Here is a 72,089-nt window from a genome sequence, read left to right as displayed (position 1 = left end):
GAGAATATATGTTCGACTTCTATATCCATTACCGAAAAATATGACACTTACAAGGAAACGTCCCTGTCACACTGGATTCAGCCAGTTGACAACTCTACTCTTTCTAGACATTGTCTTCAAGAAAGAGGACATGAAGATTAGCAGGTGGTCTCTGTCTCGTGAACTTACCTGCAAGCTGAAGGAAAGAGAGTCACTGATACACACATGAGATGCAACTCTGACTTATTTACTTAGAAATTTTTCTTGCTTTGGATTAAGTTTGAGTTTTGAAAGCAAATCCTTTTATGTCATGAGACAAAGGGGGAGGGGTTGTTTGAATTTTTTAAATGATAGAGCAACACCCCTTGTGTGTGTGTGTGTGTGTGTGTGTGTGTGTGTGTGTGTGTGTGTACACATTTAGGTGGGTATATACAGGTGCATGCACGCATGTGGAGGACAGAGGGCATCTGATGTCTTTTCTTTATTGCTTCCCACCTTGATTTTTTGAGACAGGGTATCTTAGCAAATGTGAATTCACACATTTAGGGAGGCTTGGGGATCAGAACGCTCCAGGGCTCCTCTTACCTCTGCCTGCCTCTGCACTGGGGTTACAAATATGTGTGCCACGGTCTTAGCACATGGGTACTGAAGAGCTAAATTGATTGCCCCAGAAATTCATGATAAGCTTCTTGAATCTCCTTGATGCAGCAATGGTGGAAGAAGATTGTTCATTTTGGAAACGTTGTTTGCTAAAATATTGAGAAAATAAGATTGAGCAGCTTTGTACTGGTATCTTAGCTCCTATGTTGTTTTTTTTTTTTTTTTTTTTTTTTTTTAAGAAGAAAATGATCTGGGACTAGTTAGTTTGCTATAGAAAAGAGAGCATGGTATGGCATGGCTGTCTAGATGTCCTGAGAAAAAGTAGGAAAAAGGAAAGAGACAGAGGAGGAGAGCCTGGCTGTGCAAATTTATTTTTGTGAAATTGAGAGTTCAGTCCCCTCTGTGAACAATTATTCATATTTTGGAGCTGGATTCTCATGGTTTTTGTTGAGTTATTTCAGCCTGTGTATTTCATGCAAAATACTCACGTGCTAAGCACTTTACTGAATGAGGTGTTTCCCCAGCCTGAAAACAAAATTTTAATACTTGAAACTGGGTGAAAAGTACATGAGAACTCTTCTGATAATTTAGCTACATTTTTAAAAAATAAATCTGAAATGATCTTAAAGTAAGAACTTTAAGAAATATAGGCAGTTAGGGGAAGGGAAAGATATGATCGCAATATTTATATGAAAAAAAAAAAACCCTAAAAGCTAATTTTAAAAAAGGCTAATAGGTCCCAATAGGAACCAGGGTAGGGCAAATTTCCATCTGTGTTTGCTTGACTTCCACACAGGACAATTTGATTCTATCTGTAAAAACATGAGGTGCCTGCTCATACCTGGGCTTCCAGAGACTCCAATTTCTAAATCACAACCTCTGGTTACTTCCACGACTGTGTTTCTTATGACAGGATGCCCACTCGTGCCTACCATTGGAGCAGATTCTTCAGGAATCTCTTCAGAATGTTTTCTTTTAAATCTTGCACATTGTTAGTCATCGATTATCGTACAGCAGATTTCCCATTTATGTGCACAATGACTCAAAACAACAATAAACATTTTATTATCTCTGTGGACCACAAACTCAAGGGTGGTTGGACTGGTGGTTCTGACTTATCGTCTTTCTTAAGAGTCTAGTCAACATAGAGTGTTATCAGAGCTCGGGGCATCAGGAGCTCTGGCTGGAACTGCAGGGCCCTTGTTTATGCACACGGCTGCTCACGTGGTGTGGGATGTTGGCAGGAGGTCTCCTTTTCTCATCATGTAAGGGCATGCGCATCAGAGAGGAGGCGAGGTGAAATTATGTCTTCAGACTCGGCTTTACAAGTCAGATGATAATACTTATGCCATATTTTATCTGTTAAAAGCAAACCACTGAGTCCATACTTACAGAAACAGGTATTTATGTCTTAGCTTATGAATGGAAGATGACGAATGTCAAAGAATTTGCAATTTACTTTAAAGTTATCACGGAAGTTTTCACCACCTGTGCACTGTAGACAGAATAATGGCCAGTGGCATATATTTTTTTAATAATTTAAAAATTATTGTTCCTCAAAATAATCTGCCGTAGTATTTTCCTCCATGTGAATACTTAGGACTTTGCTTAATACCCTGAAGAAGACTTTTTGGTTTAAATAACCCGAATCTTAAATGATACCTACTTTGGACTTGCGGACATATATTGGCTCCTGCGACTCAAGGAGCTTGAATACCAACAAGACTACCCTCCCCCCACCCCGTGTCCTATCTATGCTCTCCCTGGTACGCCACCCTCAGTCTGTCCCTTATTGCACTAATTTCCCAAGCACAGTGAAAGCCATGGCTACTAAGACAGTCTCCATTGCATGTCCCACGGCTTCTGCTCTGTCTTCCACAGACTCCATTTGGATCCAAGTTCAAAATATTGAAAGAAAGCCTGAGTACCCATTTGGAGGTCGACGGGAAGGTCGGGGTCCTTTCCCATGGCGACTCCTGGCATGCTCACTAGACGCCATTCAGAAGAAATGTGTGCCCCGAGGAGAGGAGAGAGCGGTGGAAAGATTGACTCGGCAGTCCTTAAAAGGGTTTCTAGAAAAGAGTAATGCTATTGAATACTAGAGGCAGAATCAATATTTTATTTTATTTTTTATTTTTTAATTTTTCTTTATTAAGAAATTTTCTACTCACTCCACATGCCATCCACAGATCCCCCTTCTTCCTTCTCCCACCCCCAGCCCTCTTTCCCAAGCCACCCTACATCCCCACACCCCCCAAATCGAGGTCTCCAATGGGAAGTCAGCAAAGCCCAGAACACTGAGCCTAGGAAGGTCCAAGCCCTTTCCCACTGCACCAAGACTGCAAGGTGTCACACCACAGGCACTGGATTCCAGAAGCCTACCCATAGACCAGGGACAGATCCCGATCCCCCTGCCTGGGTGCCCCCAAAACAGTTCGAGCCAAACAACTGTCCTCCATATCCAGAGGGCCTAGTCCAGTCCCATGGGGGCTCCACAGCCACCAGTCCACAGTTCATGGGCTTCCACTAGTGTGGCCGGTCATCTCTGCACATCCTTCCATCATGATCTTGATGTCCCTCACCTGCAGTATCCCTCCTCTCTCTCATCAGTTGGATTCCCGGAGCTTAGCCTGGTGCCTGGCTGCGGATCCCTGCATCAGCCTCCATCTGTCACTGGACAAAGGCTCTATGATGACAGTTAGATTATTTGCTAGGCTGGTCACCAGAGTAGACGGGTCCAGGCACCCTCTGGACCACTGCCAGCAGACGAATGTGGGGTCAACCTTGTGGATTCCTGAGAGCCTCCCCAGTACCCTGCCTCTTCCTATTCCCATGATGTCCTCATCTATCATGGTATCTTCCTCCCTGCCCTCCCACTCTGTCCCTGTTCCAGCTTGACCCTCCCATTTCCCTATGTTCTCATCCCCCACTACAATCAGCATTTTATGTCCACACACATTTCCGCCTCTGTACTTAAACGGTGACAGTGCTATTTATGTGGAAACCACCCACTCTGTGGCTACCTCCTCATTTGTGTGAATATTCACCATCATAATTGGCATTAATGTTAATATGCTCTAATTAGAACAATGTGGCTGGCTAATGGACATGGTCTATGTTTTCATCTGAAGCTCCAAGGAAGCATTTAGGAACTGCTTCTAGCCTTACATCAGTTATAAAACATAGTTTTCCCCCTCAAGTCTTTCAGCAATGCACAAGGCTCCGACACTATTATCGTCTTCAACAGGTAGACCTATTTCCCAAGAGCAGCGAACCAACCAACATCACTTCCAAGAAGTGGAAACCGTCAGACTTCATGAAAGAATCCTGCTAAAAGTCGTGTGGTGGGGATGAGGGGGCAGAAAGAGACAGAACTCCTGGAGAAGACTCGAGAAAGTGGTACACACACCAATATACCTACTTCTTTCCCAGTTTTACAGGGTCAAATAGGGCCGGATGAAGTGAAGCAGGAAAAGTCTTGTGTTGGTTGCATAAATAAAAGTCTTCAAAGAGATCCATTTATGCCATTTTTCTGTGAAATGAGTGCACACGATACACTTTCCTTATAAAATGATGTAACTTTAGAGTTAGGGAGGAAGCTCAGTTGGCAGAGTGCCTTCTTAGCATGGAAGCCATGGGTTCAGTCCCTGATACCACATGGAACAGGAAGTGGCACATCCTGTAATTCCAGCCCTTAAGAGGTGGAGTCAAGAGGATCAGGTGTTCAAGGCTATTCTTGGCAACTTAAAAAGTTGCAGACCGGGACACACGAGTCCCTGTCTCAAAGACAATTAATTGTATTATTTCAGACCTTTGGTATTTGACAGGCACTTTTTTTTTCAGCTCCTGTAATGGCTTGGATTACAAACACCAACTCTCTAAGGCCATTGCTGGATACTCTTGAAAACTGTAGAACTTTTGTTTTGTTTTTTAATCTATGCTATCACAGTAAACAACTTTGTCTGATTCTCTGCTCTTAAGTGAAGTTCCTGGCTCCCTCTCTTTGTCTTGACTTCCCTGCAGTCTCTGCAATGACCCCATTCACACACGGTACTCTGATACGGTCCATTTTGAGCCAGCATTTCATTATCTATTTCTGCTCCCTCTTGGCTGCTCTGGCTACTCCAACAGTCTACATATCCCAGTGCCTCCTTCCTGGATTCCTCCTAAAAGGAAACTGCTGTGAACAAGCTAGACCTCTTCATTTAGTAATCTCCACTGCATTTTGTGGGCTATCTCCTGGTAACTATGGAACACTATAGCTGTTGATGGCCCTCCCTCCCTTCCTCTTCTCTGTCTCATCCATTCCCTCACCACAATTTTTGCATTCTTGCCTTCTCTACCTTTATGGGATCTTAGATGGCACTGTTCTTCATTGATATGGAAGCCTGGACACAACAGACTAAGAGAAGAACATTACTGCAAACTGCAATCAGAAAAGTCAGCTTCGCCACCTCTACACTATATCAACAGTTTGGTTCTTATCACAGGAGGAGAAATTCCATGTTAGGATGAAGCAGGGGCCATAGGTCTAGCTCTTCAATTTCTCTTGTTCTGTCCACAACCAAATTGCCTACAGGACCCGTAAGACCTTGCAGGCCCGGTTGTTTTCGGCACGGATGAGACAGGCATTTCTTAAGGAAAAGTCAGACATGCAATAGTAGCATGGTCTTAGGCTGCCAACCCATCTGCCAGGGAGAAGACTCCTAGCTTGCAGTCATGGGCTGTTCATCTCCCTATGAGAAGAGTTCACCCTGGCCCAGGACAAGTCCTCCAAATGGCGGCACTCTCCACCCGGTGGCTTCTTGAGTTCATGTTCAAGGGTAAAGCAGACAAAGCTGCAGCCTGTGCCTAGCACCAGACTCTGAGCTGCAGGTCCCTCCCCTGCCTGCCTGAAGTTGTGGACTGTCACTCCTATGCATCACAAACTGGCCGTGAAGCAGCTGATGGAGGTGCAGGGAGAGACTTGGCTGGTCATTTTCTATTAGTGTTGCAAGTGGTTCAAAGTCTTGGATGGTAAAGGGTTGCAGCCTGCTTGCTGAATTCTAGGCCTCTTCTCTAGGTCATGCTCAGGAATGAGCTATATGTCCTGGTCAGATAGACTAAATATCAATGAAAGGTCTCACTCATTCATTCACTTATTCAACACACACACACATGCACACACACACACACACACACATGCACACATACACACACGCACACATGCACAATACACACACATACACACATGCACACATACACACATGCGCACACACACACATACACACACACATACACACACATACACATGCACACATACACACACATGCACACATACACACATGCGCACACACACACATACACACACATACACACACATACACATGCACACATACACACACATACACACATGCACACGTACACACACACACACACACACACACACACACACACACACACACGTTTGTGTGTTGTCATGTGCCTCTAGAGCAGTTCCAGGCCTTGGACACTGTACTCAGAGCAGCCTTCCCGAGCTGCTCTCTGAATTCTTCAACCATTCCTTCAGATCTAGGATTCATTGTGTTTTGTTAGCTCTTCTTTCTAGCTGTACACTCGGGGTCTTGGGACTCCTCAATGATAGCTCACCTTTGATGTCCGCAAAGTACAGCCATCAAAGGCAATTTGAGAAAGAAGTAAGCAATAATGTGGCAGAAAGAAGTCGCCTTCAAAAGAGAATTTCTTCCTGTCCAGATACAAAATCGGCTCACTGCCCAGTCCAATAATAATCCACCCCTCCTCTCTACCTACCTAACAAGACTGAACTACAGACAGATGTATTTGGAGACGGTAGAAACGTTATTGACAATATAGAAATATAAGCCCGTGCCCTTCCAAAAGCTAGCCCTAGCTGATGAAAGCCTTTTTGTGGCATTATCAAATAGAAGACCTTTCACAATGTGAGACCTTTTCCATAACAACATTGTCTCCTAAGGTCATACAAAGTCAGCGTCATCTGTTTAACCTTCAGCTCTTAACACCCACTGCTAACATGCAAGACTTTCTCTTTCTAAAACCACCAGATACTTACCAGGGAGATAGTTTAAAAGAAAACATGTGCATAGCTATTATCAACAATTCCATTTATGGAGCTACCCAAGACATTTAGATAAAGTGAATCAAAGAAAAAATGTGTTTTCGTGATCTCAAAGAGGTTAGAATGCTAGACGGAAAAAACACTCACAAGGACGTATAGTGTTTGCTCCTCTGTCTTAAGGGGCCCTCGGGGTTTGCATTAAGAGGCCAGAGAAAGGTCAGGGACCCTCTTAAAACATGAAGAGTGGAGCTGTCTAGAGAGCTGAGTCTGAGCCAATATCCCTTGAGAGTTCCTGAAGAGGGGAGCAGAAATTAACTCATATGTTCACAGGAAAAAACATGCTAAAAAACACGCTAAAAATGAAAGAGTTGTTACCAAAGGACAAAAGCCAAGTCCAGCAAGGAAAGAGGAGCCACTTCAGTTTACCGAGTCCTAAGGGTGCTAAGGGCCATTGACGGTATGCAAACATTCATGGTGTGTGATGGATCTCTCTGGTAGCACATCAAGCCCTTTGCCCGCTGTTTGAGCTTCAACAGGAAACAGTTCAGATGTGCAGCCTACCACGTGAAAGAGACACACGGGGTGATAGCCTACAGTGACAAACCCAGTAGAGAGGTAAGAGTGTAATGGAATGAGAGGCTCTCATCACTCCAGCGTACCCAGATTTGAGGGATCAAGATGAGCTAGCCTATGAGTCAGGCTACATCAAAGTCACAGGCTCGAGGTAGACACAAATTGCCCAGAATCAAAAGAGTCATTTAGTAGTAAGACACACATTTTGTCCCCCCCCCACCCCAAATGTCAGAGTTACCAAACAACCACTTAAAACCATACTACCTTTTGCAATCTAATTATACACTAAAATAAGACAGTCTTCTGAATGTCAAAACAGGGACTACTTTGTCAGCGACAGTTTTTTAATTATTTTAAATTAATACTTAACAACCGTGGGACACACTTCAATGTGAAGTAAACACCGAGATATCTCAGTATCTACCAGTGTGTTGGTAAATCAATAGGTCTCTGGGAGCTCTCTCTGAAATGCTCTGTGCCCAAGATGTCACCTCAGTCAGAAGATGTCACATTTTTAGGAAGATCAATAACTGTAATTAAAATATGGAGATTGCAATTCTCAAGGCCAAGACACTGCATTAAGCACCTTCTTTATAAATGACAACAGTGAGGGTGGTCATATGAGAACAGAGGGGGGTACTGCCTGTGTCTGAGGGATTGGGGTGGGTGAGGCTCTTACAAAGGAGACAGAGAACAGAGAAGAGCACTAACAAGCCCTGGATCTCAGAAAAAAAAAAAAAAACTCAGCAGAAATGGAATTGTCCTACTCTGTTATTGCAGGTAAGTTCCGGTTCATCTCACAATGCAGTATCAACATCTGTTGGCCTAAGGGATGGACAATTTTTGACATGATACCCAGCCTGTGCTTTCTATTTTTTAATGTCAACTTGAAGCAGGCTAGAGTGATTCAGGAAGAGATAACCTCCACCGAGAAAATGGTGCCACCAGATTGGCCTGTATACAAGCCTTGCTGTATTTTCTTGACTGATAATTGATGTAGGAGGGCTCAGTTCACTGTGGGGCGGTGACACCCCAGGTAGGTGGTTCTGAGTGCTAGAAGAAAGCAAGTGAACCAAGCCATGAGGAGCAAGCCAGGAAGCAATGCTGTTCCATGGTGTCTACTTCAGTTCCTGCCTTGAGTGCCTGCCTCCAGGTTCCTACCTTGAGTGCCTGCCTCCAGGTTCCTACCTTGAGTTCCTGCCTCCAGGTTCCTGCCTTGAGTGCCTGCCTCCAGGTTCCTGCCTTGAGTGCCTGCCTCCAGGTTCCTGCCTTGAGTGCCTGCCTCCAGGTTCCTGCCATGAGTGCCTGCCTCCAGGTTCCTGCCTTGAGTACCTGCCTCCAGGTTCCTGCCTTGAGTGCCTGCCTCCAGGTTCCTGCCTTGAGTGCCTGCCTCCAGGTTCCTGCCTTCTCTTCCTGTGATGGAGTGTGACTTGAAAGCAGTGAGCTGAAACAAACCTCTTTCTTCCTGTAGTTGCTTTTTGTCATGGTCTTTATCACAGCAACAAGATCCAAGAAACATAGACAGCCCTTCTCTAAGATTATGTAGAATGACTATGGAAAGTTCCTAGGATCTGTGGCTACTGAATAGTTCTGGATTTTTCCGTTGTATATTGCCTGGTAATTGGCAATGTTTAAGACTGGAGTAGGTTTGGTGGACAGGTCCAAGAAATACTGGTTTAAGGTGGTTCACACGTCCTTTGAAAATGCAGAAATTGGTGTAGAAATGCAGAGAGTGTGGAAACAAATCCTACTTAAGAGAAGGATTGTATAAGTAAAAAAATTCCTTAATAAAAAATTATATAATAAAAAAAGGATTGTATTGCAAGTAATACTGAACGTTGTCTCTAGTTTTACATGCATGAGGAGGGAAGGGAACCCTTTCAATGTCTCTACTTCTAGACAATCTGATTCTGTTGGCAGGAGCTGGGGAGTGGAGATTAGGAACATTTGAACAAACACACCAGAAATTAAGATGGAGAAAGCTTGGCAAAGACCACATCTTGAGATAGAATGAAAATCTCTGGGGGAAGAAAAGATAAAGCCAGAGAAAAAGTTTACCGAGCCCAAACAGAATATTACAAAATCACAACACTGGTGGATGACAATGAACAATCGCCATGTCTTGTTCAGTTTGTCCTCTGCTGAGTCCCCTTAATGAACCTGAGGGTCGAGGGGTGGGGAGTATGTGTGTGTGTGTGTGTGTGTGTGTGTGTGTGTGTGTGTGTGAGAGAGAGAGAGAGAGAGAGAGAGAGAGAGACCTGTTAGTCAATGTGAGTGCCACATGCCTGACTGAATGCCAGAGTCCACTCTAATTGTTTACTTATAAGTTCACATTCCTGAGTGATTTCCTAGCTGCCAAAGGCTAGAGTTCATCTCAGGTGTACGTGCTGACTGGATCAAGCCTGGTAGGGTAAGAAACACACAAGGGAGTCAGTCACTACCGATAAAACTTCACATCTGAGCAGGAATGTGATGAGGAATTAACTTTGAGGAATTGAAAGGAGAAAATGTCTGTTTTAAAGGTTTTTTTAATTACTGGAAACATCAAATTTAATACTTTAATTACTATGTAAAATATTAGCCATGTCTAAGCAATCCAGTAGTTATAAAAACAATGGGCATGGTCACTTAACCATTATTAACCTTTAAAGATAGCAAAAGCATTAGAAGCACTGGATCAAATGCATGAAGAGACCTGCCACCCGATGAGACACGAAATGAATCAAATATCCAATTGATATGAATGAATCTAGTATAATATGCTTAATCCATTTTGGTTCAGCAACATGCATCATTGTTTACATTCAGAAGCATGTGTATGGTCCTGTGTGTGGTCATGCACATGGTGTGTGCATGCATGTGAAGGTCAGAGGGCAAACTTGGGAGCTGGTCCTCAGCTGTTGTCCACCCACTTGGCTTTTTTGACACACGGTCTCAAACTCACCAAGCAGGCTACCCTTACTGGCCAGTGAGCCACAGAGGTCCAGCTGCCTCTGCCTGCTCAGTGCTGGGATTACAAGTGTGCCACTACACCCAGCTCTGTTTGACATGGGTTCTGGAATTGAACTCGGGTCCATGTGACTTCTAGGCAAGCACTTGACTGACTAACGTATCTCTCTAGGCCTCTCCCATGTTTTTGAATGTCTTAAATATCCAGTCTTTCACATATACTGTGAGGGAACACACAGTCTTTTTTCGTAATATTTTTGTATTTCTTGGATTATCTCACCAAAGCACATTACACAATTGAATAAATTTCCTCAAGAGGTGCAAACCAAACACATTTGAAATGAAGAGCAAACCGTTTGAAAATATCTTACAGCAGGGGGGAAAAAATAGACATCAGTGAAATGTTGCCTTTTTTAAAAGCACCATTTCCCCCCTGTAATTCAAAATTCCTTTTCTGCTTTCTGCCCCATGGTCCCATGGGCCACCAAGCTGCCAACAAGAGCCATAATCATGGGCAGCACAAGCCAGACACTGGGTCAGGACAAGAAGGAGGCCGGCCGGGCTGACGGTGGGGCTGTCCTCACTCCCTAAACGAAAGACTTTGCCAGAGTAAAGACAAAGCCCGATTTGACTGGAAAACCGGTTACTGTGACAGAGAAACAGATGTGAGGGGAAGCTCAAAGGATGTCAGAATCGTGACTACTGATGCCATTAGTCGTATTCAAATGCACAAAAATAAAAAAAAAAAAAAGGAAATGTCCCACCCCTAAAAAAGGGCAAGCCGTTATCAACTGAACACATGTGATTGAGACGTCCAAGATGATCCTTGTCTTAGGTCGAACTACTCTTTTAAACATTGTTTTTCGTAGCTAAAGCTATTCCCCAAAACACAAGTACATAGACTGATGGTACCAAATCCACGTAGTTTCTAAAAATGCCAAATTATGGGGGAGCGAGATGCACCGAGCTTGCCCAGCCCTGGGGGTTGAGTATGGTTTAGGGGTACAGAGAATAGGACCCCAGGGTCCACTTACCCCCAACCTATTTTCAAAACCTATTATTAGTGGGAAGTGCGGGACAGGGGATGCGCTAGAGAAACGTGGGGCCTTCCCTCTCTCTTCACAGCGTGCTGGCGGGATGTTCTATAATTTCCCTTCACTGACCACGGAACTGCTAGCCATTACGGCTTCCCAGCCCGGCACGTTGTTGTCGTCCTCTCTTGCCATACACGACAGAGATGACCACAGATTCAACAGTGGAACTGTAAACAGTGAAATCCAAGGATCTGTGGAGCTGTTGCTCAGTAGGAAGGAGATATGTGACTTTCTGTGGGAATTTTCAATACAGGTGGGATCCTGTGGTGTTTAAGAATGTTTACAAGGTGCCGTTTAGTTAGAAAAAAAATTCAAAGTAAGGAATAGCAAGTTGAAGTACTGTACATTAACACCACGTGCAAATGTATATACTGGTCAATTTATTTCATCCTTACCATCCTAGGTCCACGACTAAGTTATAGGAAGGTTTTATTTCATATTCTCTATCTTTCCTTCTGCCTTCAGTCCTTATATATCCAGGCTGATATATAAGTCCTAACCTGACACTGAGTCCTAACCTCTTCAACTTATACACACTAAACATTCCCCTTAAAAGGAAGTCTACAACTGGGCAGTGGTGTCACATGCCTTTAATCCCAGCACTCGGGAGGCAGAGGCAGGTGAGTCTCTGTGAGTTTGAGGCCAGCCTGGTCTACAGAGTGAGTTCCAGGAAAGGTACAAAGCTCTACAGAGAAACCCTGTCTCAAAAAACCAAAAAAAAAAAAAAAAAAAAAGTCTGCAAAACTAAGCTATGCTGACACACTGACCACCTGCTTCCAAACATTGACAATTTCGGTTTTAGAAGTGTGACCTCAAACGCTGACTCTAAAATGCTACTCAGACAAAAATTCCTGAATAGGCTCCCCTTCACTTCCCAACAGTCTCTGTTGGCTTCCATCTGCCAACAAGGACGGTCAGTATGGCAGAATCTCTCATTTTTCCTTATTAAAATGCCGATGTGCTGGGGAAGGAACATTCATTACACCTCATTAGCCAATAATGTACTCCTTGAATGTCTATAGCATAGTCTTCTCTGAAGATTATTACAAAGTGGGTTGGAAACATGATGTTGAGATCCTCTCCAGAGGGAAGGAAAGATCTGTTATCAAGGTTATTGTATGCAGAGCACATGCCATATGTATGCAGTACAGCGCTACACATATTATCTTGTTTAATCCTTGTTTAACTGACATGAGGCAGATAGTTTCTCCACATCGGAAATAAGAGCATTCAGATGCGAAGAGGTAAGTCTAGCTGGTTAAGTCCTAAGTGCTAGATAGCCACATGAAAAGGCGCGTGGGCACAGAGGCCTGGCTGAGTTTTACCGTCCTGAAGGCTGCAGACACACAGGCCCCACTCTGGAGTCCTGTAAGCTGGCCCAGCCATCAAGCATCAAGACTGAGCAGAAGCAGATATCTGCTCCCCTCTCCAGCTAGACCACACAGAAGGCTCTGTGGAGACAGGAACAGTGTCTGGCTCCTTTGCTGACCAGCCTACACTAATCTTCTTGAGTGAAGGCAGACTTCGCATCCTGTGTACAGACTACGGGAACTACAACTTGTATAATGTCTCTCATGGAAATGGTGGGGGAAATGGACCAACAGTCATCTCCCCCTCTTCTAACTCCTTCTAAAGAACAACCATCAAGTCAATTCTTTTTTTTTGTTTTTATTTTTATTATTTTTAATTATGTGTATGTTTGTGTGTCTGTATTTGGCTATGTGTACCTGAGTGCAGGTGCCCACACGGGTCTGAGGTGTTGGATTATCCTGGGTCTAGAGTTACAGGTGGTTGTGAGCTGACTGATGTGGGTGCTGGAAACAGACTATGGTCCTTTGCAAGCACAATTAAGTCTCTTAGACTCTGAGCCATCTCCTCATTCTCAAGGCAATTGTTCTTATACTTGAATATGTGGTAGACTCATGAGAAGCATAGGATTATCTGACTTCCTGGGGATACATGAACAGACATCTCATCACACTTTATAGGGCATTGATGACAGACAACAAAACAATTCTACCCGAGTCTAGCTGAGGGGACCTATGAGTTTAGGAGCTGCCTATAGAAACGTGGGGTAGGGGATACAAAAAAGAACAAAGGAAGCTTTACCAGCTACCCCATCCCAGCTTAAGGGACAAATCATGAACGCTCCACGGAGAGTTGTCCTCTTCCCAGTGATCGCCAATGCCTTTAGAACAGAATCTTGCAGAGCCACGTGACTCTTACAACTTTGTTAGTTTCTTGAGCCTTGTAACCTCATCATCAAAGGAAGGAAGTCAGGGCAGGAACTCAAACGGGGTGGGAACCCGGAGGCAGGAGTTGATGCAGAGGCCATGGAGGGGTGCTGGTTACTTGCTTGCTCCTTATGAAATAGATGAAAATGACTACCCCTCCCCCAGTAACTCAACTCCAATGAATTTCAGTAGGGTAGCTTGAGTGACCACAGTTAGGAAGTTATTTACTGGATCCTGAGTAACTTACCAGTGGATGAAATGGGTGAAAATAACGACCCCTTTCCCAGTTACTCAACTCTATGGGCTCCTCATGAGTCCTCACATCCTCCATGATGGGATGCTCAAGGATCTTGTTCAGGGAACAACAGTAGCTGGGTGTTTGTGGTTGCAACAGAAGAAATACTTTTTATAATTGTCTTTGGTGCCTATCTACCTCAGTTCAGGTGACTGTGGGATGGGGATGACTGTTCTAGGAATCTTTTTGCTCCACATTTCCAGGAATCCTATGCAAATTTCCATTACAATAAAGAATCTATACTTTTCTCATCCACAATTATCAGTTCCTCAATTGGAGTCTTAGAACTGTTACCAATATGCACAGCCTTATTACATTCCTGTGTATGGCACTGGAGTCTCCTTGGACTTTATCTTGCAGTTAGAGCACAGTGATGACATTATATACCATGGTAACCAAGGTACCTGACAGAAACAACTTAAATGGGGAGGGGATATATTTTGGCTTCCAGTTTCATGGAGTCCAGTCCAGCATGGGAGGTTGAGCATGGCAGAGCAGAACAGTGCTGCCTTCGAGGATGGATTTTTGTCCACTCAGTGAACTTGCTTTGAACCCCCCTCACAGACTCACCTAGAAGTATGTCTCAGCCTCCCATGTTATTCTTTTTGTTTGTTTGTTTAGAAACCAATGGGCATAAGCTCTTTTTTATTTTATTTTATTTTCCTGTGTTACTCTATATCCAGTAAAGCTGATAATGAAGATTAACCACACCAAGTTCACCCCCTTGTGTGTTCGACACTTAAATACGTCATCTTAAACCATAATATACCACCCAAATCTCCCAAAAGCTTGCATATATCTCAAAAATTCAGCACACATCTATTTTTGACTGCTCCCAAAGCCTTAACAGTTCCAACTCATTGCAGGGTCCAAATTAAATTCTTTTCTTTCTGAAACATGAAGCAAATTCTTAGCCATGAGCTCATTACAACCTACAGCTCCATGTCTATCAATTTGGGCACATGGCATTCTGATGCAAATTCCAACGGGCTTGGTCAGTCCTACCCTATGAGTTTGCTGCTTGCAGCCCATCTGGTTACTTTGTTCGGCTAGCTCCACTCATCACCTATCGCTTTCTTCAGCAGATGTTTCACATTTCTGGAATTTTCAAGATCCTATAGTTGCTGTTGCAACTTGGGCTATACTCTTTCCCACACTGCCCTTTCAGGGACTTCTTGCAAGTAATCCAGTCTTCCTATCTGTTGTCTAGCCTTCCATTTGCAATCTGTATGCCTAAAAAAAATTACCACCTAGATGGTCCCAAGAACTCCCACCAGTTTAAACAGTAGCTGACTTGCCTTGAACACTGGCTGCACTGATCTCTGGGTAGTAATTTAGGGATCCTGTTGGCTCTTTCTTCTCAAGGCAAAGAAGCCTTTTAGTGTGTGTGTGTGTGTGTGTGTGTGTGTGTGTGTGTGTGTGTGTGTGTGTGCTGTATGCATTTGTGTGCACATGTGTGATGCTGAGAATTGATCTTAGGGCCTCATACATGCTAGGTAAGTACTGAGCTATATACATAACCTAGAGCCTGCAATGTGTAGAGTCTGGCCAATTTCCTACTGTCCTAGTGGAAAGTGCTTGCCTTCTTTTAACATCACCAGTGACTTCAATATCACCCTTTTCTTGCCCACAACTTTCAATTTTCTTGTTTTTGTGTCAGAATATATGTTTCTCCCCCTCTGAATTCCCACTATAAATCTAGCTAAAAGCATTGAGCAATAACCATGCCATACTTTGAATGCTATACTGTCCTTCAAGTTTCCTTTGAGAAATTAGTCTGCTACTTCAATGTTTTAACAAATACAACATGTAGACAAGTTATTTGCCAAATGTAGCAAAATAACTTCTAGTCCAGTACTCAATAGAGTTTCCTTGTTCTCATCTACACTCCCCTGAGCATAATTTTTCTTGTTCACCTTTACATAGGCATTCTGGTCTTCTGTATTCTCCCTAGTGACCCATTAAGCTCTTCTTATAGTATCTTAGGGCTTCTACAGCTCATATATTCAGAGTCTTCCAAATTCCTTCCATAAATCCATTCCAAAGGCCCAAATACCACAGTCAAGTTCAGTCATAACAATGATCTTACTTTTGCTACAGTTTTCAACATTATTTTTATCATTGCTGCTACTAAATTACTCACAGCAGCAACTTCAGGGAAGACTGTTACAATCTTTAACAAACAAGTTTTTGTACATCAATGTAACAGGTTTTAAAGATGGTAGTCTTTTATTATGACGTGATACTTTCTATGGTGATAAAAGTATTTTTGAGCCAATCTTCTCTAAGAGATGCTTGAATAACAAATGCGAGAATTTTTCTGCTTCTCTTGATGGTTGACTTAACAGCATGTAGAATCACCCAAGGGGGGGGGGAGTCCATGGACATTCCTGTGAATGAGTATCTAAATTGAGTTAATTAAGATGGCAAGAGCCACCCTAAATATTGGTGGAACCATTCCACAGGCTGCGGTCCTCCACAGACTACATAGGAATGAACAAGCTGAGTATAAGCATTTATTTCCTTCTGCTTCCTGACAGTGGACTTGATGTGACAGCTGCCTTCTGCTCCTATTGCTATGTATTTCTCTGTATGTTGGGGTGTACTTCTGAACCTCGAGCCAAAAGAAATCCCCCTTCTTCACGCTGTTCTTGTCACAGCATTAGAAAAGTAATGTGCACATCTGCCTTTCTCTTTTTCCCTCCTTCCTCGGGGCCTAGTGGAGTCCTTCATAGCTATTGGTGTGTGCCACTTGGTGTTGAGAGGTGATGGGCTTAATTTGGCTTGGAATGAACTAGCAAATACTTTTAAATTTTTACATGTTTAGCTTTTAATACAGTAAATGCATAATTTGCTGTAATTCACCCAAACAGTAGTCCTTTGGAGGACTTAAAGATTTATGAATTTTAAAGACTATCGACAGCAAGGCATTTGAGAATGATGGTTTTAGAGACATTGTGAAACTCAAGATGTTTCCACGGAATTAACCCTGTCGGTCAATTGAACGGGTGTCTGCGTGTGTGTCTCTGTGTGTGCATACATGTGTATGTGTATATATACTGAATTTGTTCACTCTCCCCATACTCAAATCTGGGTAATAAAGAGAACAAAATTAAACCTGCAGGGGCTATCCTCTAATACTTTGAATGTTACTTTCAGTTAGTAGTGTTTTACTATGCTGTCAACAGAATAATTTTAGGCCCTACACCTCCAAGTACAGTCATAGTTTTTACCGGATTTATCTAATACCTATTATACAAATGTTATCTTTTTAAGATGGTGAAGAAAAGACTGGCAAAATGTTTTTCTAACTTCCTCAGGTGCCAAATGTTAGATTAGAGAGATCGGCTTGCTGGTGCTCGGGCACACAGTGATTCCGCACTTTCTGGTCCAGCTTCCTGTGAGCTGCCTAGGGGCAGTCTACAATCCTGGGCATTTTCCCAAGGGTGGAGCAAAAGCCATAATGACCTAACACCACTTTACTGCGCTTTAAAAAGTGCATCAGCAAAGCTGGGAGCAACCGGAGAAAGCCTGAGCAAGCCCTGTAGACTAGAAACTTCTCCTGGTGCGGCAGTCAGTAAGCCTGATTGAAGACCCAGCCTGGGTCTTTAGGTTGAGCTTTAGGGCTGCCAAGAGCATGCACACAAAGCTCAGCTTCCTTCCCAGTCTTTGTAAAGGAGTGTGATCCCAACCCATGAAAAAATATAATCCATAAAGTCCCCGTTAGTTTCTGTCTTGATGTTTCTATCCTAGTCAACGAAACACATTCCTGAACAAATTCTGCCTTCTCACCCGTTCCAAATCTTGTTCTGTCAAAAGCTATGGCGTCCATTCCTTATGCTTGTATAGAATAAATGCAGCTCACGAAACACATTCACTACTGGTGTCCCTCAAAGACGCCGTAAAGTGCACTAGGCAGGACCTGCTATCCTTATTTTACCAGAAAACTGAAAATGCAGAGAGCAGAGATTTATTTCAGGTCACAAGGAATAGGAGCCTTGCGAAGCGGCACACAGCATGGAGGACTGTCATACATACATGGACAGCCTTAGGTGATCTTCTGTCGGCCTCCAGGGATTAAAAGAGAGTTCGAGGTGTGCACCATCATTACTGGAAATACTGTGTAAATACCTGTTGACACAAGTTTCCCTCTATACGTCATAGTAACCAAAACATATCCAAGTGCTAAGGAGGTTCCAGGCTTTGGAGAGGAGTCCTTTGGTGAATATCCATCCGGATGCTCTCCATAGGTCTCCTCCAAACATGGGTCTCATTGGCAGGGTCCCCAGGCTCTGACGAATGGACAGCATCGTGGCGTAGTCTATGCTGGAGTTTCATTAGTGATTAATTATTTTCACAGCTGCTGCTCTCAACACAGAAAAGACAAACACTGCTTTCGGCCCATTGAAAACACAAGGATGTCTGAAAGAACATAGACTTTGCCTGGCCTTGGAGTCAAACTTTCCCCATGACATGGTTTTGCTTATTTGAAAAAAAAATTAACATGGTAACAAAAAGAAGCATTAACCCCAAATAAGGTTCAAAACCATGAGTAAGGTGAAGTAAAATGTGGAGGCCCAGGGGTAGGCAAAGATAACAATGCTCCTGCTGTCCCTGTATGTTGTGAGCTTCTAGATTGTTCTGTCCCAGTTAACTAACTGCTTCTGTTTTGGTAGAATGAGAGTCCATAACAAAAATTATAAGATTTATGAAAAAATGCATTTTATTTTCATCTTACTTTGAAGTATATACTCTTCATGTACCCCAGATTGGAATCTCCCTGATGAACACTGTCATGGTTGTGTCTAATGGCCTTTGGTGACTCTTTTCTGACTCCAGCTCTTGACCACCTGACTAGGTGTGCTCTGGTGTCCAGCCTCAGCCTTTGCAGCTGCAGTATCCGAGCTCTTTCCTCCCTTGGGGGGACACTTACCTGCAGAACCACTGCCGCTGCCCATTAAGCCATTGAGTACACAGCACTTAGCAAACCTTGAATACCAGAGTTGGAAAACATATTGGAAGCTATAAAAGGCATTGTAGAGGAATTTAAATGAGATAGCTACTCTCTCAATGGTCCTTTGTATAGGTCTTTTGGATGTAGAGTTGATTAAGGAGAAAAAAAGAAGTCACTCGGTACCTATCAGTCAGTCAGCCATATCAGTGTCCATGTCTTTGGGATGGTGTCTTTAAATAACTGACCACTATATATGCTGGTTTCTCATTGACATCACCTTTTCAAAGGAATCTGTGCCTCTATATTATAAAGTAGCATAATCATTTATCTGAGTCACACAGTTTCATGGGGTGTGACATCATTCATTGACAGTCTGTCCAAGAGTTAACACCTTAAAGCTATATTTATGTCTTTACTAAACACTTATTGGATGGGGTTCAAGATTTTCAAAATAATATTGTGTTCTCCTTGATAGAAAGTATGCTACATCCAAAGACAGTCTTTGGATCACCAAACACCAGGTAAAACCAGAGCAATATTTCTATTTGCCAGTAAATATTTTTACATGAAAGAGAATGTCAAAAATTTCCTCACATTATTTTCCAATTAGAGATTCACAATGATTTTTATAATTCATTATCATATTACTAATATGGTTAGGAGTGTTAGCTCTAGAGGAAACAATACTGGCCTTGCCACTTGTGGCCTATATGAAAGAAAACTTCTCTATACCCTCTTGTATTCTACGACTAAAGCTCTCATATTAGATAAACAACAGCAACAAAAGACGTTAACAGAATAAAAACATACAAAATGTATTTGATATTGGTATTTTTATCTATACAGGACTTTACAGAAAAAAAAAACCTAAAGGAGTATAGACTCAGGGGCCTTAATAGTATTTTATCAAAAGATGATAAAGTATAGAGAAATAACTAGACAAATAAAAGGAGCTTTGGGCTTCTAAGGGTAGTGCACTCTGGGAAAATAGATATATGAAGAAAACCAAATGGTAGATAGGAGTTATTAATTCAGACTTGTTTACATAGAATCTCGTACATGTTATCTCCAATTGTTACCATAAGAACAAGTCTCTTCCTTACCAGGGAGAAGGGGGCACATTCACAAAGGCAATTTGTGACTCACTCTTAAGAATGTGGGAAAAAGACAGAGAACCCTCCTCCTGCTTTTCCTCAATTGCCTCCAGTTCAAAATAATCCTTATGCCAAATGGTATATTTGGGTATATTTGACAACAACATAGTTCGTTCCTGTTAGGGCTCTGTGACTTTCAGCAAGTTCCTGTACTTTTCCAAGTGTGATCCTAGTGCCTACCTCAGAAGGATGTCATGGTTTCATAGGCATTTATGAGATAATCTATGTAAGGAACTCAGCACATGAATTTGATTCATAAAAATCCAATATAGGGCCGGGCGGTGGTGGCGCACGCCTTTAACCCCAGCACTCGGGAGGCAGAGCCAGGTGGATCTCTGTGAGTTCAAGGCCAGCCTGGGCTACCAAGTGAGTCCCAGGAAAGGCGCAAAGCTACACAGAGAAACCCTGTCTCGAAAAAAAACAAAAAAAGAAAAAAATCCAATATAGGATATCTATTATTCTCATTTTGTTGACAATATCCCTTTTGCACTTTCACTTTCAGAGGTATAGTGGAGAGCACCAACCTACATAATCTACCTAGAATTCAGTATGTATACTTACACTTCCAGAAAGTTGGAACGATGGGGGAAATCATACCAAGATCATTTAGTCTACAGTGTAAATGGTTGATGGGGAATTGAAACCTGAGTTTTGAAGCTAAAGATAACACACAAGGTTAAAGTTGAAGACCACAGATTTTAGGTCTATATATTTAATAACTGTGAATGTAACTGCAAAGGTGCTTGTGTGTGTGTGTGTGTGTGTGTGTGTATGTGTGTGTACTCACTATGCTTATCAACAAGGTAATGGCTTTTACACTTCTCCATTAGTCACTAGGTCATGTGCATATTTCTAACTCACACCCATTGCTTCCTTATAATTCTACCAACTCCAGCTTCATCATCAACCAGTTTTAAAAAAGGAAGTTCAGATATTCTGAATTATGAGTCAAGTGGTATCAGTATCTCCTTGTGGTAGATACGTAAGCTTTAGGGTATGAGGCATAAACTGCTGAGATGTTTGCTGGATAAGAAGCTAACATAACATCCATGTAATCATGTAGATTTAAAGTATTCCAACCAGAGAGAAAGAGAGAGAGAGAGAGACTGACAGAAAAGGAGGAAGCAAGGACAGCTGCAATGAAGTGTTTTTGTGAATGCCTTGTCTAAGCTTACAGACAGTCCATGGGAGAAGGACACTGGGATGTAAAAAGCTAGAAATAGGTGTGGAAAGCATGGCCATATGGGGCTGGGAAACTCTCTCTCTCTGCAGCGCTCCATTCTCCCAGCCCCGACACTGTCTCTTCCAATGAGAAGGACATAGAGCATACTGCTGTGTCCCAAGGGTTCTGGTGGGACAGCGCCAGATGGTGGCACTTTCTAATCTGTAGTGAGAATCAGAGTAGAAGAGTGACCACGCCACTGGACGCGAGAGCCATCCATTCTGGATCTGGGCCTCTCAGCCAGAGACTAGCCAGTGCGACACACACCTGCTAAGGACCTCTGTGGGAAGGCCACTCTCCGTGGCTCCTGCAGATCCACAGCTTCCCTTAGCTGCCATGCAGATTTTTGAAAACGATGATTAGATATTCATCTGCATAGAATCCTTTGTATTTCCTGAGTGATACTTGTCATTTTTTTTTTTTTGCCAAGATCCATCCTTTGGAATAATAATAATGATGTTCTTGAGCCCTTACTATATTCAAGAATCTTCTACAATCATCCCACTCACTCACCATCATCCTCAGTTTTTTAAAAATATTCTTATTTTATAATTAATTTAATTTTACACATCAGCCACAAGTCCCCGTCCTCCCTCCTCCCACCCCCCAGCCTTTCCCTCCAACCCACCCCCCATTCCCAACTCCTCCAAGGCAAGATCTCCCCTGGGGAGTCAGCCCAGCCTGGTAGATTCAGCTGAGGCAGGTCCAGTCCCCTCCTCCCTGCACCAAGGCTGAGCAAAGTGTCTTAGCATAGGCCCCAGGCTCCAAAAAGCCGGCCTCCTCATTTTATGGAGAAACAGAGGCTTAGGTTGTCTACACAGTAGATGTAGTATAGCCACTAGCCTGCAGAGACCTAAGGCCGGCAGACTTCTTCTCGGGGAGGTGTGGGTGCCTCTTCTCCATCTTCGTAACTCCCCTGCAGCTCTGCCTTTCCTCTTCAGCAGAGTCAAAATCGTGTTGTGGTCGCTGCCTCCAAGCAGAAAGCGTGTTTCCGATGTTTCCTCTCGCTCTCTTTCTCCATCCTTGCTGAAGACAGGATGAACTTGGAGCCAGACTTGGACATGAAAAATGCAGCCCCTGTGCTGTTCCTTGTAAAGACTCGAGAGCAAATGCGGAAAGAGAGGGAAAGCTAAGCTAATAACTCAGTGTGTGTGTCTGCTCATTATAACACGGTGAAAGAGATGGGCAGCTCCAGAACCCAGCCAAAAGTTACATTTAGAAGATAAAGGCAAGATATTTGGAAAGCACCTCATAAGAAATTCATGCTGCCCCGTGACAGCTTTCAAGCCGCGCAGCTGATTTATCATCAACCCTTTAGAGTGAAACTGTCATGTGACAGGCTTGGCCCAGGTGGCTGCAATGTGTCTGTCCTGCTTTATGAGTTTCATCTTTCCTATGGAGTTTCTGATAAACTTTGCAGCCTCCCTACGCTCAGGCTACCTACCATAACATATTAAATAAGCTATGTTAAATGGCAGCCCAGCAATATCAGAGGCTTAAAAAAAAAGACTGTGTTTTATTGGATTCATTCATTTTTATGACTCTTTTGTCTGGAAAGATGAAATCCAATGGCATTTTTGTGACTTATAATTGAAGTTAGAACTTTTATGTTCTTCCCCTTCTTTTTTTTTTTTTTTTAAACATCCTGATCCACTAATGCTTTTTTCACAACTTTCATTCCTTAAGATCTACTGGCTGAAACTGTTTTTTCTTTTCTTTTCCTTCCTTCCTTCCTTCCTTCCTTCCTTCCTTCCTTCCTTCCTTCCTTCCTTCCTTTCTTCATTTCTTCCTCCCTTTCTTCCTTCCTTCCTTCCTTTCTTCATTTCTTCCTCCCTTTCTTCCTTCCTTCCTCCCTTTCCCCCCTCTGTCCCTCCCTCCCTCCCCCCCTCTCAAGACAATGGGACAGGGAGATAACTCAGTGGATAAGTACTTAACACACAAGTATGAAGCCCTGAGTTTGAATTCCCTGGACCCGCACAAAGCTGGGTGAGACGGCAGGAATCTGCAATCCTCCTGTTCCCACAGCAAGGTGGGGGCAGAGACGGGAATCCCTGGAGCTCCTGGACTCAGTGCAGCTCAGTGGCAAACAGCAAAGAGGTCCTGCCTCAAATCAGAAGGAAGGCCATGACCCATACCTGAGGCTGTCTTCTGGTATTCATATGCAAGCCTCAGCATACCTGTACACACACATGTACCCACACCTGTATACAGACCTGTGCACACCCACACAAGCACATATGCTCCCTCTGTCTGTCCTTTTTCTGTTTTTCTCTCTGTGTGTCTCTGTCTCTTTCTGTCTTTGTCCCTGTCTCTGTCTCTGTCTCTCTGTCTCTCTCTGTCTCTCTCTCTCACACACACACACACACACACACACACACACACACACACACTCCAAGCCTAAGACCTGGCACTCATGTTTAATCAGCTCAGACTGGCAGTCCAGGCTACCACCACTCCTTATAATAGGTTTCAATAATAAAAGTTTTAAATCTCAATCCCTCTCTCCTACTAGAAAATGTTTTGCATTAGTGGAGAATGTCCATTTTTAACTTGGCCTTGAACACTTTCTTCTCATCATTTGCTTCCTGGCAATACCAAAACTGTTCACTTTGCTGATCTGGTCTTTGCCCCAGCTTGCTGTTACATCCTATGGCATACTGCTGGACTCACGTTTGGCTTCCAGGTGCTCTGCTCTCTGGGCTCCCTTTTAGTTTTCTTGTTCCCTCTTTCCCAGGAAGCTGGGACTCTGAAGAAACTTCAGGTACAAGGACAGACATTGTAGGAAAAGGGGGCGGGGCTAAAGAAACTCAGTGAGATCAGAGCCATCTCTGCCCCTGGCCAACTGACCTGTGAAACCAACCAATCATGGAGCAGGAAAGTAGCACCCTGGCCCTGGAGCCCAGAACCAGGGAAAGAAACACAGCCTGGGTCTGTGACCTGAGCCAGAGAAAGGAACACTTTATCTCCAAACCCAGAACCAAAGAAACATGCCCTGACTCTGAAACCTGTACCAAAGAAACACACTTGGTCCCCAGAATCAGAGTCAGTAAAAGAAATATGCCCTGGCCTTAGAATTAGTGTCAAAAAGCCAAGAAAGGCCAGTAACCTTTTTTCACAACTTTCATTCCTTAAGATCTACTGGCCGAAACTGTTTTTTTCTTTTCTTTCTTTCTTTCTTTCTTTCTTTCTTTCTTTCTTTCTTTCTTTCTTTCTTTCTTTCTTTCTTTCCTTCCTTCCTTCCTTCCTTCCTTCCTTCCTTCCTTCCTTCCTTCCAGTAAACACAGGTTGGCTCTGAAATCAGGGCCATCTCTGCCCCTAGGCCACAAAACTGACCAATCCCTGGACAGAAAAAAAAAAACTAACCAGTCCCTGGTTGACTCCACCTTCAAGACATCCTACATTAAATTGCCCTGCTTGGTCAGTTGTGGGATGTTCTCTCCACCCTGGTAGAGGCAGCTACTCTTCTGGACTCCTCCTTCCTAAATAAATCTCTTTCTCAAAAAAGGTTTGGATATGAAGATCTTCATTCACTGGCATAGAAAAGAACCTTGCTGAGACATCCCTCAGTGGGCAGAGTAAGGGGGAGCTGAACAAAAGAGCCTTGCTGAGATGTCCTGGAGCAAGAGGGAGCTGAACAGAAAAATCTTGCTGAGACATCCCTCAGTGGACAGAGCAAGAGAGAGCTGAAAAGGTAATGCTTTTGTCCAGAGCCAGAGGAGATTGCTATATTTCTGCAGGGGCTTTCCTTTTGCAGAGTGAAGCAAAAGAAGGAACATCTTATACTGGAGATGAAGCAGACCTCTGCTAGGAAGCCCCCTTAAGTAGGGGCTGAGAAAAGCTCAGCTGTAGCTGCTTTCCAGGAGAAGAGCAGGATTGCTATATCCTGTGGGGAGACCATCTCCCACCACACCAGGTATAACCTGACTCCCACTCCTGAACAGTCAGGATACCCTTCCCTGCTGAGCTGTCCTAGCAGCTCCAGGCCTGACTCTCCTGAGCAGTCAGCATACCTTCCCTGCCAGGGCTGAGCTGTCTCATTACAGCTCCAGTCATTGGAGCTGTCCCGAGCAGCTCCAGGTATCCGGGCTACCTTTCCTCCAGGGCTGAGCTGTCTCATCGCAGCTCCAGCCGTCAGAGCTGTCTTAGCAGCTCAAGGTGTCGCCTGACTTCCCAAGTAGTCAGGATACCTTTCTCAGAGTTGCAAAACTCACATTTTGGTGCTAAACCCTGTGACCAAACGCACAGGGTGGCAACAGTTACTTACAGACATGCTTGTACACAAATGGGTGAGGAATCTATAGAAAAGCAGTTCTTTCTCTACAAAACCTAATGGCAACTGGCCTCTGTTTGACAAACATCAGTCTTCTTGCACTAGGAGCTCTGTGCCAGGTCAGCTGAGTCCAGTTGCTAATTTTTTTAAAAAAATTTTTGGTATCCATTCTAAGAAGTGGCCATTTCCAGGTGAATGAGGTTCTTATCACACCACAGACATTTTAACTTTGGAAAGCAACTCTTTGTAGCTCTAACTTCTTCAAGGAGTTTCAGGCTTGTTTTGTACTCTGTGCTTGCAAATCCAAGTTCACTTGAGTTTTTCCTGCAGTGTCCCTCACAGCCAGGTGGGGACTTGGTAGCTAAAGTGTAAGCTGAAATAAGTGTGAGGCCAATTCACACTACACACCCCTTCAGTGTGTTCCTTTTATACATCTACACAATTGCTCCATACTAATACTTGATTTTGGCAACACCATGTTCTTTATACAGTATTGTTTTCTTTTCTCTCTTAGTTCTCCCCCCTCTCTCTCCCCTCCCTCTCTCTCTCCTCTTTCTTTCCTGTGGCACAGAGAGTGGAATATGCCTTACTGTCATAGGGCTGGTTATTGTCACATCATATCTCTTTTAATTTAATAGTGTCTAGTGCATGATGGTTTGCATAAAAGGTGTGAAAATATCTTCTTAAAGTGATAGTAAGAGCTCTCTGTTAATAACATTCTCTGATAATAAATTTGTATCATTTATTCATCTTAAATTTATAACCTTCCTTCCTTCCTTCCTTCCTTCCTTCCTTCCTTCCTTCCTTTCTTCCTTCTGAGGAACAAACCCAGTGCCTTGTGCATACTGAGCATCTGGACCTCTGCCATTAGCTACATCCACAGCCTACTTTAATGATTTCTGGCCTGTTTTGCTGATGAGAATTCAATCTTTGAGAGTCATAATTTGGTTTAGTGCTGTAAAATAAAACAAAGCAGTATAGATTCTTGGAATTCAGCAACTGATATTTTCCAGGTCTCCTCCAATGCCATATAGAATTATAATATGGTTAAGTATGGAGCCGATAGATAGATAGATAGATGATAGATAGATGATAGATAGATAGATAGATAGATAGATAGATAGATAGATGATAGATGTGACAATAACCAGTCCTATGACTATGTCTGTGGTGTCTGTCTGATTGACAATGACAGGTATGAATTGGATTCAACATGAGTAAAATATGACAGCACTCAGCAACAGTACCCCACAAACTTAAATTGATTACTGATGGGAGAATAGACCTTGATTAGTAAGTGACATTTCTACATCTCAACAAGATCAATTTGTTTCATTATATACCACCATGTGTCCTTTTTCTTTTCTTGTTTGTGTGTATACATGTGTGTTTGTACAGGTACACATGTGTGTATACACATGTGGAGGCCTGAGGTCAACCTTGAGTGTTGTTCTTAAGAAGCCATGTGTGTTGCCTTTTGAGGTGGAGTCTTTTACTGCACTGGAACACACCAGCTTGCCAAGGCTGGCCAGCAAGCAACTCCCAAGCATTCTCCTGTCTCTGCCTTCCCAACAGTAAGATTACAAGCATATGCTACTGTGTTCAGCTTTTCCCTGGAATGCTGGACATCAACTCAAGTCTTCATGCCTGCATGCCAAAGAGTTTAACAACTGAGCTACTGTATGTTCATTCCTCTTGGTTTTTTTTCTTCATGACATCCACCATATTCTCAATTAGATAATTATTCATATAGTCACCCATGTAACAAGAGAATCTAAGTTCTATTAGGGAGGGGCTCCATCTCTCTTGTTCACATCTGTATCCCAAGTATCTCCAAAGGCAAGCACACAGTGACCATTTGTTAGATTAATGAGCAAATGAACTATGTACCTATTCCCAGTATAGCTGGGCTATAATAAAGGCTCCGTGGCAGGTTAAGATGTAGGAGTGGTATTTAGAGTAAAACAAAAGAAGTCCCCAGGTGGGGTGATTTGTACTTTAGAAACTGGGGGGAAAGTATGGGGATGGAAGGGAGATGGTTCAGCCAATTTCTTAGTGAAAACTATCACCTACTAAATCCAATAAAGATGTTGGAATAGAGTTTTCAAGGACAAATAAATACATGTTTCAAAACAAAGTTGGGGTGGAGGCATCTGTGGAAGTATTTGCCATGTTGCTATAAGGACAAGCTACAGGTGTACACATATGCTAGACAAATTTAAACACATGAATGAGGAATTTCTAAAAACTCACTTTAAAAAGGAAGAAGGGAAAAGTGAGAACATACACATTATGAAATCATAAATTTATGACATACTAAATAGATATATCATAGTGTAGCATGAATCTTAAAAGTTCTTATTAATAAAAACAAACCTGAGCCAGGTATTGGGGTGAACTTGAAGATCAGAGAGACAGAACAAGCCACAGCTAACCTCACCTGGCCAACTTCTCAGTGGTCTTGTTTCCTCAGACTGGAAACCTATGTGTCCTCATCTCCGAATGGCTCTCAGCTGAACTGTGCTGCTAGAAGCCTGAAAGCTTAACTAGCCAAATGCTTAACCAGGCCAAATGCTGCTAGTTTCTGGTCTTTACACCTTATATACTTTTCTGCTTTCTACCACCACTCCCTGGGATTAAAGGCTTGCTTTCTGAGATTAAAGGCGTGAGTCACCATGCTTGGCTGTATCTTTGAACACATAGATTTCTGCCTCTGGAATGCTCAGATTAAAGGCGTGTGCTACCACTGCCTATCCTTTATGTTTAATATTGTGGCTGCTCTGTCTCTGACCCCAGATAAGTTTATTAGCATGCACAACATTTGGGGGAATACAATACCACATCATAGTTTAAATATATTCTTTTGGATGAATCAGAAATGACTTTTTATAAAAAAAAATCTGTGTCATTGAGGGAATTTTCTGAATGAAAGGAGTGAAAATATGGAAGCAGGTTCTGTAGGCTTCTCAGTGTGGCTAACAGCCCTGCACATCAATGCAGCTTTCAGTAATTAGAAAGACATAGAGTGGTGGACATTTTGCAGCTTTTATAATGCTTGTGAATGTGTATTTTCTCTGCACTATGAAAAAGGATTTATTTTCATTTTTAAATTTTCCATTGTGTGTGCTTTGATCTTTAAGAATGCTCCTGTTTATTCATCTCTGGCATTGTTTGCCTGAAGCACGGTGCCGTTCATATTTGTTGTCCTAGGAGTGATTTCATTCATGGGTTGAGTAAGAATGGCAGACATTCAGCACACTTTATGAGCACTGTTAGAGGTTCTGAGCTTTGACAGCATGCACAGCCCCTTGGAGGCCAGTGAGCATTGATTGTAGCCTAGGGAAACAGCATGAGAGAGTGAATTCTAGCCTGCTGCTTGGTGTCAAATATTCAACCGACCAAGAAGGAATTTACTATACATAAGCTGCCCAACTGGTGGAAACTAGTGCCAGCTAGTGCCTCAGCTTACTTATCCAGTGATGGTTTGTTTCCTCCCTCCCCTTCTTCTTTCTGTAGTACTTGGAATCAAAACTAGAGCATATAGTACATTTTAGGCAAGTACCACTGCCTTGTATCCCTAACTTTCTCCTCCTCCTTCTCCTCCTTCTTCTTTTAATTTTTTTAAGACAGAATTTCACTAAGTTGCCCAAGCTGGCCTTGACTTTGGGATCTGCCTGCTTTAGCCTCTCAGGTAGCTGGGATTACAGGCCCAGGCACCAGACCCAGCATATGATGGCCTCTTTGGCTACATTAGGAAATTGGACTGCAAGGACACAGCTGAATGTGGCCTGTGGGTGAACTGGACAGTGCTAACTTTCCATTGGCATTCACTCCTTTGTCCTTCTTGAACTTAGAGTTCCCCTAAATCTTCCGTGCATTATCAGTCAAGAGCTCTGACATTCACAAGAGGGCCCCAACCAATGCTCAGGTGCAGAAGACATGTAACTGCTTGGTAGGAACGGATAGAAAATACAACAATAGAAAACAGCTGCTCAACACAGTTCCCATTCTTTTAAAATGTGTGTGGGTGGGAACATAAAAGCAAGGAACTGAAGTTTAGAAAACATTGTATTTTCTCCTGCATGATGGCTCACAGAGTGATTCCATCGAGCAAAACGATGAAGATTCCGGGAAGTGTGTGTGTCGAATGTAATGAATCTTTACACTTGCACATGCCATCAAACTCTTTTTTTTTTTTTTTTTTTTTTTTTTTTTTGGTTTTTTGAGACAGGGTTTCTCTGTGTAGCTTTGCGCCTTTCCTGGGACTCACTTGGTAGTCCAGGCTGGCCTCGAACTCACAGAGATCCGCCTGGCTCTGCCTCCCGAGTGCTGGGATTAAAGGCGTGCGCCACCACCGCCCGGCGCCATCAAACTCTTATCCCCCCTGTGACCTCGCACACATCTGTGGCCTCCAGATGTTCCCTACTGACATCTTTCCAGTGAATCTCCACCCGCTGCTCTCCGCGATTACTGTTCAGTCCCTGCAGCAGGGCCATGTAGCATGGACATTTGGTGTCTGGTCTCTTTTGTTTAACATAAGCTTTAAGGTACATGTTGCATGCACCACTAGCCCATTAGTTCTTCATTAGTGCACGTAAACCAGACCTGGGAAGACTAAGCAGGTTTATTTTATTCTGGAACTATTGTAGTGGAGGAAGAGAGATCTCAGAGTCATGCTGTTCCACCTTTCCTTAGCTTACCTTAGTTACTTTGTACCATTTGATACAATTTTAGGTGGCATCATGTTATATTTGTTATTGGTAGTATAAAAAAATATAGGTGATATTTTCATATGGGTTTTGTACCCATGGAGTTGCTGAAACAATTTATGAGTTCCATTAGTGTTTGTCATTATATATATATATATATATATATAATATATTATTATATATATTATATAAAAATAATAATAATATAATATAATAAATATAATAAATAAAGGCAGTGTTTGTTTCTCACCTTTAATGTTTATAGCTTCTTCTCTGGCTTTGGAGTACTAAGAAAAAACTTCAATAGACTGTCCAGTAAAATCAGACACAAAAAAGATCTCATTGCCTGTTCAGATCCTTGGAGAAAGTTTTGCTTGGAAAAAGGAATGGTCATATACCCATTGTATCATAGTTGTGACTAATGGTTTGGCTGGATGATAATCAATTAATGAAGCATGATTGTAAAATCAGTGATAATGACGCCTTGGAAGATCTGGACTGATATTGAGTATAAATCATAGAGATAACATTTCCCGTATCAGTGTTCTTCATCAAAGGGTCACTTCAGCAGAAGAAGTGGATGTGATGAATCACTCTGTGAATTCAAGTGAACTTGATTCCCCAGCTATCCTTGTCTCTTTTGGATAGGTGATGATCAAGGTGACCATGGGCAGTGGAAAACTATGTTGTAATGGTGTTACCCAATGTATACTTTCCCTCTCATTGTTCAGATCTGGTGACCTAGAAGTAAAAATGTATGCACATGGTTCATCTCACTGTTGATCCTAATGCATCACTAATAAAGTTACTTTTTATTTTTGCAATCTTTAATAGACCTCTTGCCTAGAGGTGTCAGTTCTCAAGTGAGGAATGCTTCCACCATGGAACACAGTGAAGTTTTTATTAAGTGGGAATCTGATGCTGTCATGGGCCTCCTGGGGATTATAAGGATAGTAAATCAATAGGTAGGTAAGTTCTAATACTGACTAGAGTGATTCAAGGGGGAATTTCAGCTTCTGCTGCACTGTTTGGATAAGGACCAGTGTTTCTGTAGTTCATGTATATTCTAGGACATTCTCTGTAATAAAAGCCAACAGAAAACTGTAACAATGTAACCAATGGCACACACACACACACACACACACACACACACACACACACACACACACCCCACAGTGATAAAAGAATTAGTAGAGCAGTGGTCCTCAACCTTCCTAACACTGTGACTCTAACACAGTTCCTCATGTTGTGGTGACCCTCAACCATAAAATTATTTCATTGCTACTTCATGACTGTGATTTGCGACTGTTATGAATCATAATGTAAACATGTGTGATTTCTAATGATCTTAGGCGATCCCTGTGAAAGGGTTGTTTGAGTCCCCAAAGGGGTCATAACCCACAGGTTGAGAACTGCTGCACTATAACAAGACCTTCAAACAACCAAAGTGCTTGCTTGAAACCAAAGGAAATGAGACATCAAAAGAAGAAGGAAGCTATGAATATTAGTTGACATTGTGTAACCAACTATGGAAATGAACACTCACCTGTTTGAGTATTGTTTTTAATATGAGTAAATGTATGGACCACCACACCTGACTCTGTTCCCAGTGTGACCTTGAACTCACAGAGATCCAAACAGATCCCTGGCTCCTGAGTGATAGGATTAAAAGCATGTGCCACCATTTCCTGACTTCTATGTTTACTGTAGTGACTGGCTTTTTCCTCTGATCCTCAGATAAATTTTATTGGGGGACACAATACACCACCACAAAGAGGTGGTTTTGTTTTATTTTTGTTTTTGTTTTTGTTTGTTTGTTAGCTTGTTTTCAATTGTTTTTTTTTTTATTTTCTTTTGGGGGGTCGCTGCAGGGGTGAGGGGAGGATATAAAGGGACTGGTACATGAGCATAATTAGGGTACATAATGTGAAATTCCCAAAGATTCAATAAAGAAACTATGTTAAATTAAAAAAGAAGAAAAATTATATATATATATGTTTTTCAAGACAGGGTTTCTCTGTGTAGTTTTGGAGCCTGTCCTGTATTTCGCTCTGTAGACCAGGCTGGCCTCGAACTCACAGAGATCTGCCTGGCTCTGCCTCCCACATGCTGGGATTAAAGGCGTGTACCACCACCACCCTGCCTACTATTGCTTTTTTAAAAAGATTTATTTATTTTTGTGTGCATTGGTGTTTTGCCTGCACATTTATCTGTGTGAGGATGCCAGATCCCTGTAACTGGAGTTACAGACATTTATGAGCTGCCATGTGGGCACCAGGAATTAAACCTAGGTCCTCTGGAAGAGCAACCAGTGCTCTTAACCACTGAGACATCTCCAGCCCCTTACTATTGTTTTAAACATGGTTAAAGAAAAGGTGTGTATGGACGTGACAAGTTATAAAAGGGTAGACTATGGTACCTGTTCTGGATCAGGTTAGCTAAACTAGAATGCTTCTCAGAATCCCTTTAACCCTGTGACCTCAGCTTATGAATGACTTCAACAGAAGTCTCCATGAGATTGAAACAGTAGAAGTGACCTAATAACCTCACTTTATGGTGGTTGGTATGGTGCCAGGCACTGCTGTGGAGCATGCTTGTCTTTACTGATCAGCTGGTAACATAGGCGATATTGTGGAGAAGCAGTTGGCTTGCAGAAATACTCTTTTAGAGCCTTTGAATCCCAGGCCAAGTCATGAACAGCTTCATGGGGCAGGATATCACCTTAGCGTGTGCAATTCATTTCTCTTGTCAAATGGCAGCACATAAGCAAACATGTGTTCTTGTTTGCTCAGGTGGGCCCTGGTTCTTCCTCATGAATTCCAATTTCTCCTCATAGGCTCTCTCAATTCTATAACTTCATCTTTTTATTTCCTTGGTAACTTCATGTCTAATTTGCCAACATACCTACAGACTGCTTAATTTTGCTTAAAACCAAATCCTCAAAATAAATCCCCAATTAAATACCCCTCAGCAGTTCTGAATGCTGCTTCAACCCTGACTGATGTGGTCTTTGTGTTTATCCTCTTTGCGTTTCGTGGATTCTCTTGAGTCTACTCAGAAATGTATGATTGGTTGCTGAGATTCCATTATTATTTTTCAGCTTTAGCTTCTTTCTACATTTCTGTCTGTATCATTTCCATTGTTCTTCAAGTTTACTGATAGTTTCTTTAGGATCTAATTGGCTGATGAGCTCTTTTTCCCCCCTCGACTTTGCTGTTGCGTTCATTGTCTCTAGTATTCCCTTTTTTATAGTTTCGGTTTCTAGGTTGAGATTTCCTAATTGTTCTTCTCTCTTTCTTTGAAATCGAAACTCATAGAGCCTATAATTGACCCTTTGAAGTTGTGACCTCCCCATTTCCTCGTCTGTGTCACTTCTGAGTTTATTCTTATTGGGTAATTGCTGTTCGGGTCTTAGATCACAATTTTCTACCTCTCGAGGTCACAGGGAAACTTGCACTGTTACCTGCAGAGTTTCACCAGAATGGATTAGCAATAGACAGGCTAACGGCAGGAAAGCACACAAGTTTGTTATGTGAGCGCAGAAGCACCACAGCAGAAAGCCATGTTTAGATGCTTAGACATACATATTCACAGGGGAGGGGAGATCTGGGGGATGTAGGATCCTTTTGAGAGGTTACATATCATTACTAGGGATATGGGTGTATCAAGGGGACAGAAATAGTTGCTGTCATTAGAAGAATGAATGGCACTAAGGACATATAGTAGCTTGTGACAAAGTCTTTCCTGGTGTAGTGATATTCGTCAATCTTTCTTAAAAATTAATATATATATATATATATATATTGTTATTTTTAGTTCTGTGTTTCTATTTATTGTTCTTGCTATGTGTGCATTCCCACATGTGCACTTGAGGGTCCCAGTGCATGTGTGGAGGTTAGATAATAACTTCTGAGAGTCTGTTCTCTCCTTCCACCATACAGATTTGGGGGATCTACCTCAAGTGATCAGCCCTTACCCATCTCACCTGCACTCAGTCTTCCTTCTTGTAATAAGGATGTAGCAAGTGGAACCCCGGAGTCATCAAAGGCAATTGTTCTCCTATTCTCTGCTTTGGTAGGTTCAAGTTTGTATCATATGAGAAACTGATCTCTTCAAGTAAAGAAGAGTAAAGCCTCTTCAAGTCTTCTAATACCCACACATCTTTAAGAGCCTTTGATTTAAAATAATGAGAATACCAGGATCTTGAGGTGAGATTCCTCAGGCTCTTTCATTTGTAAATCTAGAAGGTGGTTTGTGGCTTGTTTGTTTTGTTTTTTTAAATTAAGTGCTGGACATTATAGAGGCTTTCTTACTAAGTGGACTTTACATGTCATTCTCATCCCAGGCCAAGTCATGAACAGCTTTATGGGGCAGGATATCACCTTAGCGTGTGAAGTTCATTTCTCTTGTCAAATGGCAGCACATAGGCAAACATGTGTTCTTGTTTGCTCAGGTGGGCCCTGGTTCTTCCTCATGAATTTTAATTTCTCCTCATAGGCTCTCTCAATACTCTAACTTCATCTTTTTATTTCCTTGGTAACTTCATGTCTAATTTGCCAACATGCATCTAGACTGCTTAAAACCAAATCCTCAAAATAAATCCTAATTAAATACCCCTCAGTAGTTCTGCATGTCTGCTCCAACCTTAACTGATGTGGCCTTGATTCTTTCGAGACCTAGAGTAACATTTCTTTATGACTTGATTATCCTCATTCTAAGGTAGGGTCTTTGTGGAGTTTCTATTGATTCTGCAGAGGTATGACAATCCATGGAAATACTGAGATGAAAATGAACAGAGAAATTATTCCAAAATAGTCGGGGAGGCTACTAAGGCAACAAATGGTATACACCACCCAGGCTGCTGCTGGGAAGTGAACTTTTGGTGACATCACTCTTGGACCAAGACTAGATAATCTCAATGTGTTCAGACTCCAGATGTATAACAAAATCTTACCAGACTCTGCTGTGGGATGTCTTTCTGTATGCTGTGAATATGTGTTGCTCCCATTGGCTAATAAATAAAGCTGTTTGGCAAGGTAGCTTAGAGGCAGGTGGGAAATGCAAGCAGAGATATGGAGAGAAGAAAGGAGTGTAGGGAGAGACAGCTAGCCACTGCCCAAGGAGCAGCAAGATGCCAGCAGACTGGTAACGCCATGGCCACGTGGCAAAATATAGATTAATAGAAATGGGGTAAATTAAGATGAAAGAGCTAGCTAGCAAGAGGCCAGCCATAGGCCGTACAGTTTGTACATAATATTAAGCCTCTGAGCAATAATTTTATAAGTGGCTGCAGAACCACAGGGGCTGGGTGGGACTGGAGAAACTTACCACTACAAGACTCCATTTTATGAACATATTTACTATGTCTATATATATTAATTTTCTACTTCCATAGTGTCTGGGCTTGGATCAACCAATATAGGTAATTACAATAATAGTTTTTTGTTTGTTTGTTTTTTGGTTTTTTTTGTTGTTGTTTTTGCTTTTTAACTTTGAGTTATCAACTCATTTTTTCCATTCTTGTACTTTCCCTACCAAGTCCTGACTCAGGGACTTTCAATCTGTGTGCAAACAGCTTACTGGTCAACCAAGTATCCTAGGGGGATCGATACAGATTCCTGAAGCTCCTCTGCTTAGCTTGCTTCACTCCACACCCTGAATCTCAATGGCTCTGAATTCAAAGTCAGCATTAGGTCAAAAGGACTGCTGTATTGTGTTTGGGCTTCCTCCTAAACCACAGCCGAGGAACTGATGCCAGGAGAGAGGCTGGCACAATTACGGAGATCGTCTCATGTTTCAGTCCTGTCAGGGATTAAAGTCATATAGGGCTTTTTGTTTGATGTCCAAATGTAATGGTTGACATATTTTGTCCAGCTTTATAACTGCTAGTGGCAGGAGGCCTACTGTGACAGAGTTTTCTTATCGCATCTTGAAGCAGAATTTGTTTGCTTGATTCTTATTTAATCCCTAGCAACAAACAAATCCATCTACATAGACTACACTTTTAGAGCTTGGCATTAAACCAAAAGGAATAAAGACCACAGCGAGCAGAATCTGTTAAAACTCTCTTCTCCCTGTCATGATCCCCCAACACCCCATACCACTTAGAAGCTGGTTATCCTAAAAGCAGAATCAATCGAATGCTCAGCCATTTGCATGCAATTATCATTTTGTTCCTTTTGTTCATCTCTGGGAATATTAGAATTTCCTGTGCATGAGTATTAATATATAAGTCAATAATTTACTACCTAATGAGATATTTAAAGGTTGTTATAAGTCAATTTTGATTATATACTAATTCATCCCCATGTGTTGAAGTTCATTTTTAGTTCCCAACTTAAAATGTAAATTTATTACTATAATATTTCTTTTGTAGATATTGAAATTTATTATTTTGCATTTTGCTTTGTTTATCCTGTGGAATTATGCAGGGGCAATTCAGTACTATGGAAAGGAGATGGAATGATATAGAAAGAAAGATAGGAAGAAAGAGGGAATAAGAGAGAGAGAGAGAGAGAGAAAGAAAGAGAGAGAGAGAGAGAGAAAGAAAGAAAGAAAGAAAGAAAGAAAGAAAGAAAGAAAGAAAGAAAGAAAGAAAGAAAAGAGAAAGAGCCACAGGGAAAAATCTAGAACTAAACTACAAGCCTTACATAGAAAAGAGAGCCGGGCGGTGGTGGCGCACGCCTTTAATCCCAGCACTTGGGAGGCAGAGGCAGGCGGATCTTTGTGAGTTCAAGGCCAGCCTGGGCTACCAAGTGAGTTCCAGGAAAGGCGCAAAGCTACACAGAGAAACCCTGTCTCGAAAAACCAAAAAAAAAAAAAAAAAGAAAAAAGAAAAGAGAACATACTCTCTTTATTTCTCTTCCAGTCTAGAATGCAGAGAGTACATGGGTTTGAAAGAAATTTCCACAGAAGTGGTATTAGACATACAGGGAAAAATAAATGCGGTTCATCTCAAGCATGCCAACCTGAAAATATTCCTGCCTTTAATATTTGTTCTTTTGTTGATGTTTCCTGATAAAATCTTTTTGATTGTTTGGACATCCAAGTCACTTTCAATTTGTATGTGTTAAAAGAAGTTCTTCGGGGCTGGGGAAAAGACTCAACCATCACGGTGTTTGCCACACATGCCTGAGGACCTGAGCTCAATCCTAGCACCAGGCAAAAGCTGAGTGCCTGTGCCTGCATTCCAAACTGGGACAGTAGAAATAGAATGATGCTCTGGGCTTGCTGGTCAACCAGTCTAGTCCAACCAAGGAGCTCCAGATTCAGTGAGAGACTTTGTCTGAAAAAATAAGATGGAGGATGATTGATGAAGACATCTGATGCTGACTCATGCACATGAACATGTATATGCACACATACAGAGAATTTATTAGTTTGACAATAGAAGCTATTACCATTGCTCCTGGTAACCCACATAAACTAGATAATAACCCTTATTGCTAAAGACACCATGTAATATGGATACACAGTACAGAAAGCATTCTGGAACAGAACTGCTGGCTAGTATCCATAGTGTCACAAGGTGCTATCAGTATTGGGAAGAAAAGTCTTCAGTAGTCTTGGTAAGCTGTGGATCTCACATGCTATAATAAAAACCTAACAGGCAAGAATGTTTTAGGGGTAACCAACTGACTGGATTTGAGGCCAACTCCAAAAGAGGAAATACATGGCTGGTTAAAAACAAACCAAAACAACAATAAGAAGAAACAAAATAAAACAAACAAACAAAAACCCACGACTGGGAGAAGAGGAGGTCAGAATGTAGCACTGATGTTTAACGAAATGGGCATGTAGTTGAACTGCCTTCTAAATATTTATGTTAATACCATCATATTAGTTCTACTCTCAGCCTTCATCAAAGAAGCTTCTTTTTGTAGTGGGTGATGGTTAATGTGGAGAGTCATAGTTGGTTAAATACTGAGAATAGGTGATTATTGAGTGCTCAGTCCTAAAGGAGACATTTACATCACCCCTTCCAAGGACCAATGGACATCAGAAGTTGGGGCAGGATGCTATGAAATGCTCTCTTCTGGATTTGACATAGCACTATGGCTCCCTGCACAAGATCTCACAAAAAAAGCACGGGGGTGGGTGGGGGGGGAATAGAAGGACCTGAAAGTAGGAAGGGAAGGAAACGAGTTGGGAAGAAGTCTTCAGCAGGAATGAGAGGGGACAAAGGGTTTAATGGGGTGAATACCATCATAATGTGCTGTGTGCATGTTGAGAAAATATTAAGTTATAAGTACACAGTCACACAAAGAAATCTCTTGGACTTTCCTGGCATTCCACTAAACAGTATTTGATCAGCTGTGCTTTCTGGGATATGGGTGCATGTATTTGTGTGTGTGTATGTGTGTGTGTGTGTGTGTGTGTGTGTGTGTGTGTGTGTGTGTGAGAGAGAGAGAGAGAGAGAGAGAGAGAGAGAGAGAGAGAGAGAGAGAGAGAGAGACAGACAGACAGACAGAGACAGAGACAGAGGGACAGAGACAGAGACAGAGAGACAGACAGACAGACAGAGACAGAGATAGAGCACAAGAGAGCTGCATAGCACAGTGATTTGAAGTGTGGGTTCAGACTTGAACAAGCAATGTGATATCTGATGTGTCTTTTTTTTTTTTTTTGGACACATGCTAAGAATACTTCCTTCTTTGCAGGCTTAAAGGACCACAACTCTGCAAATTACTCAGACCACACAGAACAAGCAGTAAATCCTGCTAACTTGACTGGCATTGGTGCAGCATGCCTACAATCCCAGCATCTCAGAGGCTGAGGCCAGCCTTGTGAACTCAAGGTCAGCATAGCCTAGTCCCAGGTCAGTTTGGCTGCAAAGTGAAGCCCTATCTCAAAACAATGATACCTTCTCCCACACAATCCACTGATTGCCCATCTTCCCTCAGTGAGGGGTGAGGTCTCATGGATCCCTGCAGGAGGAGGCTTGTTGGAAACAGAAGCGGGAATGGGAAGGGAAAATGGCCAAAATCCAGCATATATATGTATGAAATTATCAAAGAATAAAATGAAAAAAAAAAACATGAGGCACAAACAAACATACAGAGTGGGGAGTGGAGAGAGGAAAAAGAGAGAGGGAGGGAAGGAGGGAGGGCGGGAGGGAGGGAGGGAGGAAAAGGAGAGAGGGAAGGAGGGAGAGAGAATGTTAACTATCATAATTATTTTGGATATGAGCATATAGGAGTTTATATGTGTGCAAGCAGTAAGCCATCTCTGGCTTTTAATGGTGCCACACCATTAGGAGATGTCCTTGACTTTCGGCTTTATCACCCTGGACTAATGGTTTTGCATCAATACCTACTCTGCACTCTCCCAACTATGCTCATTTGGAGATTCATGATCCTTCAGCACAGAAGGTCTGTGTTGAAAAATGCTCTGTTTTGGACACAGTAGAGACATCTGATTGGAAATATGCCAAGTTTCCTGTGACAGGCCTACAATCAGCAGCTGGCACATATGGCTAAATATTTGGGGTGGTGCTAATGCGAAGTCTTTTACAATTTAATAAATTTTAAAATGTTATGAATAAATTGAACTCATGGAAATGAATTTGTCTGAGTAATAAAAATCACTGAATTGAATGTTGTTTTCTGAAATCCACAGTAAGCCTCAAGTGGAAACATCATGTGTTCTGCTTTGTAGAACAGCTTTATTTCATTCTCCGCAGGAAAGCACATTGCAGATATTCTTATTTGCCTTCAATTCCTCTAAGATTAGAATTCTTGCATCCAGTAATTGTAATCCCATCTATTTTTATTTGCTTATTGACTCTGAGAAAAGGGGCGATGCTATTTTTAATGGATAAGGAAGCATTTTTTTGTGTGTATACAATCTTTTTTTATTGCTTTTAGAAAAACTGCATCATAGAATTCTAAGACCTCAATTTCTATGAAGTGCTGCATTCTGAAAAGAAACAAAGACATTGTGATGGTTTGAATGGGAATGGCCTCCATAGGTTTGAATGCTTGGTCCTCAGTTGGTGGAGCTGTTAGGGAAGGATGAGGAGGTGTGACCTTGTTGGAGGAGATGTGTCGTCGGGGTGGGCTTTGAGGTTTCAAAAGACTTGCTCCATTCCCAGCCATCCCCCCACTTCTCTGCCTTGTGACTGTGGATCAAGACATGAGCTCTCAGCTACTGCTCCAGCACCCTGTCTGCCTGCCTGCCACCATGCTCTCCACCATGAAGATCATGGATTCACCCTCTGAAACTTTAAGCCCCAAATAAACAATTTCCTCTATAAATTGTTGCCTTGGCCATGGTGTTTTATCACAGTGATAGAAAAGTAACTAAATCAGACATGGCAAGAGATTTTCACATATTTACTATTTTATATCAGCAAAATCCATTTGGTTTTGAAGCATTAAAAATGTGATCGAACACCAGACACAGAGAGGTGTTTGTCTTGCTACCACGCTGTGGCAGTTAATCTTGATGTCAACTTGATGAGATTTAGAAACACTATGAAAACAAATCTCCAGGAAATCTAGGAGGGATTCTCTCAATTAGGCTAATTGAGGTAGGAGACTTGCCATAAATATGGGTGCCATGTTCCATAGACTAGAGTCCTAGGACTGGATTAAAAGGAGAAAGCATCCTGGCTGTGGAGGTCATGAGACGAAGTGCTTTCTGCACCTGCCACCATACTTCCCCTGCCACATGGATTATATATTTCCTGAAATTGTAAGCCAAAATAAGCCCTTCCTTCCTTAAGATGCTTGGGTCAGTTATTTTTATCAGAGCAATAAATGTAACTGCTACATATATTCATGGTTCTGGTTGAATAAAGAAATATCACAGATTCTGCAGAACATATTTTTCTCATCTCTGTGCTAGCAGAAACTTATAACTTAATTGTTTCTGCATGCCTAGTGAATATTTATAGCACCTAGGATAATGTTAGAATTTGGCATATTTATTATATCCAAAATTTGAGTTAAGCTAATGAGAATATTTAGTGGAGTTTCATAGTCTGAGTTATGATATAAAATAAAGTTGTATTGCCTTAAAATGCAAATATTAAATTTCAAGTTATGCAGAACTTTTCATTGATAAATAATTGAGCATGAGGTGTCAAGGTAATGCTCCTTAAAATATTTTTGAAGGAATAAATAAATATATTAAAGACATGATAACATTTTGTTGTGATTCAGTTTATTATAATTCAATGTAGATAAGCACAACTAATCAAAACCCAACTTTCTGGCTGTAAATATGATATTTAATAAATTAAATTATAAAGTCTGAGAATAAGGCTGTGCTTGGTTGGTACATACCTTTATTCCCAGCAGTAGGGAAGCTCTGTGAATTCAAAGCTAGCCTGTACTGTGTAGTGAGCTCCAGGACAGTCGGCACTTTATGGAGAGACCCTGTATCAAAACAAACAAATGGCTGAGAATAAAGCTCAATGGTAAAGCCCTTATCTAGTGTGGATGAGCCCAAGACCCAATCTTTACTACTACAGAAATTATAAAATGTATTCTCTTTATACTCTCTTGATATATATACATATATTATATAAATATGTCTATATATAACATATATAGATATATTAGTTGTGGGGTGATGATGCATGCCTTTAATCCCAGCACTTGGGAGACAGAGGCAGGTGGATCTCTGTGAGTTCAAGGCCAGCTTGGTCTATAGAGTGAGATCCAGGAAAGGTGCAAAGCTACACAAAGAAACCCTGTCTCAAAAAACCAATATATATATATTTAGAGGTGGAATTAAATTTCAATTGAAAACAATTACTATGTGCACATTTTCTGGCCCAAAATAGAAACAAATATTATAGTATATGACTTATTGAGACGATGGGGGAATTACCATCAAGACATATACTAACTACGAATTAATTACCCTATGGTGGCTACACATTGCGAGGGCAATGCACTTTTGTTAGCAAAATAGATAATGACTCCTGGGATTGTAGCATGGCACTTTTTCTCCCAACATGACACGAATCAGTGAATATCATTATTTCAACATTGTACTCCATCATCCTTTCGTTATTTAGATTTGACTTCATAGGATAAGTTGTGCTTCTGACTTGATTCGAAATAGGTGTCAGTGAACAGCTCACCTGAGCTGTAGTTTAAAAAAAAGATATTTTCTTTACACAGGAAGATGGCAAAGAAAGCACATGGGATAGATTGGCACTGTTTATTGTGTTTAGAATGAACAGATTAATGAAACGTGTGCATTGCTTGAGGCTTGTTCTCTTGATGAAACTGTATAAAACATGTAATGAATGTAGGTATCTAGTCTGTGCTCCGTATTTTATAGTTTTCAAAGAGCTTAGTAAGTTATAATCATGTTTTATTCTACCACAGCCATTGAGTAAACCAGGATATACAGTGAGCAGTCCTTAGAGACAGGGCACGCATGGGTGCAGAGAGGGTATTTTGCTTGGGGTGAACATTACCTGTACAGAGGAAGGGCCCGAAAGTGTCTTCTAGTCTTGGGCCTGAACTTGTTCGCTGTTAACCTTGGTTCCTAAGCATCAGAGGTAAGCAAAAGGCTGTCTTGCTCTCTGCATGGAAGAACAGTTAATTAGTCCAATCGAAGTCAGGATCACATCTTTTCACGTAGGTAGGGGGTGAGGGGCAGAAATAGAACTGTCTGTTCTGATCAGGATTCTAGTTTGGCTAATGGCATTTTGAAATCTTGTTCCACTTAAAGTATGGATTTACACTTACAAAAATCAAGCAGGTGTTTATTTATTTTGATATAAGAGAATGAAATTGATATTTCTTGAAAGGCAAGTTATTTTTTCCAGTTTACTACACTTTCTTGTTAAATACAAATTGATGTTATATTATATAATTTTTTGAAATTTTCCTAGAAAATTATCTTCTTGGGTTATTTTTTAAATCTTAAATGTATATTTTGGTGATGATAATACAATTACATCATTTCACCTTCCTTTTCCTCCATCCAGACCCTTCTATGTATCCTTGCTACCTTGCTCTCTTTCAAATTCATGGTCTCTTTTTCTTTTATTACTGTTATATATGTACATATCCACATATGTAACAACATGTAAGAAATATATACATACATATTCCTAAATGCATAATTGCAACCTGCTCAATCTGTATAGTGTTTCTTGTATATTTATGTTTTCCAGTGTATGGTTTATGACCATTTGTTATGGATAACTAATTGCTGTTCTTCCATGGAGTTTGCTGTGAGATTGTGTCTCCTAGAAATGTGAAAAGCTGCATCCATGACGTCTCATCACATGGATGCCTGAACATGACCAGAAGAACAAGGACAACGCCAATAGACATGCTAATGTGAAGAGGGAAGAGCTCATGAGGACACAACCCTAGCCAAAGAATGACAGCCAATTGAAGAAAGCGGGGTTATTTTGAAGCTATACCTACAAACTACAATCAATTGATACCCCAAACTAAAATCACTCTTACTTAGATAATACATATTGACCACTGGATTTGTTTTTGCTGAGTTCCTTAGCTTCTGAATTGCACTGAAAAATGAATGTGTCCTGACTCCAAGGAAACATAAACAACATGAAATTGGCACGACTTACACAAACAGGGATGGCACCCAGGCTGGCAGGAGTCACTCTAGAATGTGAATGTTGTTTCCGGAAGACTCTCAGAAAAGATCTAGGCCAGCCTGAAAATGTAACTCAGTTGGTGGCGAGCTTACCTAACACGCACAATGCCCTGCTAACACCTGAATGCTGAAAGGCAAAATCAAGTGAAACGTGTGTTTACTGGGATATGTAAGTCTCCTGGAATAAATTGTTTAAAGTAGCCACATTTTGCATTGAGTTACATCTCACAGACGATGCCTGATCAAACAATATCATTCCTGGCTCACATTTCAAATCTGCAAAAACTTAAAATGCAGTTGTTATCTTTAAGGAAATAATTTTCTTTCTTTCTTTTTCCCTGCCCCCTCTTTCTTTCTACCATGACATTGGGTCTTTTCACATTTGCACCCAGTCCCATGTAGACACTGGGGCAAATCAAAGTACCTAGTACATCTTCATCAGCATCATTAACCACTTTGTTCGTGAAAGGTATTTTACATATATTGCTGTATTTAATCCTCCTGTGGAGCTTAGGAAACCATGTTTTTGAACGAATGAGCCTACTGGAGCATCTAAATAATGTTCTCTGATTAGCACAGCTGGCTAACAGTAGGGCAGGGATCTGAACCTAGCTGACTGTCTCTGATATCCACCATGCTACAGTGCCTTGGCTTGGGTGTGTAGGTCCCTGGACAGCTCCTGTCACTTCCCTCCTCCCTGCACAGGCAAGCCACCCCTCTGCTCTGCTCCCAGGTTACTCTGAGTCACTCTATCTATACAGGAAGTCTCCTGAATTTTAAGTCAGTTGTGTTAAAATGAAGGGATGTAGAAATGTAACACATCTTCTGTCTTTCTCTGTCTTTGAACACCGTCAGTCAAGAATCTGGATGAATCAGTATTTTTAGAGGTTCCATCATGTAGAACATTAACTAGAAACTGTACCAGAAGATCTGTTTGCATCCCAAATTCTTGTTTTGGAGTGAATGAAGAACATCTAGACTTTCAATTGTTTCTGAAGTACAGTAGAGAAAAGTTGAGTACCTAGAGAAAAGTACACTCTGTTACCTAAAGTGCCAAAAGATTATGCCTCTCTGACACATGCTGGACACGATAGCATTTTTAGTAAATGATCAGTGAGTATTACTTAGTTTGGACATGTAATGGTCAGTTTTATGTGCCAGCTTAGCCAGGCTGTGGAGTCCTGGATCAAACCTCAGTTTAGATGTCCCAATGATGTCTTACCTCTGTGTGTGTGTGTGTGTGTGTGTGTGTGTGTGTGTGTGTGTGTGTGTGTGTGTGTGTGTGATGGTGTGTATGTGCTTCCATGTTGTTGTTTTTGTGCTGCACACATCAAGCTAGCTGGCCTGCAAGTTTCCAGAGATGCCATCTCTGTCTCTCATGCCCCTATAGGAGAACTGAGATTAAAATGTTCATGTCACCATGTCCCACTTTACAAAGATTCTGGGGACCCAAAATCAGGTCCTCACACTTGTTAGACGAGTGCATTTACCTACTGAACCTGTCAGTTAAAGGTTTCTAAAGAAAAAGACTTAAGTCCCTCAAGAAAGAGACATTTCCTCCAGAATGAGGATGCAACATTCACTCTTTGGGTCTTCAGCCTTCTGTCTGTCATGCAGATTGGAGTTTGCTAGTCTAAAATTTTCTGTAAAATAAACCCTCCCTCTCTGTGTCAAACACACCCACCCTGCTCACAGTATTTCTCTGGGGACCATGGCTAACAGGATGGTGAGAGGAAACAGAGGGCTCCTTGTTTTCAGACTGTAAAGCATTCTAAAATCCCTTGGTCATTTTGTTGTTACCGCTGTAGTTTGGAGTTGGGGAAGGGTCTGGGGAGGCTGTGTTTTGTTGTGGAAGATGGGCTGCTTCATAATGATATGGAGTTTTCTTGAAAATAGTTTAAGGTAAAAAAAAAAAAAGGCATTTTTTTTCCTTAGTTCATTCTGTTTTTAAAGGAAATTGAGACGAGCAGTAGGATGAGGAAGATGACCCAGAGAGCATCTGAGGTACTTTCACCCAGCCTGCAGTGGGCATTCACAGCCCAAAGAAGACTTCACTGTGGTCCAAAGTGAGGTGTTCTCAGTCTGTTACACTGTGCTCAATCGACAAAATGACGATGACGAAAGGGCCACTGTTGACTGCTTTGGAACCTTATTCCTCTAAAACAAATTATATAGGGTTTTGTTTACTTGCTGGTTTTGCATATGTATGTGCACATAATTTGTGTGTGGGGGTTTGTGTGTGTGTGTGTGTGCGCGCGCACTTGTGCATACGTGTGGATACATGAAGTTGTAATCCAGCATCTTTCTCCATCACTCTTCATTTTATTTATTGAGTCGGGGTCTCTCCTTGAACTTCAAGCTTGCCGATTCCAGCTAGTCTAGTTATCCAGCTTGCTTTGGGGATGCCCTGTCTCTGGGTCCCAAGTGCTGGTATCATGGTTAGGCTGCCACACTGTCTCAGGTTTTGACTGGTCATTCTTAACAATTAATAAGCTGAACACATTAAACAAATACACCTATTTGTTTCAAACATATGAGCTATAAATGCTGGAATCTTGTAAAATTACTTAATGAGAAGGAGAAAAGAAAAATATTAAACAAAGGGATGAGAAGCTTCTGATTTGGGAATGAATTTCTTTAAAATGGGAAAACTAAAGTTTTAGTTGTTACTGAATTCAAAACTAATTTTGACAGAATTTGAACGAGGGTTCATTACAGAAAGTAAGCAAACTGGTTTGTAGAGGACGGATTTTACTTTTGATAATTTCTCTATTTCTGCCACTGAAGTGTGGGAGGAAAAGGCACACACAATTTGAGAATTCACAAGAACTTTGTATTACCATACCAAAGAGTAAGAGAAAAGCTCATAAAGAACCTTCTACATCATTAACAAACACAAGACAAATGTAGAATGAGATCTCAGGTCTCCTGGGGTTGAAACCTTATCTGTCAAATCATTCATCAGCTGGGATCTTGTGATTGTGTTGGGGTCTTTGGGACATTCATTGGCCTCTTCTTTGCTTCTTTCAAGTATCATCCCTTAGGCTTCATGCTGTGGGCAAAGATAGGGCTCTTTCATAGACCCAAAGAAATCTAGAAAGAGTCTTCAAATACGTCTATCATAAAACGCTGCTGCATATGAACCAAATCGATCTGCCAGCACATTGTACTAGAAGAGTATCACAAAAGAATTAATTGACAGCTAGTATTTGGGGAAGATCTATAAGAAGGAGGTCAGACAGTTTTCAAATGCCTATGAACAGGAGCAAATCTGTGTAATGTATTGTTTTCTCCCAGACATATGTATATATGCAACTTAAAAGTAAATGTGAAATCTGTAGTATTGGAAAAGTAATGACAATTACCCAAAGAGCCTCTTGTATTGCCCAAATTCTACCAACACTTAAAAAATAATTTTACTATGCAAGTATTAAAGCTACCTTTATATCCAGTGGGAATTAAAAAATCTCAATATTTATAGAAATAAGGGAATCTTAGAATCTTTAGAAAGAATTTATTTGTCAGATATATTTTGAGCAGCATCCTTGAACTGGGCAGGATTCTAGAAACCAGGAATACAGCAAAGAACAAAACAGTTAAAATGCCTAGTAGTGGTGGGATTTCCCCTTGTCAAAGTTGGCCAGAAAACCTTCTAAGAAGGTGGCCTTTATAGAGATTAAATTTAAAAGCCTTGGATTCATGGCTGTTCTTTTCTTTAACTAGTAAGTGCCCCGCCAACCCTAGTAAGTTAACATCAAGGAAGGAAGACATAAACCTATTTTATCCATCTGAGCAGACTGACTCCTAGGCTTGTATCAAATGGGCCATATTTCAGGGAGGTCACATGCAAACATGAATCTAAACGCTAACAACAGGTAAATGGCATGGAAGAGATGGCAGTTCTGTAAACTTGACTTATAGAGTCTGTACACATGGTTTATTGTCCAGAAATACCAGAAATTAAAAGATAGGATTCATGTCCACTTCCAACATGCAGGGTTAGGTCCAGTCCTGTCTCAGTAAATGAGATCATGGACATAATTAGTCTGATGCTGGATAATGAAATGGAAACATTAAAAATCAGGATGTTTTTAGTTGATGGCCATTTGGCTGAATGATGGTAGATGTCTCTAAGGAACTTTCCCAGAAGATTCAATGCATAATAAAAAAATGACTTAAAACCATGAATGGGGGGTGGGCTGGGGGGAAGGGGAGGGGAGCAAGATGGGGGAGAACAAAGGAATCCATGGCTGATATGTAGAACTAAATTATATTGTAAAATTAAATTAAATTAAATTAAAAAAAACATGAATGAAGAGACACTGACGATGCACGTAGTCTGCTTAGTAATTAGGAATTGTGGACCCCAAATGAAAGAAGACATCATTTTTCTGAAACACATTATTTGGTGTGCTTTGGGTGGGTGGGGGCTTTAATCTTCACTGTTGGTACTCATCAATGTTTTCTCTACTTCCTCATCTTAATCTATTACTATCTTGAATTATGCCCAGAAGGCAAGAGGTTAATAAGGAGGAGATGTAGCTCATTAAACCAGGGCCACCCATGCTCAGGAAAGATAAGAATCTGGCCATGTTGTCAAGAAGTCCAGAAAAAGCTCTGTAAACTTTTCTTTGTAACCTATGGTAATATTTAAAATCTCATTAAGCTAGGGAAGGGAGCCTTTTATTTAAACTAGATTTCTAACTGGAGTTATAAAAGCAGAAAACAACTAGTTCTTGTTCATAACTTAAAAACCAAATCACTTTTCTAGCTTTAAGCTGAATAGTCTTGGTTTCTTTATTTAATTATGGGATGTTTTAGAAATGCACAAAAGTTGAAATACTGTAACCAAGAGTCCCAAGTCTATAACTTTCTGCAAAAAAAATGTAAACCGTATTAGCCGTTTACCAGATGGGTCAGTGGTTGGCCACTCCCACAATTAATATGCCCTAGGGACTACAAAAATATGAAAAGACATTAGAAATGATTATTTTCTATTCTAGCACAAATCATGTCCCTCTTAATTTTTGACATATCTTAAGTCTCTTCTTCTAAGTTTCTTTTTAATTATTTCTTGGTAAACTGTTTATGATTCAATCATAATTCCAAAGATAATAAGATGCATTTTCTCAGTTTCTAGAACATTAGCCATTGTCTGTTTGTTGAGTTGTCCATTAGATTGGTCTTTAAACTTTCACATTCCTCAAAGATTCATGTATTTTAAAGATTTTTTTAACCTGATATTTACAATGATGATGTGGAACTTTTATAAGAAATTATTAGCTTATTTTTGGATATATTTATTCCAAGTTATAGAAAAATAATAAAACCAAAGTAGCCTTGAGCAAATTGGTACATTTCGGAGCATTTAGCTATTTAAGGATGTTAAACTTGAATGCTGACATATCTCTGACTTTGGGGCCTTTGTAGAGCATCACAGGTGAACAACGGCTCCACCCCTTCAGTAGCCATGAGAAGAATCATGTTCCAATGTTTATATTGCATTTGGGTTGCTTCTGAGGTACTCATAAAAACCTTAATTTTGTGGATTTAATATCACTTTCATAAAAACATTAAGAACAGATATATGAACCAATCAAAAGCAAAAATTTGTATATGCATCAATTACAAGAGCATAAAGAAAAGAGTGGCTTATGTTTTTCCTTTGATACCACAAAAGAACAAAATCATTTTCATTGACTGGCATAGAAAAATGCCCCAAAATAAAAGCAAAAGTAATATATTTATTTATTTTAAAAAATCTTACAAAATTCAATGGTATTAATAGACATTATAGTAGCTTAATTATATGGGAATGTAGCCCCCAAATGTAATCAGGATGTTTGTTTTTTACCTACTACTGCACAAAAAAAATGGTTCTAGTGTTACATTTCAAACAGTAGTTATACATATATGTATGTTGATTGCAAATATAATTTGCATAGCTATGTAATAAATTTTCTGAATGAATTGCACCAAATGTGAAGTTAGACAGTGTTTGGATCCTCCACAATAATTGATTTATTTATTTGTTTTAGACTAGCATGTATAACTTAACAGAATAGATTTCACTGTGGTGTCTTCATACACTATTTTTGTTGATAGGAAGTATTTTTTCTGATATTCTTTTTCTTCTAGTCTAGGTCACAAATTCATATACTCAAGGATCTTGGAACTAAAAATGTCCTTTAAGATTAACTACTCATTTAGAGATTTGACAGCCAGACAACTACAGAGAATAGAAAATTCAAATTTTAACTTACTGATATATGATATTTTGGTAATAGACAATCCACAAGGGGACTTAAATTACATTCTGCTAATTAAGTTTTCTGTTTAGTCACAATTTGAATAAAGCTGGGATCACCGGTCTAAGGGTTTATTCATCTGGCAGTGGAAAGAGAAAATCCAATAGGTGTTTTATTTTATTGTTGTCAACCATGAATTTTCTGTTCAGATCTGTATCCCATGTTTGAATTGGTTTGTTTCCTGAATGTCCAGTTTTTTGAGTTCTTTATATATGCTAGATACTAGCCTTCTGTTGGATATGTAGTTGGTAAAGATATTTTCCCATTCTGTAACTGGATGCTTTGTCCAGATGATGGTGTCCTTTGCTGTACAGACACTTTTGGTTTTGTCAAGTCCCATTTACTAAGTTGTTCTTAGTGGCCACACTACTTGTGTTCTGTTCAGAAAGTCTTTTCCTGTGCCATGAATTCAAGGCTATTTCTCTTCTATCAGATTCAGAATATTTAGACTTGGGTTGAGGTCTTTGATCCATTTGAAGGTAAGTTTTGTGCAGGATGATAAGTAAGGATCTATTGGTATTCTTCTACATGCAGACATCCAGTTTGACCAGCACCATTTTTTGAAGATGTTGTCTTTTCTTCAGTATGTATTTGACTTTTTCATAGAAGCAAAACAACAACAAAACAAAAATAACCAACCAAACAAAATGCAGGTTTCTCTAGGTGTGTGGATTTGTTTCTAGATCTTTAATTTGATTCCATTGATCAACATGTCTGTTCTAATGTCAATACCATGCTGTATTTGTTACTATGGCTATGAAGTACAATTTGAGATTGGGGCCAGGTGGTGGTGGCACAAACCTCCAAGCACTCAGGAGGCAGAGGCAGGTGGATTTCTGTGAGTTCAAGGCCAGTCTGGTCTACAAAGCAAGTTCCAGGACAGGCTCCAAAGCTACACAGAGAAACCCAGTCTCAAGGGTAAAAAAAAAAAAAAAAAAAAGATTGGGGATGGTGATACATCTAGCAGTTCTTTTATTATTCAAGATTATTTTAACTATCCTGGTAGGTTGTTGTTGTTGTTGTTGTTTTGTGTGTGTGTGTGTGTGTGTGTGTGTGTGTGTGTGTGTGTGTGTGTGACACTTTCCACATGAAACTGAAAATTTGTCCTTTCAAGTCCTGTGAAGAATTATGTTGGAATTTTGTTGAGGAGTGCATTGAATCTGTAGATTGGTTTTGATAGGATGGCCCTTTTACTACATTCATTCTACCAACCCATGAGCATGGGAGATCTTTCCACCCTCTGGTATTTTCTTCAACTTTGCTCTTCGATGTCTATTTTTTTTAATCATACAATCTTTCACTTGCTTAGTAGAGTTACCTGAAGATATTTTAAATTTTTGAGGCTATTGTGAAAGGTGTCATTTCCTTGATTTCTTCCTCAGTTCATTTGTCACTTGTATATAGGAAGGCTACTGATTTTTATGTGTTAATTTTGGGTCCTGCTACTTTGCTGGAAGAGTTTATCAGCTATACAAGTTTCCCGGTGCAGATTTTAGAGTCATTTGTGTATACAATTATATCACCTACAAATAAAGATACTTTGACTTCTTCCTTTTCTATTTGTATCCCCTTGATCTCCTTCATTTGTCTTATTGCAATAGCTAAGACTTCAAGTACTATATTAAATAGGTGTGGAGAGAGTGGACAGCCTTGTCTTTTTCCTGATTTTAGTGGAATTGCTTTCAGTTTCTCTCCATTTAGAATAACGATGGCTATAGGTTTGCTATACATTATCTTTATTATGTTGAGGTGTGTCCCTTGTATCCTTAATCTCTCAAGGACTTTTATCATGAAGGGTGTTGTGTTTTGTCAAAACCTCATTCTGCATCTAATGAAGTGATCCTGTATTTTTTTTTAAATCTTTCAATGTGTTTATATGGTGTATTACATTTATTGATGTATATGTGTTGGACCATCTTTGCATCTCTGGGATGAAACCTGCTTTATCATAATGGAACTTTTTGATGTGTCCTTTGATTCAGTTTGCAAGTATTTGATTGAGAATTTTTGCATCAATGTTCTTAAGGAAAATTGGTTTGTAAATCTCTGTCTTTGTTGGATCTTTATGTGATTAGCTGTGGCCTTGTAAAAAGATGTAGGCAATGTGCCTTGTGTTTCTATTTTGTGGAATAATTTGAGTAGTATTGGAGGTAACTCTTCTTTGAAAGTCTGGGCTTTTTTTTTTTTTCTTGGTTGAGAGACTTTTAATTATTGCTTAATTTTTTTCTGGGGTTATGTAGTTCTGTTAAATTGCTTATTTGATCTTGATTTTACTTTGGTAGGTGGTATATATTAAGAACATTATCCTTTTTTTAGATTTTTCAATTTGGTAGAGTGCAGGTTTTTAAAGTATGTCCATAGGATTCTCTATTTCCCTGGTGACTGTTATGGCCCCCTTTTTATTTCTACTTTTGTTAATTTGAATATTTTCTCTGTATCTTTTAGTTAATTTGGGTAAGAATTTTTCAATCTCATTGATTTTCTCTAAGAACCAACTCTGTGTTGCATTGATTTTTTTTTGTAATTTTTCCCTTTTTTTTGTTTTATTGATTTCAGCCCTGAGTTTTATTATTATTTGCCATCGACTTATTTTGAGTGTGATTTCTTCCTTTTGTTCTAGAGCTTTCAAGTGTGCTATTAAGTTACTAATGTAAGATATCTCAATTTTTTTATGTTTACACATAGTGCTATGAACTTGCCTCTTAAAACCCCGTTCACTGTGTCCCATAAGTTTGGATATTTTGTGTTTTCATTTTCATAAAAATATTTTTCTTTCTTAATTTCTGTCTTGACCCACTTTTCATTCAGTGGTGAGTTGTTCAGTTCCCATGAGTTTCTAGGCTTTGTATTGTTGTTGATACCCAGCTTTAATCCCTGGTGGTCAGTTAGAATTCAGGGTATTATTTCAATTTTTTCTTGTATCTACTGAGACTTGCTTTGCCTCTAAGTATGCGGTCAGTTTTGGAGAAGGTTCCAGAAGGAGCAGAGAAGAAAGTATATTCATTTGTGTTTTGTGAAATGTTTTATAAATATCTGTTAGGTCTCTTTGATTTATGAAATTATTTAGCTCCAGCATTTCTGTTTGTTTTTGTCTGAATGGCCCCTCTATTTGGGGAGTCAAGTCACCTATTTTCACCATTTGTCAACGTGTGATTTTAGTTTTAGTAGTGTTTCCTTTATGAACTTGAGTACCCTTGTGTTTGCTGCATAGATGTTTAGAACTACATTATCTTCTTGGTGGATTTTTCCTTGAACGAGTATATGTTGTCCTTCCCCACCTTTTCTGAATAGTTTTGGTTTGAAGTCAGTTTTGTCAGATATTAGAATGGCCACACCAGCTTACTTCTTGGGTCTATTTGCTTGGAATATTTTTTTCCATCCTGAGGTGGTGTCAGTCCTTGATGGTTAAGATGTGCTTCTTAGATACAGCAGAATAACAGATTCTGCTTTCAAATCCAATTTGTTATTCCGTGTCTTTTTATTGAGGAACTGGGACCATTAATGTTGAGACTTATCAACAAGCGGTGTTTGTTGATTCCTGCTAATTGTTGTTGTGTTGTGAGTGTCCCCACCCCACCCCCTTCAATTTTTCTGCTATGAGATGATTTATTCCTCATACTTTCTTGATTGAATTTTACCCTCTAGTACCTTCTGTAGAGCTGGACTTGTAGATTGATACAGCTTAAATATGGTTTTAATGTGGAATATCTTTCTTTCTCCACCTATCATGATTGAAAGTTTTGCTGGGTATAGTAGTCTGGGCTGGCATCTGTGGTCTCTTAGAGTTTCTAGAACATCAGTCTGGGCCCTTCTGGCTTTTAGCGTTTCTGTTGAGAAGCTGAATGCTGTTCTAACAGATCTGCCTTTATGTTACTTGGTCTTTTTCCTTTGTGGCTTTTAATATCTTTTCATTTTCTGTATGTCTAAACATACATTCTTTGATTATTATGTGCCAAGGAGAATTTCTTTTCTGGGTCACTCTATTTGGAGCTTTGTATGCTTCTTGTATCTTTATAGGCACCTCGTTCTTTAGGTTGGGAAAATTTCCATCTATAATTTTATTGAAAATATTTTCTGTGCCTTTTACCCGGGTTTCTTTTCCTTCTATTCCTATTACTTGCAAAGTTGGTTTTTTCATAGTGTCCCAGATTTCCTTTATGTTTTGTGCCTGGATATTTTTTTTAACATTTTCTTTGACTGAGGTATCCATTTCTTTTATCTTGTCTTCAGTGCCTGAGATTCTCTCTTCCATCTCTTATATTCTGTTGGTGAGTCTAGCCTCTGAGGTTTCTGTTTGGATTCCTAAACTTTTCACATCTGGTTTTCCCTCAGTTTGTGTTTTCTTCAGTAACTCCATTTCCACTTTCATGCCTTGAACTGTTTTATCAATTTCCTTTCATTGTGTGTGTCTTCAAAGATTTCATTCATGAATTTATGGTCATATCATCTTTAAGGTCCTTGAGCATGTTTATAAAAGCTATTTTGAAGTTTTTGTCCTGTGCTTCAGCCATGTTGCATTTTTTTCAGGCCTACTGTGGTGGGGTTTCTGGGCTTTAGTGGAGACATATTGTCTTGGCGATTACTGATTGTATTTTTATGCTAGCATCTTTGCATTGGGATTTGGGATGATTATAATTCTAGTGGTTGATGTGCTATTTTTGTTGGATGGGTTTTCTGTTCCTTGGTTTCTGTTGTCCTTTCTGGATCTTGGGAGACTGTGGTCACTGTGGGTTGCCTGGTAGGGAGTGCCTCTGAGTATCCGCCAGGTGTGGCCACTAAAGGTCCAGGGTAGACAGCATTTCTAGGTATTGGGAGCTGACAGGAAGAAATGGGGATGAGCTAGAAGGGCTGGGAGCTGAGGGGGTCCACAGGAGATAAGGAAAGCTGGGTCTGCCATAAGGATCTGTGGAGTCCCCAGGAGATGGAGAAAGACAGTGAAGACAGGTCCCTGCATGTAGTCTGCTACAGGGCTGGGAGTGAGACTAGGGAATTGAAAATGGGGCACAGGAAGGAGAATAAAGGTTGCCTACCTGACTCCAAGGCCAGCGAGGCCAGCAGCTTTCCAGTGAGAGAGTGCCTCTGAGTGTTGGAGGCTGAGACAAAGGCGTGGGATGAGGGAAGGAAGGCTGTAGGAGAAGGTCTGTGTAGTCCACTGTGAATGGGGGCAGAAAGGAAGGAGAGGCCTCAGCGGGTGGTCTGCTACAAAGCTGGGGATGAGTGGGGAACCCGAATCTGAGCATAGGGAGGGGAGTGGAGATTGCCTACCTGATTCCCTGGCCGGCACAGCCAGCAGGTTTCCAGGGAAACTCTGTTCTCTTTTTGTTTTGAAGACAATATCCTCATCACTGCAGGTTTAAAAAAAATATGATGAAATGTGTTTTGAGACAGCCCATTCCAAACACTCACTTCATATTTTTTAACTCTAGAAATTTCATGATATTTTCCCTTTATAGCTTTGGTTTCTCTTATAGATGAATGAAATTTCCCCACATTCATTTTTTTTTTGTTACCACCTGGCCAAAATGACCACTTGATGAAAGAATCATAAAGAACATGCTTATGATTCTGTATGATTTTTCATGCTTCTTTTGGAAATTTCAATTCCTATTCTAGCAACTAGAAACTATATCTTTGGCTTCAACTCTTGTTTTTTATTTGATCAAACAAAATTCAGCTTAGTCTACAGTGCCTGGTGAGCTAATTTAACTAGAATATATGAATAAAAAATTTATGCAAAACCTCAACAATTGCAAGATACATTTTTATTAAACCATTTAAAAATTAATGCTTTATAGAACTTTCATTACTCCCAAACCTTCAAAGCCTAACTACTAAGCCTTCCAAACATCAAGGACCTGCCCAAATAGTAGTACTTGTATTTCATGTATTGCCATGAGAGAAAATAATATGAAAGGAATCAAAAAAAGTTTTTCAAATGTAAGGTTCCTACTTTGGCACACTTTGAATCTGTCTCCACCTATCCTGAATCTTCTTGTGAAGAATGATCATTAGGGCCCCACAAAATGCCCAACTTTTCTTGAAGACTGCTGTCAGAGGACACTTCTTTGCCTCCCCAGGAATGAGAAACGTTCCCAGAGCCTCATGTTACAGAGCAACTAGCACACCTTTTTAGTCTAAAAACAGGGATGGCATGAATGGTTTTCTCACTTGTTCCACTGTTCATAGATTAAAGGTAGATGTCTTCACTTCATGTTAGAGTAGATGCCCGTTCAACTGGCTGACACACTAAAGGGTTCTCTGCCAACTTAATTTCGGAAGTCAGGTCCTTTCTACCAATCCCTTTCACTGTCACTGAGCTAACTGCTCTTAGGGCTCTGTTGTAGGCTGAATAGCATCTCCCTGAAATTGTTGGCGGAAGCCCTTTACAGAGTGACAGTATTTAGAGATGTGACCTTTAAGTGATGGATTAAGTTAAAGTAAGAGTCCCAATTCAGTCTTACTGATATCCTTGTAAACGGGAAAAATTGAGACATGCAAAAAATGCACATCAGGTACCCCTGTGAACACTGAAAAGACCATGTGTCTACACCAAGAAGAGAAGCCTTAGAAGAAATCAAATCTGCTGACACTGTGATCTTGACTTCCAGCCACCAAGTGTGAGAAAATAAAACTGCATTATGTCTGGTGTCCATTATTTCCAGTATCTTTGTTTTAAATAGAGGGGAGCCTTTCACAAACCCCAGTGCTGCCTGTTCACAAAACTGTCATGGTGTAATAGTCACCCCTCAGGGCAGGATGAAGTTCACTCTCCCCAGGCATTGGAGAAATGAACGGATGGACAGCTGGAAACAAACCTGAAGTTCTTTCATACAGAGGAAAAGAGAACTGATGGTGACTGTGGAGTGAGTGATGGCAGGCACAGATGTGCTTCTCAGCTGTTAAACAGAACAGGGTGGGTTTATTTCTCGTCTGATATCATCCTCTGCCTTTCAAAACCTCTAAGCCTTGAGCTATGATTGTTTTATCATTATCGCCAACAGTGTTAACTTCATTTGAGATTCCCCAGAGGATACGATTTATTATAACTATACTGATACTTAACACTAAAGAAACAGGCATGGAGACAATAGTATGCCTTTGAACACTTTGTGGAGCAGGGATTCCTCAAAATAATAATAATAATAATAATAATAATAATAATAATAATAGTAGTAGTAGTAGTAGTAGTAGTAGTAGTAGTAGTAGTAGTAGTAGTAGCAAATGTTCAAGTGGAAACAGTTTTTTTTTCCAATTTGGGCATTGAACCTAGTGTCTTACACATGAGAGACAAGTCCTCTACCACAGAACTATACTCCAAACCAAATATTAACACTTAATATGTGCTCTTGGGGGTTTGAGTGAGTATTGTGATCAATTCTAGATTAGGAGATTGCTTATCTTTAAGATGGGTAGCATTAACACAACCAACACTAGTTGCTAGTGTTGTTTATGCTTAAGACACATTAAAAAAGTGTTCCATGTAGCCAGATTCTCAATATCTGCAAAAGAACAGATATTTTTTTCTTTCTATTTTAAAGCTTTATCCAAAGAAAGGGGTTCAGCTACAAGCTTCGAGAAAACTTGAAGGATATTTTTATTATTATAAGATTCTTAAGGAAATTAGTCACATAAAAGTTTTGTGTTTAAAAGGCCTTCAGCAAAGTGCAGTTTAGGAAAACTGTATTTCCTCTGCCTCCACTGATGCCACCATTTCAGTTACAATATTTAACACATAAGATTATTAACTCCAAAACCTAAACAGCTCAAAGTATGTCTAGCATTTACCTGAGAGTTGCTCATTATCAAAGCATTTGAAAATTAAGTCTCTTGTTTGACCTACATTTAAAACAAGTAGTGGGATAAGACTACATTACAATAATTACATCTTTTTCAAAAATCCACTGATACATAAAGGTGATACACACATACATAAATTTGAGCTCTTTCCTCAATTTCACTGCTAGTAGAGATCAGATTCATATCTAGTGCTTGTTTTCTTATTAAAAAGGATCATTCATCCAAAAAAAATGAAACACAAACAGAAAGATTATAAAACCACAAATCTAAATGCAATTCAATAATATCCTCATTATTAAGTAAAACTTTATTATTATGTCTAGAGCCTCACACATGTAACATGTAACTCCTTCTGTTGGGTGCATACACTGGGTACAAACAGTTTCTTAGAGTTTAAAAGAGACACACATATATCTTGTCTCATTTTTCCCCCTCAGTCTTACTACCTTCTGTCTTACTAAAGTAAAAACAAACAAACAAAACAAAACAACAACAGAAAATGCACAATGATACTCAGAGAGAACATGGTCTTTGAGTCAGAAGTCTGAGAATTAAGAATGCGTGTGGAAACACATGTCCCACTGCACTGACTAGCAGTATAAAATTCTCTCTCTCTCTCTCTCTCTCTCTCTCTCTCTCTCTCTCTCTCTCTCTCTCTCTCTCTCACACACACACACACACACACACACACACACACACACACACACACACACTTTTAATTATAAGTTTCTTTGTCTGTGAAATAGGTATTACAACATAGTCATCCCCTAGCAAATGCTGACTAGGTACCAACTATTTTACAGGTACTCTGCTGCATGCTTGAGACACACGAGTGAAGAAAACAAGCTAATATCTCTGTTCATGTGGTGCTTATGCTCTGGCAAGATGGTGAAAAGAGGCAGAAAACAATCCACTGATGGCCAACAAATTAATGGTCTAATATGGAAGAAGGAAGTAAATGTCCTATGTCGAAGAAGCAAGGAAGGCCAAGAATGCCTGCTTCTAGCTAGGGATGGAGCAAGCAGCCTCAATGACGACAGACCCCTGGAAAGTTGGACATCATATATGAGTTGACTATTTGGGGGCAGTGAAAACAGCAGCTGCCAGAGAAAGATAGTTCACATGTTCTGTTGCTTCTCTGTGCTTCTGCTCTTGAACTCTTTCTCCATTTCTGCACCAAGCACAAGGGTTCTGGCATAGCCCATCAACTCTATCAGACTATCAGGAGGGCAGGGTAGCTTAAGCAGCTAGAACCTACAAAATATGGCATTGGAGTGGAAGGAGCTGTGTAGAGAGGCTGCGCTGGTTAGCACAAACTAGAGTCAACATGCAAGAGGGAAACTCGGATGAGGAATTGCCTCCATCAGATTGGCCAGTGGACGTGTCTGTGGGGCATTTTATTCATTAATTGTTGATGTGGGAACATCTAACCCACTGTGGGTGACACCATGCCTGTGAATTTGTTCTAGGTTGTATAAGAAAGCAAGCTGAGCAAGGCATGGAAAGCAAGCCAGAAATTAGCATTCCTCTATGGTTTCTGTCTTAAGCCCCTGCTTTGAGTTCCTGCCAACGGTGGACTTAATGTGTAAGCCAAAGAAGTTCTCCCCACCCTTGCTGCATTGGTTTTGATCAGTGTTCTATCACAGGAAGAGAAAGCATATTAGAACGTAAACTGGTACCAGGAGTGGTGTCTAGAAGTAAGGCTGTGGAGAAATAAGAAGTAAGCCCACGGGGGAAGTTCTGAGCAGATCCACAAGCAAGGGTGGCAATAATTCCTATACTGTGCAAGATTATCTGGAGCATAATAATAACGGTGGGCCCTACAGGACTTCAAAGTAATTGAATTCTTCATGAAAATATATGCTGATAGAAAAAATAATAGAATCAGGAATTTCCAAAAAGTTCCTTCAATACACATTGTTCAGTAGATACTCCCTTAGACGTACAAAGAAACAGGGATCCATAGTAAATAAAAATATAAATTTGGACAAGAGAAAGCATCCCAGGCCTGAGAAGTGAACTTAACAGATCAACAGTTTAAAATTGCCTTTTATAAATATGGCAAAAAATAGAATAATTTTTAAATAATTAAAGGAAATATGATTTTAATGAATGAACAAACAGAGGATTTCAGAAGAAATGGCAAACCATAAAACAGTATGGGTTTTCTAGATAGGAAGTGCCATGATATTTGGAATAGAAAGTTTACTGGGTAGATTTATCAGATAAGAGATGATAACAAAAGGAGTCAGCAAGACCAAACACCAATTCATAGTGTTTAATCTGATTAATGAGACAAGTAAGATTGAAGAAAAAAATGAATAGGGCTTCAGGGATCTGTGGAGCAATAGCAAATGATGAAATACATTTGTTTGCATGCTTACAGAGAAGAAAGTGTGCATAAAAAGGTAATTTTTAGAGTCTTGGGGTTGGGAGCAGCCCACAAAATGATCTCAGCAAGATTTGGGATGGATAAATGGGAGTTTCCAAGGCACCAAGAAAGCAAGAACATCCTGGAGAGAGAAAAATCCAAAGATAGGTTGTTGGGAAAATGAAATAGGAAAATATAATGTGTGCTTCGGGTGATCCAAAACACATCTTAGGTGCTCTATAGTATGCTGTTTTTGACAGACTTTATTCACATTAGGCTATACAATCCTGATAGTTGGGTGCTGAGCTACTGAACTCAATCCTTGACATTTCTAGTGATAACCTTTCAGAGAAAAAAAATCCCATGTACATCTTTAAACTTGTGTTCCTATATTTCAAAGCGATGGAGTTTCACAAATGCAGTCATCATCTCAAGTGTTCTCTGGCAGTTGCTTGTGCACTCCAACAGTAGATGCTTAAGATGAAGGTTCCCCATCAGCAGATACGAGGCAACGAAAAGCAATGTTCCAACTGCACAAATCCTAGAATAATTTTACATGGTGTGCTTCAGGGAAAGTCAAATGCACAGTGAGCGACTCTGCTTTACAGACTCAGCTTCACCTTGGAAACAGGAAAAAATGTCCCCTTAACAGGCACTGCCAAACCAGAAATACTTACTAATGATGGGCAAAGACTTCCAGGTCAGCATCACTCCATTCATGTCTCCTCCTCAAACAGGAAAAAATTCCAAACTTACATTTTTCTATTATCTTTTTTAGCAGACTTTCAAAAAGCTGGCTTGCATGAGAGAGTAATTTACCTATAAACTTACCTATAAACCTGTAATAAGTTAAGAAACTGAACAATCAGTTACTTAGGATTCTTAAAATTTTATATCTTGATTCCCCCTTAAAAATAGTTGGATTTCAACTTCCAATTTTAAGCTTAAAAATAAAGACCCAAACTTACATCTCCAGTGATGTCAGAAGAGTTAAGCATGCTTGCTACTCAAGAAGTTAAAAATTTTGTGAACTCCACAATACATATCTAGAAGTGGAAATTAAAACCCATTAACTTATAAGTTTCTTTTCCATTTATGATAACAATATAAGTACCCAATATAATAATAATGGGTATAAAATATGTGTGTGTGTATTTAAGGTAATTACACTCCTGTGAAAATTTTTAGAATACAACTAAATGTATGTACGTTTATGGTTCAAATAGAATATGTTAAACTCAACAATATCACAAGAACATGCTTCTCTTATATTGAATTTGTATGTGTGCATGGTATGTGTGCATAAGTATCCACATGTATGGGCATGCATCTGTGTGTAAGTACATGTGCAGGCCCATAGTTGATATCAAGTAGCTTCCTTGATCTCTCTTTGTTTTACCCATTGAGGCAGATCCTCTCAACCAAAGGTTACCAGTTCCAGTTAATATAGCCAGTTGGCTAACCCTGGAGGTTCCCTGTTCTGCTGAGGAACAACAGCCCCAGTTCCCACTCTTGTGAATCAAGAGCTTATCCACTTAGCCATGTCCCAAGCCCTTGTGGGCATGCTTTTATGCCAGTACATACCAATCTCACTCTCTGCTTTTAACAAAATTGACTAAAACCTTTTAAAATCACAACAGCTGTATTTTCATTTTTTTTTGGAGAGGATTACTATGGTGAACATTATGCACATGCACATCTTTATGCATTTAAAATATTTCTTTAAGCTCTGAACATGAAATTACTGGATCAGGAGATAGACACATTTTCATATTTAACAGTCATTGACAAATTGCCTTCTAGAAATATTCATCTAGGAAGAAGATTAGGGAGCGGCAAAGATGATTGGAATGTTAAGGGCACACACTGCTCTTGTACAACTGAGCTTGGTCCCCAAACCCACATGGGGCAGCTCACCAAAGCCCAGAGATTCAGCTCCAAACAGACACATTGTCTCTGGCCCTCACATGCACCTACCCACACACAAACACACAGATACACACATAATTTTTTAAAAAAATACATCTTCAAAATAAAAGTTTGGAGCCATAGAATCTGTCTAGAAGTTCGTCGTTGGGGGTGCATGGGATTTTTCCTCTTTGTTTAATACCTAGGCATAGATATAGGGACACATACATATAAATAGCAGCACATTTATCATAGTCTGTAATAGTCATTGTGCACAGTGTGAACAGTGGAAAGAAGCCATGTCTGCAGAGACCAATAGACTGATTACAACTGCCGTACTGTGGGAGGACTGGAATGTTGCAGGCCCAGAGGCCATTGACCTTATCTTGGGCCAGTTCTAGCCCTCCAGAACAGCCTTGCCCACCTCTGTCTCTGAACTAACATCTTGTGACTAATAGATAAAGACCTTTGGAACATATTAACTTATCAGACCACTAGATTCCAATGACCCAAAAGCTAAGACTCTCATCAGGTAGCATCTTGGGCCTGTAGAAAAGCTCTTCACATCCTGTTATACCTGCCTCTCTGAAGAATCCACAAATGTATTTAAAGTTTGTCTTGATTTATGACTTTCTTTGTTCTATGAAACTATAAAGCTTCATGAAGTTTCTTCCACATTAGAACATGGAATTTGGGATAAACTAAATCTGCGTTTCTGGGCCATAGTCACTCATAATGGCTCCAGAATAGATCATCTCTCATCCCTTTAAGATGAGAACTGTGATTTTTGCATTGACAACAGAATGTGTGTGTGTGTGTGTGTGTGTGTGTGTGAGAGAGAGAGAGAGAGAGAGAGAGAGAGAGAGAGAGAGAGAGAGAGAGAGAGAGAGAGAGCTTATGTGTTTATAAAACATAATGTGCTGTTAAGGGTACAGCTATTTAAAAGACATCAGAAATACTAGTAAAATCCTGAGAAGATTAACAATCTTAAATGTGTTGAGTACAAAAATGTACAGCAAACATCAAAATATTATCCACTGAAACATTGATGCTAACAAATTTTGAACCTGCAAAAAGTTTGATATACTATAATAAATAATGCATAGAACACTACTAAACCCTCCATAAAAAATAATGCCAAATACAAGCCATGACCTTTCCACCTGAAAGTTTGGTAAGATGAGTGCCACACATCAAAATCATCCAAAAATTGATCCTACTTACCAGTAATCATCAAATTTATATCAGCGTTTTAGTATTTGAGACTACTGAGATTTGTCACTTGCATTTCAGAAGCAACAAAATAAATGCATGCAAAGGATGTTGGGGATGAGGGTAGGTGATAAGAATAAAGTGTGATACCACATATGTATGAAATGTCATAATGAAACTTTGTATGCTAACTTTAAAAAATAGCAATAAGACCCCCTTCCCTGGGCCCACAGCCATTGCAGCTTTACTAGAGGCCAGAGTGGTCCTAGGAACCTTGGGGAAGATGCTACCCACCACCTGCTAAAACTCCTTAAGACCCACCCAACAACCCCCGACTGTTACCCCCTCCCCCCAGCTCCAGTGGCCCAGCCTACTACTTTGGAAGAAGTCTTTGGCTTTACCAGCACTCAGGCCAAATCTAGGGACCCCAGACCCCCAAAACCCCAAAGGGGACATTCTACTGGATCTGAAGACTTGATAGTCACCAGAACCCTTGGCCATTTAGGCCAGATGACCAGAAAGCAAGGAGAAATCAAAGGAACAAAACACCCATCCAACAAAGACAAACAATGTCAAGAATGCCTGCTTCTAGCTAGGGATGGAGCAAGCAACCTCAATGACGACAGACCCCTGGAAAGTTGGACATCATATATGAGTTGACTATTTGGGGGCAGTGAAGACAGCAGCTGCCAGAGAAAGATAGTTCACATGTTCTGTTGCTTCTCTGTGCTTCTGCTCATGAACTCTTTCTCCATTTCTGCACCAAGCACAAGGGTTCTGGCATAGCCCATCAACTCTATCAGATTATCAGGAGGGCAGGGGAGCTTAAGCAGCTAGAACCTACAAAATATGGCATTGGAGTGGCTAAGAAAAAAATCTGTGTTGAATCATTATCTAACTGACTAGGGTACACATCAAAACTCCGATGTGCCCTGCTAAGAGTATCAGGAGCTAGTGAAGTTAACTGATTGAAATTAAACTGGACATCTCTAAGTAGATATTTAATACCATTGGTACCAGGTCTTTTATTGTGACAAATGAAGTTTGTTGTTGTTGTTGTTTTCCCAGAGACAATGCCTACCCTGTGTAGTCCAGGCTGGCCTTATATTTCCTGGGTAGCCCAGGTTGTCCTCAGTTCTTTACCTTCCTGCCTTAACCTTCCCAGGTTGGGATTATAGGTTGTGCCTCTACTCAGCAACAAATGAGTTCTTGGTAAGGCAGACATACTTTGAGTCCTACTTAGTCTAAAGGAAAGTTATATCAGTTTTACATAATCTCTCAACAGATATAAAAACAAAAATTTAAAGTATCCATTCCATTAAGTAAAAAAAAAAAATAAAAGACAGCCATACACCTAGTAATTGTCGTCCTCAAAGAGATATAAATATATCAAAGTTGTTGAGATTTTACTCAGCACCAGAGATGGATCAGGGCTGAATCTGATCAATTAAATCTTAATCATGACAAGATGAATTATAGTGTTTCCTTAACATAGGACCACATGCATGTGCACTACTTGCATGATAGTTATGGGACATTCCTAAAGGTGTTGTAAGTCATGTTAAAGTTTAATGTTTATTAAAAAAAACACCCATACAACAACAACAACAACACCCTCTGCCTTGCCTGACTCTGCCACTGAAAGAGCAACTCTGTCAGTTAAAGAGCATAAAAAGGAGCCCTTTGATCTTCCTAAGAGACCACAATAATGGCCTTGGCATGTCTGGGGTAAATACTGGGATTCTCAAGCCAGTCAAGGAACAAACCCAGTGCTCTTTGAAAATGATATGAACACCTAAGGGCAATAGGAAAGAAGAGTCTCTGTGCTGTATGCAGATAAATTCAAAGACACAGAGGAAGCAAAGCTACTGAATTTAGGGTTTCTGTCTTTCTTTTTTTAATCTCACAAAGAAATTGGCCTTCAAACTGCAGAAGGTACAACAGATGTAGTCGAAGGGGGCTGAGACACGTGAATATCAGAGGCACACAAAAGGAACATCTGATTGCTTTTGAGTAGATTTCAATAGATGTGAGGTAAATTCCTAGCAACTAGAACCATGTAATTGTAAAATGGAGGTAGTATCTAAGGAGGAAAGGTTGTAGATTGGATGCAGCCAAACTTACTTGTTTCTCCATGAGACAGAACCAAAATAATAGCTGGGGGTCAAGCCCAAGCCATCACACTTGAGTGGATTCTCTGTCACTCAACTCTGCTCCCAAAGAACTGAGAGAACTGGCAAATAACTCCAGTCAAGATCCAGTCTTGCCCAACTCTGGTGAATACTTTAAGTTTGAAAGCATGGGAGAGAGAAAGTCTCCTCAGCAATGATATGTTCCTAAATGGGTACAGCTATGGGTATCTGATGTCCCACTCTTAGACAGTTACTTTCCTAGGAACACAAAACAAAAAATTGGACAACTATCATGGACACCACATCTATGAGGGTCTTACACATCAGTCATTCCCGTGTCTTACTAGATGGTCTATTGTGGCAATACTGGTGGTCAAGACTACAGAGGGCTAGCTCCATTCCCAGCCCTTGCCTCACCGTGTGAGGCACCAACAGCTACACTGTAGCTAAAGAAAGAACAAAAGCTTCAGGCCCTTCAACAACAGCAGAATGGCCAGTTCCAGAGTAACTTTCAAGCAACAGAGTCAATATCAGCAGTACCCATGGAAATATCCACCACCTAATACAGGATCCCACTCCCAATTCAGAAGCAACCAAGGAGGGTTTATTCCATATACACTCTACACCACATTGGCCTGAATTACCAGAGGGAACCCACTCCTGTAAGGCCTGAGAGAAAGTGAGTTCCAATATAGAACACAATGAGCCAAAACCTAAGGAAGACACAGGGAGATTACACTATAAAGCCCGATTGATTGGGAAAATCAATAATATTAAAATAATAATATCTGGTATGCATTCATCATCAAACTCTTTGCATGAACACAGGAACAAAATCACTGTGGTATTGGCAGAAAAATAGAGACACAGGCCAACGGAACAGAGTAAAGGACTTAGAAACAGATACATATCTTCAGCCAACTGTTTATCATAACTGTATTAAAACCATACAATGGAGAAAAAGATAACCTCAAATGGCGCTGGAAAAACTGCATATGTACATGAAAGATGTTGAAAGTAGGTCCCTATTTCTCATGCTATACAAAAGTCAGCTCAAAATGGATCAAAACATTAATGTAAGAACTGAACTCTCAAGCTGCTGGAAGAAAATACATGCTGAATATTTCAAAATTCTGGTACAGGCACTGGTCTCCTAGATAGGATGCCAATAGCTAGTGATTGGCACATGGGACCAAAGCAAATTAAGAAGCTGTGCAGCTAAAGCAATCAACAGGAACAGTCTAGCTATCTTTCCATCCGTGTCTAAAGAAATGATGGTGATGGTAAATATTAAAAGGATTAGCATAGCACTATCAACAAGTTCTGTATGGCTTTTATCGATGGTTCTTTTACTGAATTTTATGCAATCTAAGCATAGATATGGTAAGTAGATTGGATACCTACCATGGATTCGTCACTGAGCTGGACCCAAAAACCTTTGTTTTGAGCTGCAAAATTCCTCTAACACAGCTTTCAAAAAAAAAAAAAAATCAAGTTCCCAGAGGTTCTGCTCTGTTCTCACTACGACCTGGGAAAGTCAGAAACTTGGGGCCCTCATTTTCCTATCTTTTTCATTCCTTGGATTCTTATGTAGCTACTTTTTGATGTATTGAAATATTCCCTTCAGGAGGGAAGAGGGAAGATTCATGAAACTCACAAGAAAGTTATAAGATTTACGAGTCACCTGCCCAAGGTTGTATGAGCAATGAACAATTGCCAGGTAAAAGGGGCCTCTCCTGTGGAGCCGAGGACTCAGGGATGGAGTTTCTTAGAGTCATCCTCTATCCAGGGGCAGTATTTTGGGTGATGAAGCTACCCAAGTCGCCCATCTTCCTTTGAGTAACCCCAATAAACTCAACTGTTCACCAATCTAGAGTTGGACCGAAAGGATATTTAGGTCAGTCATTAATGCCACATGTGGAATAAATAGATGTCTGTTCACATCTACTTAAGAAAAGTTACCCAACACAATCAGCATCCAAAGAGGAATCAACGGAAAAGAAGATGAGTTTCAGAGGAGCGGTTGTATGACCCTCAGGGTGGATAAGATGTGTCACCAATATTAACTTCTCTGAGGATGATGTGGTCTTTAGCAGTTATTTTAATATGGCTACCTTTCTTGGAATGGCATACCCCTTCTTCTTGCATGCCCTCCGCTGTAGGTGATGAAACAGATAACCAAAGATGAGCTGCGTGAGGATGGTACATCCTTGGGGAGGAATCCTTGGGTAGCTTATCTGCTTTTATCTGATACAGGTGTGCCTCCTTGATGAGTGGGTCCATCACATGAATGTGGACCCAACCTCCAAACAGCTAATGGGCTAGAGGATCTATGGCAATCCCTGAAAGTACTATATGTACACAGGATCCTAAGCAGGCTATGGCAACAATTAAGTGTGCTCTGTTGTGGATGATAAGATATGCAACTGAGGTCCATCTGTCTGCTTAGAAACAACTTGCCCACTGAAGGGAGGAATTACCAAAAAAAAAAAAAAAAAAAAAAAAAGAAGGACATGCAGATGCTGTACTCTGCATTAGCCTCTGATTTGGCAGGAAAAGCTGGGGATGGGGAGTGAGGATGAGATGGAAGTCTGCCTTGCCATTTCTTACAGCTGGTAGAGTGTGAAGGAGAGGAGAAATTAAATCTGTGCTAAGTAGCTCTTCCTGGGATACAAAACTTAGAGCCTGTGGGAATAATTAGACAGCAAGGAGGGAGAGAGAGAGGGAGAAGTATTACAAGATGCCCCTTTAAGACAGAAGCAGAGTAAACCCTTGACCATCAAGGAAATGCACACCTTAGTAATGGTCCAACACAAGAAACTATGCTAACCAAGGAATATCTGTATCTGTGCTGGTTGGATTGGGAGAGTCATCAAATAAGAGAGGTAAGGGCCCCTCCTACCTGACTCATGAGGCTATAAGAACAGGGATGGATGGGATCAGTCTGAGTTCTGTGGAAGGGGAGACACTGAATAATATAACTTGTTATCCCTTCTTGAAACAACTGTTGCATAATTCAAGGGAACAAGCACCCATCCTGCTCTGAGATAAAGGTTGCACAGTCTGAGTCGATGTAAGGGAAATCAGTCCCTGATAGGCTGATGCATAGGAGCCACTGAGACATTGGGGACACTTGGTCATTGCCAGCCGATGTCAAGGACTGGAAGACAATAGAGGAATGAGATACATTACTAAGAGAACTGTATACGTGCAAGGCAGAACTTGATGTCCGGTTCACCAGGCCTGGAGAGTATTCAGAAACAAGTTAAGAAATGAGTCAGTTTACAGGAACCAGGATTGCAGTGGTTGGGCCAGCCTCCATGGTAGGACATAATTTTTATGATGTAGAGAAGCTCTGGTGACTCTGAACGATTTAGAACAGTGTATAAGTGACAGCCTAAGGTGCTACATATTCGGAAGGGAATGCAAAGAAGGAAACATAGATAATGGGGCCTGGTTTATTTGGGTTACTCAAAGCAAATGTGACAAGATTTGTAAATTATCTGGATTCCCTGGGAAAAAAAATAATGAGAAGCCAAATGCTAGGCTTGTGAGTGTTTGGAGGGATATAATAGATTTCAGCAAAAATCAGCCCCTGGTAGTTTTTCATGTAGCACCCCATAGCCCATTTAGCGCCACCCCCCCATAAGTCAGGAAGCAGATGGCCTTACCCAAATACCAGCCATCTGCCCTCAGGTACCAGTAGAGGCTGCACACTTCACTCATATAGATCTGGCCACAAGGGATCCAAAATAGACTGGAAACTAGTTCAAACTGCCAGCATTCCTTTGAAATATTCTGATATTCTGCATGCTATCCAAACACGGGATGCCTGTTTTTGATTATGGCCTTGATAGATTGTTGTTATGACGGGGCAAGCACATAAGTCAACCTGTTCCGTATGGGATTGGAAGGAATACTATAGGACCTAAGCTTGTCAGTGAGGTATGAAAATATTCGACAGGGCTCTTAAAAGGGTTTCCATGCCAACAAGCAATGGATAAAGCTACCATCAAGGATATATCCAACTCAGTGTGATGTATGGGTGCCCAGGAAGAACTAACAATATTGAGGCACTCAAGTCACTGAAGTGAAGAACTAGTTTAATAATAACTGGTTCCAATGGCACTTCTACCTTCCTTTCAACTTTGCAAGGTGATTGGAAGACTATATTGTCAAGACAGTAGCTAAAATAAAATGAAATGTAGAAATCAGCTCGCATTTGTAGAAAAAGGCACTCTTAGAGACCCACAATTGTGTTTCATAAATATCCCAGTACCATGGTGAAGTGCCTCTCTTTGAGATACCAGCCAGAGGCCCTTGAATGCCTCCACCAATCCAAGCTATTGGTTATGTGGCAGAAGTAGAATTAAGTCCCTATTGCTAAAGACACAGAATGCTCTGGGGGCAAAATATGCAAAAACCACAGTGAACACAGCTCTCAGAAGGCTGGCTTCTTTTAAGTAAGAGAGGGTGCTATCCAGGTCAGTGAGGGACAAATGCTGCTGATGGATGGTCCCATTTGGTTATGGCATTCACATGCTATACTACCTACCAGTTGTAAAAGTCTCTGGTGCAATTCTGGCATAACTGTCAGGGATACTACCAACTTAATGGATTTAAGACGACTCTATAGAACAGAACTCAGGTTTGATACTAGAACCAGCACAAAACATAAGGCTCAGAAGGAAGAGGATAGGCTCCAGTGGACAGGCAACTGCTCCTGTTTTGTCAACTGGCTGTTACATTATTGCCAATTTGCCTTCTAAATATTTGTGCACATTCCCATAGATTATTCATGCTGCCAGTCAAGGCTCATGGAGAGAATCTTTTCAACAGTGGGCGATGGATCCTACAGAGACTCTTAGCAAATCACACTGCCAAGAGTAAATGATTATTGCTGTGTTACAGTGGCCCCAATGCTCAATCAAGTGGGAGAAAATAATCAGACATATAATTGCCTGGAAAAGCTCAGGGAACATCATAGACAGGAGAAAGGCAAGGGCCAGAAAAAGGGTCAGAATATTGTGTAGATCTTATTTCGAAACATTCCCTCTTGGGAGAAAAAGGTTGCTGATGAAACTAACAACCAACTTGAAGAACTCACATAAAAGTGTTAAGACTCATACAGACTTTCCTCATAGCTAAATAAAGAATAAACACTACTTGAGAGCAGGAGGAGATTCTTTGGTGAACATGCCTGCAAGTTGCAGGAAATCTGTGATGCAGTTTGTGTGCGTCACCACCTATCCTGGGGTGGGCTTTTTGGTTATGCATCTGACTGAGACCACCAAGGTAAGTAAACCTTCATCTACACCTCTGTAAGCAATCTCTAGAAACTTATTGGTTCAGCAAGTTCGACTTGGATAAAGTAAGTTCTCTGATCTGTCATTGGTGCCCTATCTGGAGTTGACAGACATTTATTCATATGGAAGAATCATGCAACAATAATTACAAGTAGAAACAATAAAATAATAGCATGAGACTGTTTGACAAACTGTGTCTCTCATAAGCTTACAATATTTATACATATAGCTCTCTTATTGCTAGACTCAACATAGATAATTTTTATATTCTATTTGCTCACTGGTTTATTTTTATAAAGAAATAATATAAGAGAATCCTAATGATATGTATTAAATAATATCAAAGATTAGCTATATTCTTTACTTTACTATTATTACTATTTTGCATCCTGACCACAGTTTCCCCTTTCCCCTCTCTTCCCAGTCCCTCTCTCCCTCTCCTCTGCCCCCATTCACTCTTCCTCATCCATTTATCTTCAGAAAAGGGAAGGCTTCCCATGAGTATCAACCGAACATGGCATATCAACTTGCAGTAAAACTAGGCACTGCCCCTTGTATTAAGGGTGGACAAGGCAACCCAGTATGAGAAAAAGGGTCCCAAAAGTCAGCAAAAGAGTCAAACAGCCTCTGCTCCCACTGTTAAGAGCCCCACAAGAAGACCAAGCTACACAACTGTAACATACGCAGAGGGCCCAGGCCAGTCCCATGCAGGCTCCTTGGTTGTTGGTTCAGTCTCTGTGACCCCCTATGAGCCCAAGTTAGTTGGTTCTGTGGGGTTTCTTGTGGTGACCTTGATCCCTCTGGCTTCTTTAGTCCTTTCTCCCTCTCTTCTGCAGAATTCCCTGAGCTCTGCCTAATGTGTGGGTCTCTGCATCTGTTTCCATTAGTTACTGGATGAAGCCTTTCTGATGACAATCGCACCAGGTACCAATCTATGAGTACAGCACAATATCATTAGGATATTTCATTGACTTTTTTTTTTTGACAGTCCTGTTCAGTTATCTGGGTTGTCCAGCCTGTGGGTCCTGGCCCTCTAGGCAGTGTTAAGGGTGGGATCCCTCTTGCAGTGTAAGTTTCAAGTTGGACCAGTCATTGGTTGGCCACTCCCACAATTTCTGGTCCACCTTTATCCCAGCACACCTGGTAGGCAGGGCAAATGGTAGGTCCAAAGTTTTGTGGTTCGGTTGTTGTCCCAGTCCCTCCACTGGAAGTCTTGCCTGCCTACAGAAGATTGTTGGTTCAGGTTCCACTTCCCCAACTGCTAGGAGTCTTAGCTAGGGTCACCCTCATAGATAGATTCCTAGGAGTTTGCGTTGCATTGCACTAGGTTTCTAGCTCATCCCTGAGATG

This window comes from Peromyscus maniculatus, chromosome 16 (assembly GCF_049852395.1).
Source record: "Peromyscus maniculatus bairdii isolate BWxNUB_F1_BW_parent chromosome 16, HU_Pman_BW_mat_3.1, whole genome shotgun sequence".
In the NCBI taxonomy this organism is placed as follows: Eukaryota; Metazoa; Chordata; class Mammalia; order Rodentia; family Cricetidae; genus Peromyscus; species Peromyscus maniculatus.
This window is presented reverse-complemented; position numbering follows the sequence as displayed.